A 72,089-nucleotide genomic window follows, 5' to 3' on the forward strand; every position below is an offset into this window, starting at 1 on the left:
TCTCTACTGCCATAAATTTAAAGTGAACTTTTTTTTTCTGTTCTCTACACAGCTGCCATCTTACTTTCTGATGGAATTCTAAGATACAGAACCAAAGGACAAAAACCAAAGAGATGTTAGGAAGGCTCTGTGTGTCTTACCTTGCCTTAAAGTAGCTAATGAGGAATGGCTTGATAAAAATTCAGGTCCATAGTTTACCACATGGACTCCACTATTCTGTCACCTAATTTCACAGAGATAGTTCATTGTAGATATAATGGAGATACAGGAATCCTCAAAGGCACCCCCATTAAAACATATGACTCTTAATAAAGGATAATTTTAGTTATAAGACTCCAAGTGAAAATATGAGGGCCAATGAAGCACAATCTATCCCCATATCATCTCTATGCAGAAAGAATTGACCCAGAGGGAGCTCCAAGACAAGCACATTGTAGATGATGCCATAGCCCAAGTCATTAGCATTTGACCTCCACTCAATTATTAATTAAGCATTTCAAATAATTTTTGTCTGATCTCTCTTCTTTTTCTACCACAGGGAACTGCCAAAATTTTCAAATACAGTTAAGGATGTCTACTTAAATTTAATTTTTTAGACAAATAATAATTTTTAGTATAAATATAGTTCATGAAATAGTTGGGCCATCCTTATTTTAAAATCCAAATTTAGCTGGGTCTTTTGTAGTTTACCTAGCAAGTCTACTACCACAGGCTACCTTTCTACCTTGGTTTGTGTGAGAAGTGTTCTACAATATTTTTATTATACACAAGAACATGGAATCTGATGAAGATTGGAGAAATGCCCTTCTTAAAGATTTTCAGTTGTAACCAATAACCAAATCGGTGAAAAGATTTTATTAAATTCTTTCATTGGTGGGGAAATGGTCTAGTTAGCTCCTGGGAATACCATTCAACCTCATATTTTGCAGTCCCTAAATCACATAGTATCAAATAAAGCTGACTAAAGCTTCATGAAGACAGTAACATTGTGTCTTCATAGTGTCTCCTATAACCTCTATTAATTTATAGAGGTACAAAGTAAGTATTCAGTAAACATGTATTAGATGAACTTTTTGAGATTTGTTTTACCAGAAATAATAAAATAAAGGAAAAATGAGAAAAGAATGTTGCTTTCAACTATGTGCCTGCAGGCATAAGGCCTTGTAGACACTTCATAACTACAATTTTATATTCGCAGCTGAAGTTGCATCCTGAGGCAATACATGAAGATTTTTAAAAGGCCCCAGTCTTTCTGGAGGGGTTGAACTAAACCAGCAGGCTGTTTAACAGGTGCCATGCAGGGATTCACAAGATACAGTATTTTGACTTCTAAACCTAAATACTATTATGGTCCCCTGAACCACCTGGATATTTTCTATATCTATGGTGTGACTTTTTTTTAGAGTTAAAGATTTTTTTTTTTTTAAGATTTTCTTTTATTTTTATTTATACAAGCACTAGGTACAGTCAGAAGCGTGGGAGGGTGAGAGAATTCACCAGAGCCAGAGCAGGGAGCAGAGCAGGCAGACTGAGGAAGTACACTGTTGAGGGGAGCAGCGGGCGGCAGGAGAGGTCTGAGCGCCATGTGGGACCCTCACTCAGCGGCGAGGGATCGAACCGGCACTGCAGAGGCTGCGGGCAGCTCCGCAACCCAGCGTTCAACTGCTGCATTACCGGGGAGGCCCCTAGAGCTTAAAGATTTAAATTGGGGTTTGGAAAGTAGAATGTGTTTATTACTAAGGAAGGCCATTTTGATCTCAAAAAATAAAAATGAAGCAATCAAGAAAGAGAATAAAGCTAACTAATTTATATTTAATTCGGCCTTCACTTAGCTATTGGGGAAAATTTGAAGTTTTTCCAGTCTTGCCATTTTAAATAGATCTCTAATGGCAAAAGACTCAATATTCCAATAATGCTTCTGTTTTTAATCCTCTCAATAGAAATAAAAAAAATAGAGGTCTTTTAGTAGTGATTCATGTTTCAATGAGAAAACTACTTTTTTAATTGTTACCCAAGGAAGGGTTCTTCTTAGGTTGAAATTACATGACAGTTGTCTATAGAAAATTATTATCCACCTCTCTTTCCCTCATGTATGGGTAGAAATAGTGAGATTTACACATCTCTATCATAAATTATATATCCTTGAATGGCCTTTTTCCACTGGCACTATTTGGCATGTAATAAATATGGAACAGTCAAAAATAATGGTAGCAGGTCATTGAAAGCAAATTCATAAAAAGGAATAACAAAGTATTGGTTATGAACAACCAAGTGGGGTGGGGGAAGAAATTAGTTGTTGCTTGTTCAAAGGGTAGAGTGTTTCAGTTTTTCAAGGTATGGGACAACCAAATATGCTCAACACTAATGAATAAAATTATATAGAACAAGCAAGATACTTTAAAATTACATACTTACATATACAAGTGATTACTATCAGGTATAAAAATGATGTAATCTTGCTATTTGAACAACACAGACTTAGAGACTATTGTTTAGTAAAATAGTCATAAAGAGAAGACAAACACTATATTTAACACATGTGTAAGGAAATTAAATAAACAGATGAACAAAATAAAAGTAAACTTTGAGACTATAAATCCAAATTAGTGACTAACAGAAGGAAAGAGGAAGAAGGCTAAGTAAATCAGGTAAAAGGGGTCAATGAAAGGTAGAATTGGACTTTTATTGTCAAACATATAGTAGTATATGCAGATAATGATTTTTAATGATGCATATGTGAGACTTTATACTGTCATAATGTAATATTATGTCAATAAATATAAAATACAGAATTATATATCTACATTTGTTTTAATGAAACTGAAAACTTCCAAGGTGAGAAATTTTAAAAGCAACCTTGGAAAATAGATTATCTACAACTGAATAATCATTACGTTGAGTTCATATTTCTTACCAGAACTAGGAGAGGCAATAAAATTCAGAGCATTATCTTAAAACTGCTGATGGACAATAGCTCAATCAAAGTGAACAGCATAACTACTTTTCAATAGTGAGAACAAAACACAGACATACTTAAATATACCATGAGTTTCAAAATTTACCAGACAGATTCTTAATTCAGCAAATGCTTAACAGAGATTACTCAGCAAGGAGAAAAGTAAACTTACAGGGAATGAAAGAGCAATGCCAAATGTTAAGATAGTTTCTAGTAAATATATTGATAAATTATTTTTTCTAACATATATAAATAACTTTTTAAACTTTAAGAAGACAAAATGAAAAAGCTTGCCCATAATAACAACATAATGGGATTTTAATGGATAATGTGAATTAATGTTGAGGTGTTATAAAGAAGGGTAAAACTGAACTTTTGTTAGAAAAAATGAGAGCTAAATACGTTAAAATAGCAAGGGTTCCAAATTAAAAAAAAAAAAAAATAGAAGAAGTACAGTGCATGGTATACAAACCAGCAGAGGGAGAAAATAAAATGGTTTTAAAAAAAGAAAAACAAAAATATTTTTAATAATTTGTTACATAAAAATGTCTTCTTACCAAAATCCACTAAGTATTTAATAACTAGTAACACATAAGACAAGCTCATAATAGAAATAAGAGAATATTTATAACAAAATAAAAACAAAAGTATTACACATTCATGCTAGTACAGCAGTATTTAGAAGGAAATTTATCATCGCTTCTCAGCCTTTTGGGTAAGATCAAGTGTAGAAGGAAATTTATAGATCTAAATACATTTATTTAAAATAGTGGATTAAAATATCTAAGACAGTAGCTTAACTCAGTAAGAGAGGGAAAGAATAATATCAGTAGAATAAGCCAAATAAAAGGAGAAAAAAACAAATTAAAGATTGTAACAGGATATAATAAATAAAATCAGCAAAGCAGAGTATTTCTTTTAAAGAAGACATAAAATGGGCCTCCCCTGGTGGCGCAGCGGTTGAGCGCTGGGCTGCGAAGCTGCCCGCAGCCTCTGCAGTGCCAGTTCAATTCCCGGCCACCAGCGAGGGTCCCACATGGCGCGATAGACCTCTCCTGTCTCGCCCGCTGCTCCCCTCAGCAGTGTATTTCGTTGGTCTGCCTGTTCTGTTCCCTGCTCTGGCTCTGGTGAGTTCTCTCACCCTCCCGTGCTTCTGACTGTACCCAGTGCTTGTATAAATAAATAAAAATAAATCTTTAAAAAAAAAATAAAGAAGACATAAAATAATCTGACTCGATAAATAAAGAAGAGCATAAAAAATAATGGAAATGGTAAAAGGGAATTTATTATTTCCATGGATTTTTTTATATCATGAAAACATGAAATTTATGGCAATAAATTAGCAGTTTTAGATGAAATTGACACTTTTCCAAGTAAATATGTTAGCAAAATGCCTAAAAAAGAAATAATAATGATCAAATAGGTTTTGTAAGTTACAAAGCCTTACTTTACCTAAACTACCAAAGTATCTAGGAACAAGTAATTCAAACCATACACAAATGTTCCAGAGTACAGAAAACAAGGGACAGTGATGTTACCCTGTTTAGAAGGCAAATATCTTTACACCCAAAACAGACATGAGTAATAAAATAAAATTCTGTAGACATGAGTAATAAGAGAAATAAAATTCTGTAGATGGATATAAAAAAAATCAGTAAGTTTTATTTATGAATTTTTTTCACAAATTAAGAAGGAGAAATCTGAGACTTACTGATTGTAAACATTGTATTTAAATGCAAAACTTCTAAAGTATTCCAATTGAACTCAGGAACAATATGAAGATGGCTTCTGTGGGTGCCTCAACATTGCATTGGAAATTAAAGGCCTACAATAAGTTAAAAATTAAGAGATGTAAAAAAGCACAAAACTAGCAAAATTGTACTTATTGAAAAAATATTCATTATAAAATCCAAGAAAATTTACAAACACTTGGGACTAATAAGACAATATTCAGCAAGTTTGCTAGATAGGTCAATAAGTATATATGTCCTTATATATTGTCATTTAGTAAAACAATGGCAAGAGAATAGTAAAGAAACTAGCAAAAGCTATATAGTAAGATTTTGATTAAAAAAACTATAATTTTGATTATTTTTAAAACACTGAATAGGAAATAATATTTTTTTTAAAGGACTGTTTTTTTTTTATTATTTATTTGTTTGTATTTATACAAGCACTGGGTACAGTCAGAAGCGCGGGAGGGTGAGAGAATTCACCAGAGCCAGAGCGGGGAGCAGAGCAGGCAGAAGGACCGAAGTACACTGCTGAGGGGAGCAGCGGGCGGCAGGAGAGGTCTGCGCGCCATGTGGGACCTGCTCCGGTGGCCAGGGAGCAGCCGGGGATCGAACCGGCGCTGCAGAGGCTGCGGGCAGCTTCGCAACCCAGCGCTCAACCGCTGCGCCACCCGGGTGGCCCTGGAAAGGAAATAATATTAATGATAACAGGTAGAAGACCTAATAGCCAAAACATATCAGTTCATTCTAACTCATTTATACATTTTTAATCCAATAATTCCAGAAAAAATGAGCTTATATGTTTAATGTAACTTGCTAAACTTTTCCTAAATTTTCATATAAAAGAATAAAGATGCTAGATTAAGACATTTAGAAGAAAAAAAGGAAAGAAGCTATCAAGACATTTAATGCTGGAGTAATTCAAATAGTGTCGATCAGGAACTGAAATAAACTAATAGTCAAATGGTCAGAAAATAGAACTTAGAGTCACATGTGTACTAATGTCAGAGAGAAGTGGCATCAAAAATCTGTGAGAAAATGCATTTTTTATAAGTATTAAAACTGAGTATCTAATAAAAAACTATCAATTCCAAAAATCAGATGGAGAAAGACAAATGCTACATGACTTTACTTATAGATGGCAAAGGAACAATACAAACTAGCTAGATAAAACAAAAATAAGTTTTTAGATTACAAAATCAAATTAATGGTTATAAAGAACAGGGGAAGAGAATGGGTAAAAGGGGTTTTACAAGTATGGAAAAGGGCAGAACTGGACTTTTCTTTTTATTATTTATTTATACATACATACATGTGTAGATACATACAAGCACTGGGTACAAGTCAGAAGCGCAGGAGGGTGAGAGAATTCACCAGATCCAGAGCCAGGAGCAGAGCAGGCAGAAGGACCGAAGTACAATGCTGAGGGGAGAGCGGGCGGCAGGAGAGGTCTGCGCGCCATGTGGGACCCTCCTCCGGTGGCCGGGGAGCAGCTGGGGATCGAACGGGTGCCGCAGAGGCTGCAGGCAGCTTCGCAACCCAGCGCTCAACCGCTGCGCCATTGGGGAGGCCCAGAATTGGACTTTTAATCATGAACATAACACAGTACGCACGCATACTGATTTATAATGATGCACACCTGAAACCTAGACATGGTTATAACAATGCTACTTCAAAAAAATTAAAAAAACAAATATTTGAAGGTCATAAACATGAAAAGTAAAACTTTAAGACTTCTAGAAGTAACTATAGAACACATTGATGATCTTGAAGCTGAAAAGGAGTATTAAGAGAGACCTAAAATGCAAACTCCAGAACTATGATACATTATTTGCCTATATTACAATTAAAACATTCTACTTAATACCACAAAGCAAGTTAAAGGAAGTCACCAAATGGGAATTTATATTCACATGGGATTTTTCGCTAACAAAAAATTTGTGTTCTGAATTTATTATATGTAGGGTAAGGTAAAAAGTATCAGGCTTTTCTGCCCTCCTGCCATTAGGATTGATGATGGAACCTTGAATGCATGCCTGATGGTGGGGACCTGGGATAGGGTGCGCGCATACACTTAGGTGGGTACACCTGGGCTGAGGGACTGGGTTTATAAGGGCGGTGTCACAAGGATGCAGGTAGAGAGGAATAGCAGAGTGAAAGAACGACCAAAAGCAAAAGCGAGAGAACAGAACCATCAGAGAAGCAGAGGCCACCAGAGAACGCCGGAGAGCCCAGGAAGAGTGAAGACAACCAGTCTCGTGGCACCCCTGCCTGACGCATACCTGGTAAAAGATCAATAAAATCCTGAAAAGCCACGAAGGGCTCCAGGACTCCTCCGTCATCTGTCTGCTTGATCAAGAGATCCTGCACTGTGACTTTCCTGCTGCTACATTATGATTACAAATAAGGAAAAATGTATATGACTAAGATATTCAAGAAAAGAGATATTCAAATAGCCATAAAGAAAATGTTCAACCATACACCTATTTAAGGAAATGAAAGCTAAAATGATATGAAAGTTAAAACCATATACCTTTCAAACTCAGCAGAGAAACGATTCAGAAGTTGGTGATAATCCAGGCTAAGGTGTCACAGGTATTTTCATACAGTGACCACAGAATTAGGTATAGCTACTTTTAAGAGAAATTTAGCTTTAGTTATTAAAGTTTCATATTCTGTATTAGTTTTCTATTGCTTTTGTAACAAATTGCTGTAAACTTCATGACAAAATAAAACAAATTTGTTAGCTTACAGTTTTGAAGGTCAGATGTCTGTCCTGGGTGTGACGGGGCTAAAATCAGGGATCTGCTGGTAGGTCTGCATTCTGCCCTGGAGACTCTAGGAAAGAATCCATTTACCTTGCCTTTTTTCCAGCTTCTAGGGGTGATCCAGCTTCCTTAACTTATGACCCACTGCCTCCACCTTCAAAACAAGCAAAAGTAGGTTGAATTATTTTCAGGTGCTATCCTCTGTCCTCCACTCTGCTTCTTCTGACTGCAAGCACTTGAATGATTAGATTGGTCCTGTGAGGTTGGCAAACTGAGTCCAAGCTAACCTTTTCTTCTGAAGATTCTTAACCTTAATCATATTTGTAAAGTCCCTTTTGCCATTTAAGGCAACATACTCAGAGGTTCCAAGGATAGCTTCAGGGGAGCCATTATTCCACTCATCACAGTACATGCATTCCTAGAACTAGCAATTCTACTTTGGGTTCTAAAGGAACTACTTCAAATGTGCTCAGAGATATTTACAAATAAGTTCATTGAAACACTGGGTATATTACAAAAGACTTTTTAAATTGTGTTTATCAATTGGAGAATGGATAAATAATATTGGTCATCCATACAATGGACTACTTCATAAGATTATCATAAACCTTAAAAATATAATATTGAAAAAAATAAATATGTAGAATTATACATGTAGGTGTAAACACAGAGAGACAAGTTCACTATATGAACCTGAATTGTTCTAAGTTCAAGATTTGGTATAGAGGTTATCTTTGGGAACCTGGAGGAAGGAAAAGGCACATAAACAAAGCATAATGCATACATTTGTTAAGAGTTAAATAGGTACATGGGTTTTGTTAAATTCTTCTTAAGACTTTTTAATGCTTGAAGTATATTACAATACGAGTTGGCCAGTTTTGGTGTAAAGGTAGTGAATTGGATGAAGGTACCTGTAAGGGCAGGAATGGCCACAGTTCAGGTTTTCTGATCCCATGCAGACTGGGTAAAGGAGGAGTCAGAGTCCTCAGTGGTTTTTTGCAGGTTTTTTATAGGGGTTCAGCGGGTACGTGGCAGGCAGGGGTGCTGGGGGGCTGGGAGGCCTCCCAGCCCCCAGCAAGTCTTCACTCTACCTGGGCTCTCTGGCGTTCGTTCTGCTGCTTCTCGGCTTCTCTTTCGGCTTCTACTTCGGCTTCTCCTGGCGTCCCCGTGACGCCGCCCTTAAAAGCACAGTCTTAGCCCAGGTGTACCCACTCCAGGTGCCCGCCATCAGGCATGCATTCAGGATCACAGGGTTCCATCATCTATCCTGATGGCGGGAGGGCAGAAAAGCCTGATATTTTTCTTTACCCTACAGTACCCCATGGTAGGAGCAAAGGTTGAAAAGAGAAAAATGAGAATTAAGCCTTGTAATGGACAGGAGGACACGGAGCAGGTTCTCTATGACCTGAGCAGATGGGGTAAGGAGAAGTCCTGGAGCCCTCAGTGGCTTTTGCAGGCTTTCATTGGGATTTATCAGGTACACGGCAGGCAGGGGTGCTGGGGGGCCGGGAGGCTAGCAGGCCTCCCAGCCCCCAGCAAGCCTTCACTCTATCTGGGCTCTCCAGCGGGCTCTCACATTCTCTTTGCTTCTCTCGCAGTTCTCCTTCTTCTTCCCTTCGTTCTTCTGCTGGTGTCCCCGTGACACTGCCTTTATAAGCTCAGTCTCTCAGCCCAGGTGTACCCCCTTACACATGCCCGCACCCCACTCCAGGTGCCCGCCATCAGGCATGCATTCAGGACCACAGGGTTCCCTCATCTATCCTAATGGTGGGAGGGCAGAAAAGCCTAATACTTTTTTACCTTACCCAATAAGCCTACATTTCTGGGACTGTTGAAAATCTCTTCACCCAGATTTAATAAACTTAGGTTTCAATTCTCAGATATATCATTATCTCAATGACTCTGAACAAATCACTAAACATAACCAGATTGCAGCCCCCTATCTCAAAAGTGAGACATACCTAGGTCCATTGTAACCACAGATACCCTATCTGATGACTTATGTATAGCATGGTATTTTTGTAATTAAAACATGGGTGGCTTGACAAATACATCTTCTTGAGACTGCCAATCATGTCCGAGGAAGGAACCTAAACACACACACACACACACACACACAGCATGCCCTCTGTAATTTCTGATTATGGTTTAAGCTGTCTTTTAGGCTGACCGTTACTCCAGAACTGGGATGGGGAAGAACAGCTCTTAAAATCAAAATTACTCCAGAGCTGGGATGGGGGATGTAGGGTAACGGAATCTTGCGGTCCCGAATGCATGCCTGATGGCGGGCACCTGGAGTAGGGTGTGGGCATCGGTAGATGGGATTCACCTGGGCTGAGACTGGGCTTTTAAGGGCGGCGCCATGGGGATGCCAGGAGAAGCCGAAAGAGAAGCTGAGCAAAGAAGCAGAAGCCGAGATCACCGGAGAGCCCAGATAGAGTGAAGACTTGCTGGGGGCTGGGAGGACTGCCAGCCTCCCGGCCCCCCAGCACTCCTGCCTGCCATGTACTGGGTAAATCCCAATAAAAAGACCTGCAAAAAGCCACCAAGGATTCTGACTCCTCCTTTACCCGGTCTGCTGGATCAGGAAACCTGCACTGTGTCATTTCTGCCCCTACAGGGAAGAATAGCTCTTAAAATGGATAAATGTTGAAGTGAGATAGAGTTTGGAACCCTACTATTTGCCAACCTCACAGGACCAAGCTCAGTTTCTCATCCATAGGATCTTCTTAGGAAACACACTCAGTGATGAACTGTTACAGTATATCTCCATAACATGTATTCCCTCAAAAGAAACCTGATAATTGCCAAGAATCATGGCAATTGGCTGTCCTAATTTAGGAACAGACAGTGTTAGACTATGGAGTAAATATTTCCTGGCAAAAAAAACCATATGGCCATGCAAATCCTAGTGTTGCTGAGTGATCTCCCTCCGTATGCCAAATGGCTCCTGGAGTGCAGAAAGAATTCCCTTCACAGATGCTTTGCCACCTCACAAATGCTTCTCTTGTCTCATGTGCAAAATCAACTCTAAGAACTGCCCAGGTTTTAGAACTTGACTAGTTTCTTTGGACACTGCTTGGCATGTCTTCGCAAGTAATGTCTTCTTTCATAAGAACAAGCCACTTACTTCTGATGACATGAATTCTTGAGGAGAACACTGACGAGGACACACATTGCCTAAAGCAGCAGGCTGCGCTCACTGGCTCTCCTTAGAGCAGTCCTACTTTTATGTCCCAGTTATTCAACTTTAAGCAAAGCCAAAAATTATCTCAAGCCAAGTTCTTTTGGACAAAAAAAAAAAAATTCAAAACTCTTACTTGCTTCAAGCCAGTAGAAGACTCTAGCCGGATATTGGACCTGTCAAATAATTTTTATAACTAAAAGAACATATTAGATTCTTGTTCTCATTCTCTGAAGTGCTAAAGCCACATTCTTATAAGCCACCCTTATGTGGGATGTTTATATTTTAACTTCTGTGTTGATTTTATTGCTTATGTACATATGCTATTTCAAAATACATTTTATAATTATCTATGCATGCCCAAAGAGCAATGCAAGTGACTCCTTTTCTTTATGTATCATAATTATCAATTTTAGGAGAATTTCCTGTTGTATAACCTTCTGCATTTTCTTGTCAATAAAGTTTACCTATTTCCTAGTCCTTTCTCCTTATTCACAGAGACTCTGATCCCAGACTCATGGTTTTCTTCTTAACCCAATGAATGTTCATGTGAAGAAGGTATCCAAACCCTAGGTATCTCTAACCAATAACTTTGTCCATCTGTCCTGGAACATATTGCTCACAAATTGCTCCAACTCTAAAATTAATTAATGAAACTTCCACATCCCATCACATTCTCTGATTTTTCTAATTTACTTATATATGGATAGTGTTCTATCCTTTGGTCTCTTCAATTTATTGACTTCTATTTTCTCTCTTCTTACCATCCTTTCTTCCCCTCCTTTTTCAGGAAGAACACATAATCCAGAATTTCAGTGATGATCCTGATAAAATAATGATGTTTTCTCCCCTCAGGAAATTCTAATTCTGAATCCACTCATGTAGCTACTTTGGAAGCTAGGACTTGTGCCAGCAAGCACAGGGCAGGTTCACTATGGGTTCGTGTGAAGGACAAAAGATAGTCCAAGAGCCCTTGGTGGATTTGTCAGGCTTTAATGCCTTCTCACGGCCAGGTACTCAGGCACACCAGGCAGGGGGCGCTGGGAAGCAGGCAGGCAACAGAGGCTCCCAACCCCCCATGAATTTTACTTTCTTTCTCCATGACTCTTTTTTATTAATTATGTATATTTTACATTATTGTTGATTTTTAAACAATATTTGCTTCCCCCCACCACCAGGTGTAGCCCCCATAGAATTTCTTTCACCATGTGCTCCTTACCTACGCACCTATTGCATTAACATGACCAAGGCTGCAGGAGACAGCCACAGAGGCTAGTGGTGTCAAATGCCTGATTAATTCATTTACCCTACACTAGGTCTCAGTGTAAATTTGGAGTCACAAACCTATCTCTTCTCTGGTTAACGTGCCAGAGAAAGCTACTTTTTCTAAAGATTATTTCAAACTTTCTATTCTATCCTCATACCATAGCTATTTATTTTTAGCTGATGACACTGACATTTACTTCACACAGTATAATAAAGTCCACTTGAAAAAGAGCCAAATAGATTTCTGAACCTCCAATCCACAAATCTACTTGAATGTGCATGCAACTTCTCTTTCTGTCCTACGAGAGGAGGTGACTGCCTGACCTAAAATGCTCCTACTGTCTAGATTCATATACTCTTCTCTTTTGTCTGGAATCTTTCACTTCCGCTACTATCTCCGACTCATCCATCTGTTTTAGATGCGATCTCTCCCGCCATCATTGCCTATTCTTCCAATCACCCTAATCACTCCTCAGTTCAGTAAGATTGAAAATCCATATTTACTAGTCAGTTGAGTTTCCTGTTCCGTGACAGTTGTATTGATATGTCTTACCTACTTTGTATGGAAGTGTCTTTTCCTCATTGATTTATGGGATTCCTGTGCAGATTCCAGATGTAAATCCTTTGTCAGCTAAATGTTGATGTAAGTGTCCTTAATTTGCAGCTTACCTATTAGGTTTATGAGGTCATTTGTCACACAGGAATTTTCATTTTACTATAATCATATTAACAGGCTATTATGGTTTGAGAGTTCCATGTCTTTTTTTTTTTAATTTTTTTTAATAGAGGCATGTTTTATTTATTTATTTGTTTGTTTGTTTTGTTTATAAATGCACTGGGTACAGTCCGAAGCACGGGAGGGTGAGAGAATTCACCAGAGCCAGAGCGGGGAGCAGAGCAGGCAGAAGGACCGAAGTACACAGGGGCCGCCGGCAGCTTCGAAACCCAGCGCTCAACCGCTGCGCCACCGGGGAGGCCCCCATGTCTTTTTTTAAAAAGACTCCTTTGTTTTCTGATATAGTAAAGATACATTTCAGTATTTTGTTCTAGGAAATTGAAAACCTCACTTTTTACATTATATAATTTAAATATTTTTAAAGAATTGTATAAATTAAAAACTAATTTTTTCTTATAGCTAATTGTCCAAGCAATATTTATTCAACTGCTTAATTTCTAACAAATAATATGTAAAAGAAACTTAGCTATCCAGATTTCAATATATAAGTATCTACTTCTGCACTATTTCTTTTCCACTGGCTGATTTTACATTCCTGTTATCAAAAGCTCATAGCTTTTAGTACCACATTATTTCAGGTTTTTCATGTATCTTTTTGTTTGTAGGACTCTCTTACTTTATTTTTTTAAATAAATTTTATTTTTATATTCCCCATACAATTGCAATCCCCTTATTTTGACCCCAATCCCTCCCCTCCCACCACCCACCCCCCCATAGAGTGTCTCTGGTTCATAGTTTTTTGTTGATTTTGATTTTCACTTTCTTATAGTTATTCATTTTCCTGGTCCCTTATTTAAGTTTTCTAGACTCCTGCTATAAGTGAGAACATCCAGTATTTTTCTTTTTCTTTCTGGCTTATTTCGCTGAGCATGATCCCTTCCAGCGCCATCCATGTTGCTGTAAATTGCGTGTGTTTATCTTTTTTGAATGCTAAGTAATATTCCATGGTGTATATGTACCACATCTTCTTGATCCAGTCATCTATTTTTGGGCATTTGGGTTGTTTCCAAAGCTTAGCTATTGTAAACAGTGCTGCTATAAACATAGGGGTGCAGGTGTTCTTTGGAATTGATGTTCCTGTGTCCTTTGGGTAAATACCTAGGAGTGGAATTGCTGGATCATATGGAAGCTCTATGTTTAGTCGGTCCAGAAATCTCCACACAGCTCTCCATAGTGGTTGGACCAGTTTGCACTCCCACCAACAGTGCAGAAGAGTTCCTTTTTCTCCACACCCTCGCCAACATTTGTTGTTGCTAGTTTTTTTAATATGTGCCATTCTCACTGGTGTGAGATGGTATCTCATGGTAGTTTTGATTTGCATTTCCCTGATTACAAGTGATGTTGAACATTTTTTCATATGTCTGTTGGCCATTTGCATTTCCTCTTCAGAGAAGTTTTTTAGCTCTTCTGCCCATTTTTTGACAGGATTATTTTCTTTGTTCTTGTTGAGTCTCATCAGCTCTTTGCAGATTTTTGTGATCAGTCCTTTATCATTAGTGTTGGGTGCAAAAATGTTCTCCCAGTTGGTGGGGTTTCTCTTTGTTTTTGTTATTGTCTCTTTTGCTGTGCAGAAGCTCTTTAATTTGATGTAGTCCCAGCTGTTTATCTTTGCCTTCACTATCACTGCTTTGGGTGATGTGTCTGTTAAGATGATTTGATGTGCATATCATGGAGTGTTTCGCATATATTTCCTTCTATGTATTTTATGGTTTCAGGTCTTATGTCTAGTTCTTTAATCCATTTTGAGTTGATTTTTGTGTATGGTGTGAGGTAGTGGTCAAGCTTCATTCTTTTGCATGTAGCGACCCAGTTTTCCCAGCACCATTTATTGAACAAACTTTCTTTTGCTCCAATGTATAGTCATGGCTCCTTTGTCAAAAATTAGTTGACCATAAATCTGTGGGTCTATTTCTGGATTTTCTATTCGATTCCATTGATCAGAGTGTCTGTTCTTGTTCCAATACCATGCAGTTTTGATGATTATGGCTTTGTAATATAGTTTGAAGTCTGGGAGTGTGATGCCTCCATTCCCTTCTTTTTTTTTCAAGAGAGCTTTGGCTATCCGGGGTTTTTGGTGATTCCATAAGAATTTCATCAAAAATTGTTCTATTTCTTTGAAGAATGACATTGAAATTTTGATTGGGATAGCATTGAATCTGTATATTGTTTTTGGTAGGATGGCCATTTTAATAATGTTTATTCTTCCAATCCATGAGCAGGGGATGTCTTTCCATTACTTTGTATCTCCTTCTATTACTTTTAACAGTGTTTTATAGTTTTCTTTGTATAGGTCCTTTACCTCTTTTGTTAGATTTATTCACAGGTATTTGATTTTTTTGTTTCAATAATAAAAGGGATAGTTTTTTTGATTTCTTCTTCTTCAGATGTATTGTTTGTGTATAGGAAGGCTACTGACTTTTGCATGTTGATTTTGTATCCTGCCACTTTACTGAACTGATTGATGAGGTGAATCAATTTTTCTGTGGAGTGTTTGGGGTTCTCTATGTATATTATCATATCATCTACAAATAGTGATAGTTTGACTTCTTCTTTTCCTATTTGGATTCCTTGTATGTCTTTCTCTTGTCTTATTGCTCTGGCTAGGACTTCCAGTATTGAAAAGCAGTGGTGAGAGTGGATATCCTTGACTTGTTCCAGATCTTAATGGAAATGCTTACAGCTTTTCACCATTGAGAATGATACTGGCTGTTGGCTTGTCATATATGGCCTTTATAATGTTGAAGTATGTTCCTTGTATCCCAAGAATTTCAAGGGATTTTATCATGAATGGGTGTTGCACTTTGTCGAAAGCTTTCTCAGCATCTATTGATATTATCATATGGTTTTTATATTTCTTTTTGTTGATGTGTGGGATAACTTTGATTGATTTTCAGATGTTGAACCATCCTTGTGACCCTGGCATGAATCCTACTTGGTTGTGGTGAATTATCTTATGGATACATTGTTGGATTCTGATAGCTAAAATTTTATTGAGGATTTTTGCAAGAGTGTTCATTAGGGAGATTGGCCTGTAGTTTTCCTTTTTTGTGTTGTCCTTGTTCGGTTTTGGTATTAGTGTAATGTTGGCTTCATAGAACATGTTTGGTATTGTCCCTTCCTTCTCAATTTTTTGGAAGAGTTTGTGAAGGATAGGCACTAATTCGTCTCTGAATGTTTGGTAGAATTCATTTGTAAATCCATTAGGTCCTGGGCTTTGTTTTTGGGGAGGTTTTTGATTACCATTTCAATTTCGCTAATTGTAATTGGTCTGTTTAGGTGTTCTATTTCTTCTTTATCTAGCTTTGGGTCATTGTAGAGTTGTAGGAATTTGTCCATCTCCTCTAGATGTTGAACTTGTTTCCATATAACTGTTCATAGTAGTTACTGATTATTCTTTTGATTTCTGCTGTGTCCGTTGTGATTTCTCCTCTTTCATTTATGATCCTGTTTATTTGTGCTTTCTCCCTTTTTTCTTTCGTTAGCCTGGCTAGGTGTTTGTCTATTTTATTGATTTTTTCAAAGAACCAGCTCTTGGTTTCATTGATCTTTTGGATTTTTTTTTAGTATCAATTTCATTTATTTCTGCTTTGGTTTTTATTATTTCTTTTCTTCTACTGGTTTTGGGGTTTTTTTGTTGTTCTTTTTCTAGATCTTTGAGCTTCGAGATTAGGTTGTTTCTTTGAGTTCTTTCTTGTTTCTTGATGTGAGCTTCTATTGCTATGTATTTTCCTCTTATTACTGCTTTTGCTGCATCCCATACATTTAGGAAATTGGTGTCCTCCTGTCATTCAACTCAAAGAATTTTTTAATTTCTTCTTTGATCTCCTCATTAGTCCAGTTGTCTTCTAGTAGTGTGGTTTTCAATCTCCATGGGGTAGGAGAGTTCCTTGCCTTCTTTTTATGGTTTGTTTCTAGTTTTATGCCTTCATGGTCAGAAAAGAAGGTTGGTATGATTTCAATCTTGGTGTATCTGTTGATGTTTGTCTTGTGTCCCAGTATGTGATCAATCCTGGAGAATGATCCGTTTGTGCATGAGAAAAATGTGTACTCAGATTTTTTGGGGTTTAGTGTTCTATAGATGTCTATTAAGCCCAAGCGCTCAGGTCCTTATATAGAGCTTTAGTGTCTTTACTTATTTTTTGTCTCATTGATCTATCCATTGTTGCTAGTGGTGTGTTGAAATCTCCCACTATGTATGTGTTTTCTCTGATGTCTGTTTTCTGAGTTGACAATAGTTGTCTGATATATTTTGGTGCTCCTTTGTTTGGTGAATATGTTAATGAGTGTTATTTCTTCTTGAAGTACTGTCTCCTTGATCATAATGTAGTGACAATTTGGGTCTCTTTTTATGTTTTTGAGTTTGAAATCTGTTTTATCTGATATAAGTATAGCTATTCCTGCTTTCTTTTTTGGTCCATTTGCTTGTAGGATTGTTTTCCATCCTTTAACTTTGAGTCAATTTTTATCTTTTGTAGCTAAATGTGTTTCCTGGAGACAGCAAAAGGTTGGGTTTTGTTTCTTAATGCAGCCTGCGACTCTGTGTCTTTTTATTGAGGAGTTTAGTCCATTTACATTTAGAGTTAATATTGATATGTTAGCATTTGTATTTGCCATTGTGTTTGCCTTTCCTTTGATTTTATTTATGTATTTTTTTAATAACTTTTTTTTTTTTGGCCTTCTTTCGTTGTTATTCGTCCCTCTGAGGTTCTGGCTTTAGGATTCCTTGTAGTATTTTTTGGAGTGGGGGTATAGTCATAATGAAATTCTAGAGTTTCTGTTTGTCTGGGAAGGTCCTTATTCTTTCTTCATAGAGGAAGGAGAGCTTTGCAGGATAGAGTATTCTTGGTTGGCATCTGTTTTCTTGGAGTCTGTTGACTATGTCCCTCCACTCTCTCCTTGCCTGTAGTGTTTCTTCGGAGAAGTCTGATGTCAGCCTGATTGGTTTTCCTTTGAATGTTATCTGTTTCTTCCCTCTTGTCAGCTTCATTATTTTTTCCTTATCCTGGATTCTTGGGAACTTTACTATTATGTGTCTTGCTGTATTTTTCCTTTCGTCGTGGAAGTTTGGTGTTCTTCTTGCTTCTTGTATATCAATTTTCAGCTCCTTCTTCACGTTTGGGAAGTTCTCTTCAATTATCTCCTTGAATATTTTCTCTGTTCCTATTTTCTTAGAAATGCACCAAATTCATCAATTAATTTTGAATGAACTGACACCTTCATGATATTGTTGATTCCCAGTCATAAACATGAACTACTGTTTTTATTTATTTAGGTTGTCTTTTATGTATTTCAAGAATAAATTGTTCTCTTAAAAAACAAACTTAGTGTATGTCTTCTTGTTTTGATGTTTCAAATTATCTTCATCTGCTTTTAATTGGTTTTGGTAATAAATATGAATGCATCAATATAAATTGGATGAATCTATAAATTCTTTTAATAATACTAATAGTTTGGTTGTATGTTGGTTTAGATAGTTCATATATAAGATCATCTGTGAAAAATGACTAGATGATTTCCCTTTGCTAAGGCGACACTGTTTATATTGCCTATCACAGTTTGTAGTTATATCTGGGAATTTTTCTTCTTTTTATATACATATATTTTTTACATTATTTTTCATTTTTGCACAATGTATGCATTTTCATCTTGGTTACAGTCCCCATACAATTCATCTGGGAATTATTTTAATCTCTGTTTCTAATATTTTAAAGCTCTTTGAAGGCAAGAACCCTGTTTGTTTAGCTCACCATTACATTTAAAGAACTTGACAGTGTCAGGAACATAGGTAGCCCTCAGTAATTATCCGTTAAACAAATGAATAAATGTAAGAATTCTTGACTTAAGGAAAATATTGGACACCTTTTTTCATAATTAAACAATGAGATATTTATAGAAGGACATTTAGAATAATAGTAATAATAAAATGACTGAGTCAGAGAAAGAAATAACATTCAAAAGGGAAAACTGGCCTCCCTGGTGGCGCAGCGGTTGAGCGCTGGGTTGCGAAGCTGCCCGCAGCCTCTGTAGCGCCGGTTCGATCCCCGGCCAAGGGTGAGGGTCCCACATGGGGCACAGACCTCTCCTGCCACGCCTGCTCCCCTCAGCAGTGTACTTCGTCAGTCTGCCTGCTCTGCTCTCCCCTCTGGCTCTGGTGAATTCTCTCACCCTACCGTGCTTCTGACTGTACCCAGTGCTTGTATAAATAAAAATTAAATAAATTAAATAAATTTAAAAATAGGGAAAACCATGAAATGAAATCAAGACACACCTAGCACTTTACTTCTACATTTAACTATTAAAACATTATTATAAATGTTTGAATAAGGTGAACAGAGAATATGCAGAATTTCTGTATAATTCTATAGCCGTGGAAAGCAAGTTTTAAAAATGTACTCCAAATGACAGTCTTTAAGCAGTAATGGTTTTTCTGAAACCAAGCCAAGAGATTTTACATCACAGATGTTGATGTACCCAACAATTCATTGTACAGAAACTAATTCCAAAATATTCCCCTTTAAAATTTGCTTACGCATTTTCTCATGTAAACAAAACTGAAGACAGTTGGACCTAGGAGAGGAATCAGACTGTTGCTACATTTTTCAAGTACTCAACATCTGTTTTTTAATTCTGTGGCATTCTAACTACTCTAAATAAAACCTCAAGAAGAAAACTAAAAGTGGTATACCCTTTGCACACACATTTAATAATAACTAGCACACATGGAAGCTGTAAATTTCGGAAGAACATCAACGCTTCCCACTGAAGTAGTTTAGCCATAGAGAGGAAGCCTCAGAAACAGGATATTTGTTTTCAGAAACCAGTGACAATCAGCCTAGAGATGATTTCAAAGTAAAAATAAAATCTGGTCAGGACTTATGTGCCAGGTACTTTATAAATTTTATGTCATTTAATCTTCCTCTAAGACTTATGCATACTCAGAGTTTTATAAAAATGTTAATATTTACAGAAAAAGAAATAGACTCGGAGAAGTTAAATAATTAACTGGAGTAGATTCAGTAGGTAACAGTGGAGTAGAACTTGAACCCGATTCTAACTCTTTCTTCAGGTTTCCCACTCAGGCCTGCTCTAAAGTATTACTCCTGTCTTCTTTAAATTTCATTCTTAGCCAGTGACTATACATCGAAGGTTCATCTCAAAATTTTACTCCTGTCAATTTCCTTCTGTCAACTTTGAATGCATTATGGTAAACATTAGGAATTTTGGACCTATTGTTCACCTAAGCAAAGGATGAGTAACTTGAGAGCATTATCTATTTTGCATCTCTGGTTCTTTCTCTTGCACTCCTTGTCACAGGACATCTTGGGCAAGCATCTACATGTGATTACTAAAAACTTTAACATGTAAATAGTTGAAATAAAAGCATAATAAATGACACTACCATTTCCTAACTCCTGGTGCATATCTTATTTAAGCATTCCTTTTAGGTCAATTTGTTAATATTTTCTAAATGAAATTAAACCAACAAAGGTTCCTCTGATCAAGAGTGGATTTGTTAATTAAAAACCACAATAAAGGGCCTCCCCTGGTGGCGCAGTGGTTGAGCGCTGGGCTGCGAAGCTGCCCGCAGCCTCTGCAGCGCTGGTTTGATTCCTGGGCCCCTGGCAAGGGTCCCACATGGCGCGCAGACCTCTCCTGTCGTGCCCACTGCTACCCTCAGCAGTGTATTTCTTCGTCAGTCTGCCTGTTCTGTTCCCCGCTCTGGCTCTGGTGAATTCTCTCACCCTCCCGAGCTTCTGACTGTACCCAGTGCTTGTATAAATAAATAAATAAATCTTTAAAAAAAAAACAATAAAGAGACAAATTCCCCGGCTAGACCTAAAGAGACCTTCCCTACTTGATACCTGTGTGTATTATTTCCTTACTAAATAAAACCAAACAAGAGTTTTTCCTTCCTAAGACCAACTCCCCTCAGATTCATGAACTTTTTTTATCTGTAACTTCTTAATTTGGTGATTCTAGAACTTGTTAAGTTAATCTAAACAATCTTCAGAAAATTATTTATTTAATTTCACTGTTGCATGCTCACCCATGCATAAGGTTGTAGTAATATATAATGAGATAACTTCAAGTATTAAATGTTTAAAGCAGATATGATTTACAGAAACCTTCAATCAATATTTGTTTCTTTTCTCTCAATATTTGTTTCCTGTTTCTTTCTAATGTATTCTAAATTCTCACTGACCTTTGTTACCCTGTTTCTCTTCTCTAATTTGTTTCTTCACTAATACCCTTCAATTTTGCTTATTCTGAGTTAATCTCTATAAATCTCAAGAACTTTCCAAACTGTAATTTCTATTAACCTCTTATTTTTCCTCCATACTCTAGAGTAGCCTGGAACTTTTTATCAAATATTAAATTTTTTAAAATGGCTAGGCTGTGGTTATATAATGCATCTGGAACTTAAGCATGTCAAAAATTTTCATTAAAATCACATGTCCCACAGTAAGAGTGTAGAAGGGATTTATTCCCCTCCCAATATTTCTACAGAAAATCAGCATGTCTGCACTGAATTAGGGTTCAATGCTCTTTCTTGAGCCAAACTGGAGATACTTCCAAATCCTTCATGTTTTTTTTTTAAAAGGATGGGGTGACTTGCCACAAGGCTCACTTTCAGTCAACTTCATTTGGACACAGACTTTGTATATAATGATAACAAGGAGATGTAGGAAAATAATTAAGAGAAAGATAATGCCCAGAAAATTTTATATGGAATAAAAATCATAAGCAGTATGGTAGAATGACCTTTATTTTAAACTTAATGGTAATATTAATAAGATTATGCTGAAAATTAATTATGAAATTAATTTGATCCCCAAATTCTTTTTATTTATTTATTTATTTATTTATTTATTTTTTTAATAAATTTTATTGTTATATTCCCCATACAATTGCAGCCCCCCATTCTGACCCCAATCCCTCCCCTCCCGCCCCCGCCCCCCTAAAAGTGTCTCTGGTTCATAGTTTTTTGTTGATTTTGATTTTCACTTTCTTATAGTTATTCATTTTCCTGGTCCCTTATTTAAGTTTTCTAGATTCCTGCTATGAGTGAGACCATCCGGTATTTTTCTTTTTCTTTTTGGCTTATTTCGCTGAGCATGATCCCTTCCAGCGCCATCCATGTTGCAGCAAATTGCATGTGTTTATCTTTTTTGAATGCTGAGTAATATTCCATGGTATATATGTACCACATCTTCTTGATCCAGTCATCTATTTTTGGGCATTTGGGTTGTTTCCAAAGCTTAGCTATTGTAAACAGTGCTGCTATAAACATAGGGGTGCAGGTGTTCTTTGGAATTGATGTTTCTGTGTCCTTTGGGTAAATACCTAGGAGTGGAATTGCTGGGTCATATGGAAGCTCTATGTTTAGTAGGTCCAGAAATCTCCACACAGCTTTCCACAGTGGTTGGACCAGTTTGCACTCCCACCAACAGTGCAGAAGAGTTCCTTTTTCTCCACACCCTCGCCAACATTTGTTGTTGCTAGTTTTTTTAATATGTGCCATTCTCACTGGTGTAAGATGGTATCTCATGGTAGTTTTGATTTGCATTTCCCTGATGACAAGTGATGTTGAACATTTTTTCATATGCCTGTTGGCCATTTGCATTTCCTCTTCAGAGAAGTTTCTTTTTAGCTCTTCTGCCCATTTTTTGACTGGATTATTTTCTTTGTTGTTGTTGAGTCTCATCAGCTCTTTGCAGATTTTTGTGATTAGTCCTTTATCATTAGTGTTGGGTGCAAAAATGTTCTCCCAGTTGGTGGGGTTTCTCTTTGTTTTTGTTATTGTCTCTTTTGCTGTGCAAAAGCTCTTTAATTTGATATAGTCCCAGCTGTTTATCTTTGCCTTCACTATCACAGCTTTGGGTGATGTGTCTGTAAAGATGTCTTTGATGTGCAAATCACGTAGTGTTTCGCCTATATTTCCTTCTATATATTTTATGGTTTCAGGTCTTATGTCTAGTTCTTTAATCCATTTTGAGTTGATTTTTGTGTATGGTGTGAGGTGGTGGTCAAGCTTCATTCTTTTGCATGTAGCGACCCAGTTTTCCCAGCACCATTTATTGAACAAACTTTCTTTGCTCCAATGCATAGTCTTTGCTCCTTTGTCAAAGATTAGTTGACCATAAACCTGTGGGTTTATTTCTGGATTTTCTATTCGATTCCATTGGTCTGTATGTCTGTTCTTGTTCCAATACCATGCGGTTTTGATGATTATGGCTTTGTAGTATAGTTTGAAGTCTGGGAGTCTGATGCCTCCATTCCCTTCTTTTTTTTTCAGGAGAGCTTTGGCTATTCGGGGTTTTTTGTGATTCCATATGAATTTCATCAATAATTGTTCTATTTCTTTGAAGAATGACATTGAAATTTTGATTGGAATAGCATTGAATCTGTATATTGCTTTTGGAAGGATGGCCATTTTAATAATGTTTATTCTTCCAATCCATGAGCAGGGGATGTCTCTCCATTTCTTTGTGTCTTCTTCTATTTCTTTTAACAGTGTTTTATAGTTTTCTTTGTATAGGTCCTTTACCTCTTTTGTTAGATTTATTCCCAAATATTTGATTTTTTTTGTTTCAATAACAAAAGGGATGGTCTTTTTGATTTCTTCTTCTTCAGATTTATTGTTTGTGTATAGGAAGGCTACTGACTTTTGCGTGTTGATTTTGTATCCTGCCACTTTACTGAACTGATTGATGAGTTGAATTAGCTTTTCTGTGGAGTTTTTGGGGTTCTCTATGTATAATATCATATCGTCTGCAAATAGTGATAGTTTGACTTCTTCTTTTCCTATTTGGATTCCTTGGATGTCTTTCTCTTGTCTTATTGCCCTGGCTAGGACTTCCAGTATTATATTGAAAAGCAATGGTGAGAGTGGACATCCTTGTCTTGTTCCAGATCTTAATGGAATTGCTTTCAGCTTTTCACCATTGAGAATGATACTGGCTGTTGGCTTGTCATAGATGGCCTTTATGATGTTGAGGTATGTTCCTTGTATCCCAAGAATTTCAAGGGCTTTTATCATGAATGGGTGTTGCACTTTGTCGAAAGCTTTCTCAGCATCTATTGATATTATCATATGGTTTTTATATTTCTTTTTGTTGATGTGTTGGATAACGTTGATTGATTTTCGGATGTTAAACCATCCTTGTGCCCCTGGAATGAATCCAACTTGGTCGTGGTGAATTATCTTATGGATACATTGTTGGATTCTGATAGCTAAAATTTTATTGAGGATTTTTGCATCAGTGTTCATTAGGGAGATTGGCCTGTAGTTTTCCTTTTTTGTGTTGTCCTTGTTCGGTTTTGGTATTAGTGTAATGTTGGCTTCATAGAACATGTTTGGTATTGTCCCTTCCTTCTCAATTTTTTGGAAGAGTTTGTGAAGGATAGGCACTAATTCGTCTCTGAATGTTTGGTAGAATTCATTTGTAAATCCATCAGGTCCTGGGCTTTTGTTTTTGGGGAGGTTTTTGATTACCATTTCAATTTCGCTAATTGTAATTGGTCTGTTTAGGTGTTCTATTTCTTCTTTATCTAGCTTTGGGTGATTGTAGAGTTGTAGGAATTTGTCCATCTCCTCTAGATTGTTAAACTTGTTTCCATATAACTGTTCATAGTAGTTACTGATTATTCTTTTGATTTCTGCTGTGTCCGTTGTGATTTCTCCTCTTTCATTGATGATCCTGTTTATTTGTGCTTTCTCCCTTTTTTCCTTTGTGAGCCTGGCTAGGGGTTTGTCTATTTTATTGATTTTTTCAAAGAACCAGCTCTTGGTTTCATTGATCTTTTGGATTGTTTTTTTAGTTTCAATTTCATTTATTTCTGCTTTGGTTTTTATTATTTCTTTTCTTCTACTGGTTTTGGGGTTTTTTTGTTGTTCTTTTTCTAGATCTTTGAGCTTCGAGATTAGGTTGTTTCTTTGCGTTCTTTCTTGTTTCTTGATGTGAGCTTCTATTGCTATATATTTTCCTCTTATTACTGCTTTTGCTGCATCCCATACATTTAGGATATTGGTGTCCTCCTTGTCGTTCAATTCAAAAAATTTTTTAATTTCTTCTTTGATCTCCTCATTAGTCCAATGGTCTTCCAGTAGTGTTGATCCCCAAATTCTTTTGACATACGACATAAAAGGATCTATGCCCCTTATCCTTAAATTAGGGCTCTCCGATTACTTGAGAAATGGAATACATTGGAAGTCATATCACACAGTTTCTAGGCCAAGGCAACTAAAATTTAGTAACTTCCTATTTCTCAATATACTTGCTCTTGGAACACAGTCACCAATCAGTGAGGAAGCCCAATCAGCTAATGAAGAAGCCAACAGGGAGGTAAACCCAAGGCTTCTGGTCCACAACTGTACAGAATTCCAAGCAAAAAGTGCACTAACTTCCTAGCCATTAGAGTAAGTATCTTTACAGTGGTTATTCTAGGTTCCAGCAGATGCTTTGTGCAGATGGGTTCTAGATTTGTGAGCAAAAATAAATAATTGATGTTATTTAAGCAAGTAAGTTACAGAGTGATTTGTTAGGCATTAATAGATAATTGGAGTAGGCACATATTCAAAAGGGCATCAGTACTTCTTGACTAAGATTAAGAGAGTGAATTTCACAAAGAAAGCATTGTGGCAGCAGGGAGGTGGGGGGTGGTGTACTGTTCATGCTCCCTATGTCCAAATAGGCTCAGGATGTTCCAACCTAATATCTGAATGATTCTTTCTCCTTCTTTTCCTTCTTTTGTTGTCTTCTTCCTTCTTTCTTCTCTATCTTCTTCCTCTCTTCCTCCTTTTTTCCTTCTCTCAGATGCATACACACACACAAACCCACACATGCCTGCATACAGTCAACTGTCATTACTCACAGATTCTCCATTTGCAAATTTGCCTACTCACTGAAATTTATTTATAAACCCTAAATCAACGCTACTCACTGAACTGTAATGGCTACTCATGGGTATGTTCAGTGACAAAATAGTTGATCACCCAACATATAGATTCCCATTCAGACTAAATGAGACAACTCTGTATTCTTTAAGTTTTCATACTATAGACAAGAATCCTTTTTGGGTCTCCTTTTTACATTTTTGTGCCTTTTTTTAAAAAGGTTTATATATTTATTTATACAAGCACTGGGCACAGTCAGAAGTGCAGGAGGGTGAGAGAATTCACCAGAGCCAGAGCGAGGAGCAGAACAGGCAGACTGACGAAATATGCTGCTGAGGGGAGCAGCGGCCGCTGCCGGAGAGGTCTGCATGCCATGTGGGACCCTCGCCAGTTGCCAGGGATTGAATCAGCGCTGCAGAGGCTGTGGGCAGCTTCACAGCCCAGTGCTCAACCACTGCGCCACTGGGGAGGCCCCATTTTTGTGCTTTTTGTAGATGGTTTTTGTCATTTAAAATATCCTCTTGGGGGATCAATTGGATGACAGTGGATGGTGATTAAAACATTGATAGTCAATATACACTTGCTGAGGTATGAAGTTGTGCTAAGACTTACAAAGTGCTGTAAACAAATGTTACCTCAGTCTACATGCACACATATAAAACAACCTCTAATATCATGCTGAAGTGCAAAAAGGCAGTGATGTGCTTGTAGAGAAAGTACGTTAGATATATTCTGTGCAGACAGGACCAAGCATTGTAGGTTGTGTTCATATGTCAATGGAAAGACAGTTCATATTAAACAAAGTGCCTTTACTAGAAACTCGTATCAAACAAGGTTTTTAATTGATCAGTTAATGAAAATGGTACTATAGTATGCATCCCAGGAAGCTAACATTGTCTTTTCCCTAGGAACAATGGTTCAGCAGTCACAAGTTCAGGTTCGTAGCTAATTTATAGAACAAAACAATCATAAATAACAAGAATCGACAAAATATATTCCAATCTAACATCTCAGTGGTTCTACCTAAGTTCCCAATATATGTGCACATACACACACATACACCATCATATTATGGAAATTGCTGACAAACTATGAAACATCAGCCCTGGTTCTACTTGTCCTATTAGAGTAGAAAATTTATTAAAATATGTGAAAATCTATGGATGCTATTCTATGGACAAATCTACTAAAATCATATCCAAAAAAAATTGTTTCCCAACTATCCATATCACTCACACTTCACTTTAGATGGGACATTCTATTTCAGCTGAGAGTAAGAAGAAATCATGATTTCTGCACATAATGTTAATTTAATGAGGACTATGTGACATTAAATTGTATATGAGCAGGTAATTACATGGCAAAGATGAATGTGGTTAATTGAAGTTGAATATTGTGAATAGACTGACTAATGCCCCAAACTCTTAGGTGTGAACAAAGTGCAAACCACATTTTTTAATCTAAACCACATTTTTTTAAGTTTTTATTTTTTTTATTTTATATATTTTTTACATCATTTTTCATTTTTGCACAATGTATGCATTTTCATCTTGGTTACAGTCCCCATACAATTTCCTATCCCTCCTTGTTTCAATCCTACTCCCTTCTTCCCTTTCCTCCCCACCCCACCCAGAAGTGTGTCTCTGGTTTATAGTTGCTTGTTGATTTTGATTTTTACTTTATTATAATTAGTCTTTTTCCTGATCCCTTATTTAGGTTTTCTAAATTCCTGCTATGAGTGAGACCATCTGGTATTTTTCTTTTTCTTTCTGGCTTATTTCACTGAGCATGATCCCTTCCACCACCATCCATGTTACTGCAAATGGCATGAGTTTCTCTTTTTGATTGCTGAATAATATTCCATTGTGTATATGCGCCACATTTTCTTGATCCAGTCATCTATTTTTGGGCATTTGGGTTGTTTCCATAGCTTACCTATTGTAAATAGTGCTGCTATAAACATAGGGGTGCAGGTGCCCTTTTGAATTAATGATTCTGTGTCCTTTGGGTAAATACCTAGGAGTGGAATTGCTGGATCATATGGAAGCTCCACCTTTAGCAGGTTGAGGAATCTCCACACAGCTCTCCATAGTGGTTGGACCAGTTTTCACTCCCACCAGCAGTACAGGAGAGTTTCTTTTTCTCCACATCCTCCCCAACACTTGTTGTTGCTAGTTTTTTTAATATGTGCCATTCTCACTGGTATAAGATGGTATCTCACTGTAGTTTTGATATGCATTTTCCTGATTACAAGTGATGCTGAACATTTTTTCATATGCCTGTTGGCCATTTGCATTTCCTCTTCAGAGAAGTTTCTTTTTAGTTCTTCTGCCCATTTTTTGACTGGGTGATTTACTTTGTTCTTGTTGAGTCTCGTCAGCTATTTGTAGATTTTTGTGATCAGTCCTTTATCATCAGTGTTGTATGCAAAAATTTTCTCAATCAGTGGGGTGTCTCTTTGTTTTGGTTACTGTCTCTTTTGCTGTACAGAACCTCTTTAATTTGATGAAGTTTCAGCTGCTAAACCACTTTTATTCTTTTCTTCTTCTCATGATAAATTTCATTAAGTCCATGCTCAGAAGCTGAACTCCTTTTAATATGTGAGAATTACTTGAAAGAAAATACTCAAACTCCAATGTTAAGTTGCACTTCATTCCCTAAATCTAAACTCAAAAGCCATGTCTCTTTTTATAACATAGTTTTGGTTCATGACAATTGAAGGGTTAGATACAGAGGATTATCTAAATCTGTATTTTCCTGTAGGAGTTACAAATAATCATGTTCCCTTTGTTCCCTCTCCCAGATATTTCTAACCACTGTTTTCCCTTCTCTGCACTCCCATACTCAACGTTTTGGTGTGTGGCATGCTGGAAATCTGGAGACTGGTCAGACAGGGAAATAGAGCCGAACACCATAAGAAAGGACGAAATCCTAATTTTAAAGAAAGAAGCTCAGTAGAAACCAAAGTTTTCATTTAAAGTTCTGGAACTTTCATTGTGCTGGGGGAAAAATAGAGAAAGTATACGCAAAATTGCTTTTAATATATATTTGTCTTAATGAAAAATCTTGATAAAAGAAAATAAAATTTTTAATGGAAGAAACATTTGGGTTCTTTAATGCAACACCTTTTTTATTTTTATTGGTTCTCACCTTAAGTGAGATATAACTGACATTTGTTATTTACCTGTGTAAATTTAGCACATAGGGAATGTGATTCTTGTGTAAGTTTAGTATTAACAGGGCAAGGGTGAGTGAGCCTGGAAATCTATTTAGTGCCAAACTAATGTGTTCACAGAAAGCCTAATTAGTTTGGCTAGTTCAAAGTTGTGTCTGATCTAAATCACCTGTTCTTGACTGGTGACTAGAATTTTCTTATTGAAATTGCATGATTCACATGAAGTGTTTTGCCATACCAAAGTGGTTAGCTAGTTTAAATAAGAAACCCAATTATGCTATTTCTTTCCCAGTCTTCTTTTGATAACAGCTAGTTTCTTTCCTTCTTCATATCCAAAACACAACTATCCAAATAGGAACATCTTAATAATGTTGGGAAACTCAACAGAACCCCTTCAAAATATAAAGTATGAGTATGACATGGGACATGACTCATGGTTAAAAGATGATTTAGCTGATTTATCATTTAAAACATTTTCTATACAAATGGAGCACTCAGAATATTAGTCTGGTTCAAAGAAAAAAATTCGGAGAAATGAAATAGCATCATCTGCCAAGAAAGTATGGGCTGTGTGAAAAGCCTTGACCTGAATAAGAGAGACACGAAGAGAAGCAGGTTAACAAGGAAGACCATGAGAGAGATGAAATACAATCTATTTGGAAGAACAAGCCAAATGTTCAATCAATCATGAAATACATAGTATATTCATACCTAAAATCACAAAATGACAGCACTGAGCTTTGATAATGAGGGAGACATCATTTTCCTGTTTTTGAATGTCTAGTAGCTCCGTTGTGAGTTTTTGTTTGTTTGTTTGTTTGTTTGTTTGTTTGTTTTGCATCTACCTTTTCCTGATGTTCATCTCTCAGGTTATCATACTCGTCCTATAATAGGCCAAGAACACCCCCAATTCAGAACAGCATACTCACTGTTCCTCAGTGTGGAATACTCTACCCAGAGGTATTTTATGTCTGAATCTCTCTTGACAGTCGGATCTTAGCAAGGTCTTTCCCAAGCATCCATCAGTACATGCTTGACCCACAACTTTCTATTGTGTTACACAACTTTATTTGTATATAAACATTATTTGTGTAATCTGTTATTACCTGAATTTATTTTGAATTCATTTTTGTTTAGAATGTCTCCTCCTTCTTTGGTGTTCTCTACCATATTCCCTCCAGCAAAACACTTGTCTGGCACATACTAGGCTCCCATTATATATTTGATAAGGACATCAGTCTTACCTAACTGATTTGATATTATTTTGCCAATAATTTCAGCTCTCAATCAGTCCAGAATGAGCAGAAGGAAGGAACTGTTAACTTGAACTTAGTTCTTCACAAGAAAAAAACATGATTGAGTCAATGGAAGTGATAGTAGCTTCAGAGAATGTGAACAATGTTCTTGGAATTAATATTAAAGCTCACAGAGGGATGCTGAGAGATAGCCAAACATTTACCCTGGACTTCAGGAAAACACATCTCAAAAAGTATAAGACATATTAGTTATGACTGCATGGCCAATGGCTCTAAAAGGGAAGATTGCTTCAGAGAAGGAAGAATAACAATGACATTCTGACAATACAGGCACTGATTATATTTTAAAAAATAGAAAGATGGAGGCTTAGGGACTGTCTAGGATGAGATCATATTTTAAAAAGACAATTACAAAACACAGAATAAACAGTGTATAACCAAAAAAGAAAGCAAGAGTGTAATAAATCTGTAAGAACTGAGTCAAAGTTATATGGCCTGTAGAATAAAAAAAAAAAAAAAGGTAGACTGTAGAACTCAAATGACTATTTAAAAATTTATAATTAGCTCTGCCCAGAATGAGAACATGAAAATCAAACACATTTTGGTGAGACAGACAATGTTGGTAAAACACTAAACTATTATTATTTTGTTCCAAATTCTTTCATTAAGGGAAATCATTTTCAAACTGAAAAAAAAAAAACACACACAGAGAAAAGGAAAATGAGGCACAAGACAAAATAAGACAAATTAATGAGGACAGCAATATAGCACAGAATATTAAAATAACTTCTAATCACACAACTTTAAAAAATCATGTAGGGCCTACCCGGTGGCACAGCGGTTGAGCACTGGGCTGATAAGCTGCCTGCAGCCTCTGCACCGCTGGTTCAATCCCTGGCTGCCGGTGATGGTCCCATATGGCATGCAGACCTCTCCTGCTGCACCTGCTGCTCCCCTCAGCAGTGTATTTCACCAGTCTGCCTGTTCTGCTCCCTGCTCTGGCTCTGGTGAATTCTCTCACCCTTCTGTGCTTCTGACTTTACTCAGTGCTTGTATAAATAAATAAATAAATCTTTAACTAACTAAATAAATAAATAAGAAATCATGTATTGAATGTACTTCATTCTGAAATTCACAAAGGATAAAATGAATCTTTGAAACTACATACCTATTCTCTTTTGAGGTAGTGTTAGTTTACAACACTGTTTAGGGTTTAGATGAATAGGCTCACATCACCTCAGATGTACAAAACAACCTATTAATTTGGCTCTTCATGGTAAAATTCTAAAGCATGTTACTGAGATGGTAAAGTACTGTATCTTCAAGTGTATTCCATGAACCAGAAACTTGGCATGATGATAAAACAAACAAACCAAAACAGCAACTATCAAACAGATTTCAATACACAAATAAGCCTGGGAGATGCTGGGTTAATTGCAACTGAAAAGAGTTCTCATTATTACAAGAGCTATACTGCACATTTACCAAGATGCACCCCATATATGTGAGATAATCCTGAGAAGGAGTATATGTGTTCCTTACTTATTTGACACTGTAAAATTTTTTGCCTTTTTTTTTTCTTTTAGCATCTCATGGAACTAGTATCTTGAAAAATATAATTTGGGAAATGGTGTTCTGGTGGCATGCTGCAGCGTTCTACGTTTAGATTTGTGTATTCAACACTTTTACTAACAGCTTTAATGAAGACAAGAGGGTCTGCTTATCACATGTACAGCCAACACAAAGCCAGGAGAGATGGAGAATATGATGGATGACTGAGCCAAGTTTTAAAAATATTATGACAGGTTGAAATAATGGGCTAAAACTAACAAGATATTATTGGGTTCCAAGATCATCTCACAGGATAGGAGACACCTGGCTTAACAGCATTTTCTATGAATAAAATCTAAAGGGTTTACTTGACTATAAAGGTAATATGAGCCAATAGTGTGTTGCCCTTGCAAATAAAAGCTACATAGTAGAAGAGTTACACTGTGATATTTTCACAGGTGAAAAAGCACCTAGACAGGATCATTCCTAACTCCATTGTCTTCAGTGCTTGTCAGACATTTGGAATTTGGAGTTAAAGGTTGGCATGTGTTCATTTCAGCATCACATAAAAGGAAAAGGTCTGGATGCCATTTCATGATAGGAAGACAAAACTAAAAATATGTGGTCTAGATAAAAGAATACTTGCATGAGGCTTCTATGTAGACTGTGTATATGGAGATTTCCCCACACCAACAAGCATTCTCAGACACTAGCAGATGTCTAAAAATTCAACTCAATTCTGACACTATCTACCTGGAAGAGATAGCCTTAGATTCTACAGCTAAAGGGCTGCCTGAGTCTTCCCAAGACACATTCCACGCCACATACGAGAAACAATCCCAGGCTGTTGTCTGGGCTTCTAACTGCTTATAGCTTGGAGGTTTCAGACTTCAGGTATCAGTCACAGTCCATGTTTTACATGTGCTTCTGATTGAAACTGGCTATATATCAGATTCCCAAAACCCCCTTCAAAGGCTAGATTATTTGCTACAATGACCCAGAGCTCAGAAAACCCACCTACTCACTAGATCACTGATTTATGACAAAGGCTATAACTCAAAAACAGCCAAATGGGAGAGAGGCATAGAGCAAAAAAAAAGGTGGGAAAGTGTGTAGCTTCCATGCTCTCTCCAGGTGTATCATTCACCCCAAATCTCCATTTGTTCACCAACCTGGAAGCTCTTAAAAGTCTCTTCTTTTGGGGCTTTTATGAAAACTGTATTACAGAGGCATGATTGATTAAATCATTGGCCATTGGCAATTAGACTCAATGTCCAGTCCTTCACTACTACCTGAAGTCAGGGGTGGGACCGGAAATTCCAGTCCTCTAATCACAGGGTTGGTTCTCTAGGCAGTCACCTCTCATCTTCAGGTGTTTTTCAGAGGTTAAGTTCATTAACACAACAAGAGATTCATTTGTCAAGCAATTCCAAGACTTGGGAGCTGTGAAATATGTATAAGAAATGTATCCTGGTTATTAAAATGACCAAAATCACAGTATCACAGTTCATTCTAAAGAAAGACTTTCTGATAATTTGCATTTCAAGAATAAACAAAGTAGAATGCTTACTTACAAGAATGTGAATGCCTATTGCTAAGTATCTTTAAGTCAGGCGAGATGATCATCTCTCCATAATGTTGTAAGTGGAATTCCCACTGGAAGCTCTCCTAAACGGTTTCTAGAGCTCTATAATGCTGTGTATTTCAATTTTGTTTCTCTGATCACTGGAATCTTTCAAATTTTCATATTCAGCACTGTAAAATACTAGTTCTGGAAATAACTTTGGAGAAAATCTATGTAAGACTCTGCTTTTTAGAGCTGAGACCAAAGCGCAGAAAATTTCCATTCTGTCATTTGCCAAAAGTTTCCTTGGTGCTTGATATCTTGAGCTATATACTGTGGAAAGCACCAAATGAACAAGGAGCACTTGCTTGCCATAAACTTATAATGTTTTGCAGAAGGCTGATTAACAAACAGCTAAAACACAATGCAGAGATAAAATACACATATAATTGAAGAATAACAGTTCACTCTGATTGGCAGATTGGGAAATGTGGAAGTTGGGAATGTGTTCTAAACTGAGAAATTATCAACCAAACTTAGAGGGGAGCAAGTATTTGAGAAGCGGCTTCTGTGGAGCAGGTGTGTCATCTGAGAATTCCTTCTCCCACAAGCAGCAAAGAAGTTTGAGGATGAATTTCTCCTAGTTTTGCTTTATACTTTTCATACATTAATTCATCTAATTAATTCATAAATCTATTAATTCATTCATCTAATTTACTGAACTATGTAAACTATGTTAGAGATGCAGCTAAGTAAATGAATAAGACAGAAGTTGCTACCTTCAAGGGTCTAAACACCTAAAAAAGACATTTCAGTAAATAATAGTAGTAAGACACTATGATAACTGCAGTATGGTAACAGCAATAAAAGATGTATACATGTGCAGATTTGGCAAAGAGAGAGTGAGCAACCATCTAAAAGGCCCAGAGAGCACTGTGAAAATTATGTAAAACCTACTATATTAATACAGGGACTCAAATCCTTCTGAATGAATAACCTTCATTTTAAGAGTTTCATGAAAGGAGTGATAATGGAGACTTAAGACTCCGTGACTGATATTAGCCTGTTTGTATTTAACAACTATGAATTTCACTTTACCCACTTCTACTGAGATGTACCTTACAAGATGTGGCTACTCACTCTGGGCTAATCAATTTTTCAGTTAAGTCTGTAAAGTGAAATTGATGAGTCTATGGAGAGGTCTTTCTGTATTCATGAATAGGGTCAGAAAGGTCCCATTTCTATTAACAATAACAAGAACTTCTGCTTTTAAGCTTTCTCCCATATGCAACTCAGAAATATAGGTTAAGTCATACCACTAGTAAATCTGTAGCAAGATCCCACAGGGCAATAAAAAACAGTGAACACATTCATTTCTTGGCATATATACAGGGGAAGTACATGGATGCCTGTGCTCAAATGGAATGAGTTTGTAGTTACACATGGTCTGTAAAAACAGATGAAGGATTCTTGGCTTCCTTTTGAACCAGGAAGGGTAGTAGTGAAACTCTAGCAGCCAAAAGCAAAACACTGATGGTTGGCTACAAACAAGTTTGATCAATGGTCTAGGAGCTTCAACTCACCATTCTATTTCCTTAGCAAGTACTTCATCTTGTGCCAGCCACTGCAGTGTGCCCAGTTTGATTTTGGGGACTGGTTATTCATCATCCCTTGGTTTTCTCACCAAGTACAAAGGTGCCAATAAGGCTGCTTGTTGCCTCCAGATAGCAGGTGGCAATGTTGGCAGTTAAACAGTCAGTAAAATGTCAATCTTATTTTTATTGCTTTGTTCCAGAAAAATATAGGGCAGAATGGGGAACCCATTTTCTTACTTCCCAGGTTTTTTCAATTGTCAGACTATTCGAAAAAAGAAATAAGCAACACAGATGTTTCTTAAAGCTCAGAGACCCTAACTGATATATATGTTGAGAATTAATGAATTAAGCATAATGTAACAGGAAATATTTTTTCTATAAAATGAAATATGGGGATTGTCTTTTGAATTAAGATTTTAGTGCTTGCTTGCTTCATTGATTGATCCATTCATGTCATCTGCAGGGCTTCTCAACTTGAGCACAATTGATATTTTGAGCCCAATATCATCCCAGATTAAAAGGAAACATGAGAACACTTGATTCTCAACCTAGATCCCCTCAGAATTCTTTTATGGTCTCCTTCTGCACATCCATCCACTGACTTCTCTGTATCAGGCTTGCACCTTGCTTCAGGGAAGTGTCCTTGGGTGGCTGGAGTTACTCTGCCAATAGATGCTGAGATCTGGTAGCTCAGAGCTTATGGGATCAACACTAATGCAATTTCTGTTCTAGCCTCTTGTACAGATAGGCTGCAGTTGGGATTTGACTTGACTTTCCCTCTCTGTCCCTCATCAACTTCTCCTTTGAAGAACTTACTAAACAAGTCACCAACAAAAGCAGCTAAGTGTTTCTGAAGTGATCCCTTTGGCTGTGGTGTGGAGAACAGAGGGTTGGCTGAGATTACATGAAAATAAGACTGGCTCCTTAAACATTGAGCATAAAACAATTCTCTGGACTAGAAACTCCTCAGGGGAAGAAGGCATACAACAGTTCAACCTTCATTTGAAGTAGGAACCCCTTTTAAAACAATGATTAAATATCAGCTTCAATTTGAACATGTGTAAGGTCATGCTTATAAAATAGTCCATTATTTTTCACTTGGTTATAAACTTCTTATGGTTATGTTATAAGGCCTCAATCTCAAAGAGTGAGTCCTCCAAGGAAAGAATTCAAAAGTGCTGGTTTTAGTTGGATTAGGAAAGGCTTTATTAGAGAGACTCAAGCATGAGGGTGTCAGTTTGGGGAAGGAGAATAGAACCTGGCTCTCTAAGGGACTTAGGAGATATTTAAAGGATAAGTCCATGAGGAAAGCAGCGTCACAACTTGTTCTGGGTTGGGCTATGCCAGGGCATGCGCAGATGGGTTATATTCCAACTGCACGTGTCTGTGATTTAATCCACCTGTTCAAACAGGACTGGAGTAACTCAACCTGCAGGCTCTCAATTTCTTTTACCTAGGCTGTCTCAGTTATATGGTTTTAAACTTCTTACTGTAACGAGCCGAAATTGGGCCCCCATGGGTTTTGTCCCTTGTTCCCACTTCTGCTTCCTGAATTCTCAGATTAAAACTAATCCTTTATTCATGTGTGGCTAATTTTATGTGTCAACCTGACTGGGTCATGGAGGATGAAGAGATTGTAAGGGTGTATCTAGATAAGATTATATTTGACTCAATAGACTGAGTAAAGCAGATCATCTTCCCTAATGCAGGGGGGCCTAATATTACTCGGATGTGAAGTTAGGTTCTGGTAAGGTTTCATAATTCAGGCTTCTAGGAATCACCAGGTGTCAGAGATGTTTAAGATAGAAAAGCATACATGAAGGCAGACAAAAGACTTAATTACGGTTGTCAGAAGGGGCGGAGCAACATGGCGGCGAGGAGACGCTGCGAGTAAGATCTCCCATTAAAAAAAGTTAATAGGGAGGAAAAGAGGCAGGTCCCAGTGAGAACTGGGACACGGAAGATAAACGGACGACTCCAGCAAACTGCCCGAAGAAGAAAGTTGCCATAAAAGAGGACGAGAAGGGAGGGAAGCGCAGAACCCTGCTCCCCTCCCCCGCCCACAGAGGCTGCACTCTCCGACCGGCAGAGACAAGGGAAACAACAAACCAAAACGCCCAACAAGAAAAACGGATGCAGCAAGCGGGACTGTGAGTGGAAAGGAACTATTTCAGCCACCACACCCCGTGAACGGGAGCTGAGGCGAACCCTGCAGGATCCACCGCGGAGGTGAGCTCCACGCGCCATTAAAGAGAGCCCCGCCCACCAGGAGGAGACCAGCACCAGCACACAGCCCCGCCGCCCGGTAAGCTTGCGCGAAAGCGGTGCTCGGATTGCAGCTGCCCAGGTCCCCGCGCCTGCGACCTAGGCTTGCAGGGAGACGGCGGAGGCCCTCCCTGAGTGAGCAGGAACAAGGCGCCCAGGCAGGGGAGCGGGATTCAAAAGGCGCCATTCCCACGCCACTGATCTGGGCTACAGCCCGCATCCTGGAACTGAGGGCTTTGGAACTGAGACCCGGGCGGAGGCCCTCCCTGAGTGAGCAGGAACAAGGCGCCCAGGCAGGGGAGCGGGATTCAAAAGGCGCCATTCCCGCGCCACTGATCTGGGCTACAGCCCGCGTCCTGGAACTGAGGGCTTTGGAACTGAGACCCGGGGCACGAAATTAGGGGCGTGGGTTCCCCAAGACGGTGGGGCACAAGGCAGACACAGCACCCCAAAGCCGTTGAGGTGTACCCTACCATCCCCGCTCTGCTCCCTGTCCCACGGGGTGGAAAATCAGCTCCCCAAGGGCTCTAGGAGAGATCTCTGGTGCCACCTAGCGACTTGACCCCAGCACAGGCTACTGAAGGAGCTAGTGGCCAGCTGGGGAGTTAGCCCACACCGGGCCCCTTCTGAACAAGTAGTCTGAGCCCACAGGGAGAGCGAGCACCCACAGCCGGGGCAGACCAGGCGCGCAGAAGAGTGTGCCTGAGACCAGAAGCGCAGGGAGTGTGTCCCACATCACCATTTTAGAACAGGGACATTTCTTCAGTAAAGACTACCTGCAGAAGGCTTCCTCAGGAGCCAGAGGTGAGCGGGGGAAGTTCGCCCACGCCAGACCCCCTCTGGCCTGCAGTCCAAGCCCAGAGGGGAGCAGGAACCCACCGTCGGGGCAGACCAGGCGCACAGGGGAGTGTGTCCCCACATCGGCATTTTAGAACAGGGACCTTTCTCCAGTAAAGGCTGCTTGAAACTGACAGATGACTCCTGGAAGAACCAGAGGGGAACAGAGAAGCCCACCCAAGATGCCGGCAAGTCCCAACAACACAGTGTCCCAACGCATACGGCAAATTAGAAAACAGACAGTAGGGAGGAGAAGAACCACACGCAACCTAGCAACTCTCCAGAGAAAAAGCACACCACAAAAAGAAAGCCAGCCCCCAGATTGCAACGACAATAACTTGGAAGAATTTCTGAGCCTTCCAGAAAGAGAATTTAAAATTGCCGTGATTAAAAAACTGACAGAAGTCATAAAGGAAAACAATGATAAGGGAAAAATAATCAACGATCAGAAGAATGCAATTGAGTCCCTAGAGAGGGAAAACAATGGTCAGAAGAAAGAAATTGAGTCCCTAAAGAGGGAAGTAAAAGAAATGCAGGAGATCAAAGAATTAATGGAAGAACTAAAGAATTCTGGGAAAAGCAATGAAAGCAGAATAGATGAAATGGAAGAACGAATAAGTAATCTTGAAGACACAGAAATAAAAAGAACCAAAACAGAGAAGGAAAGAGAAGTACGAAGGAAAAAGAACGAAGAAAGACTTCGGGAACTATCTGACTCCATGAGGAAAGGAAATATAAGAGTTATAGGAATACCAGAAGGAGAGGAGAGAGATGTAGGAACAGAGAAAATATTCAAAGAGATAATTGAAGAGAACTTCCCAAATGTGAAGAAGGAGCTGAAAATTGATATACAAGAAGCAAGAAGAACACCAAACTTCCACGACGAAAGGAAAAATACAGCAAGACACATAATAGTAAAGCTCCCAAGAATCCAGGACAAGGAAAAAATAATGAAGCTGGCAAGAGGGAAGAAACAGATAACATTCAAAGGAAAACCAATCAGGCTGACATCAGACTTCTCCGAAGAAACACTACGGGCAAGGAGAGAGTGGAGGGACATAGTCAACAGACTCCAAGAAAACAGATGCCAACCAAGAATACTCTATCCCGCAAAGCTCTCCTTCCTCTTTGAAGAAAGAATATGGACCTTCCCAGACAAACAGAAACTCCGGAATTTCATTGCAACTAAACACCCACTCCAAAAAATACTACAAGGAGTCCTAAAGCCAGAACCTCAGAGCGACGAATAACAATGAAAGAAGGCCAAAAAAAAAAAAAAAAGTTATTAAAAGAATAAATAAATAAAATCAAAGGAAAGACAAACACAATGGCAAATACAGATGTTAACATATCAATATTAACTCTAAATGTAAATGGACTAAACTCTTCAATAAAAAGACACAGAGTTGCAGCCTGGATTAAGAAACAAAACCCAACCTTTTGCTGTCTCCAGGAAACACATTTAGCTACAAAAGATAAAAATAGGCTCAAAGTTAAAGGATGGAAAACAATCCTACAAGCAAATGGACCAAAAAAGAAAGCAGGAACAGCTATACTTATATCAGATAAAACAGATTTCAAACTCAAAAAGATAAAAAGAGACCCCAATGGTCACTACATTATGATCAAGGGGACAATACTTCAAGAAGAAATAACACTCATTAACACATACTCACCAAACGAAGGAGCACCAAAATATATCAGACAACTGTTGTCCTCTCTGAAAACAGACATCAGAGAAAACACATACGTAGTGGGAGACTTCAACACACCACTATCAACAATGGATAGATCAACAAGACAAAAAATAAGTAAAGAAACCAAAGCTCTAAATAAAGACCTAGAGCAATTGGGCTTAACAGACATCTATAGAACACTAAACCCCAAAAAAATGGAGTACACATTTTTCTCAAGCGCACACGGATCATTCTCCAGGATCGATCACATACTGGGGCACTAGACAAACATCAACAGATACACCAAGATTGAAATCATATCAACCATCTTTTCTGACCATGAAGGCATCAAACTAGAAATAAACCATAAAAAGAAGGCAAGGAACTTTCCTACCTCATGGAGATTAAAAACCACACTACTGGAAGACCATTGGACTAATGAGGAGATCAAAGAAGAAATTAAAAAATTTTTTGAATTGAACGACAAGGAGGACACCAATATCTTAAATGTATGGGATGCAGCAAAAGCAGTAATAAGAGGAAAATATATAGCAATAGAAGCTCACATCAAGAAACAAGAAAGAACGCAAAGAAACAACCTAATCTCGAAGCTCAAAGATCTAGAAAAAGAACAACAAAAAAACCCCAAAACCAGTAGAAGAAAAGAAATAATAAAAACCAAAGGAGAAATAAATGAAATTGAAACTAAAAAAACAATCCAAAAGATCAATGAAACCAAGAGCTGGTTCTTTGAAAAAATAAATAAAATAGACAAACCCCTAGCCAGGCTCACAAAGGAAAAAAGGGAGAAAGCACAAATAAACAGGATCATCAATGAAAGAGGAGAAATCACAACGGACACAGCAGAAATCAAAAGAATAATCAGTAACTACTATGAACAGTTATATGGAAACAAGTTTAACAATCTAGAGGAGATGGACAAATTCCTACAACTCTACAATCACCCAAAGCTAGATAAAGAAGAAATAGAACACCTAAACAGACCAATTACAATTAGCGAAATTGAAATGGTAATCAAAAACCTCCCCAAAAACAAAAGCCCAGGACCTGATGGATTTACAAATGAATTCTACCAAACATTCAGAGACGAATTAGTGCCTATCCTTCACAAACTCTTCCAAAAAATTGAGAAGGAAGGGACAATACCAAACATGTTCTATGAAGCCAACATTACACTAATACCAAAACCGAACAAGGACAACACAAAAAAGGAAAACTACAGGCCAATCTCCCTAATGAACACTGATGCAAAAATCCTCAATAAAATTTTAGCTATCAGAATCCAACAATGTATCCATAAGATAATTCACCACGACCAAGTTGGATTCATTCCAGGGGCACAAGGATGGTTTAACATCCGAAAATCAATCAACGTTATCCAACACATCAACAAAAAGAAATATAAAAACCATATGATAATATCAATAGATGCTGAGAAAGCTTTCGACAAAGTGCAACACCCATTCATGATAAAAGCCCTTGAAATTCTTGGGATACAAGGAACATACCTCAACATCATAAAGGCCATCTATGACAAGCCAACAGCCAGTATCATTCGCAATGGTGAAAAGCTGAAAGCAATTCCATTAAGATCTGGAACAAGACAAGGATGTCCACTCTCACCATTGCTTTTCAATATAATACTGGAAGTCCTAGCCAGGGCAATAAGACAAGAGAAAGACATCCAAGGAATCCAAATAGGAAAAGAAGAAGTCAAACTATCACTATTTGCAGACGATATGATATTATACATAGAGAACCCCAAAAACTCCACAGAAAAGCTAATTCAACTCATCAATCAGTTCAGTAAAGTGGCTGGATACAAAATCAACACGCAAAAGTCAGTAGCCTTCCTATACACAAACAATAAATCTGAAGAAGAAGAAATCAAAAAGACCATCCCTTTTGTTATTGAAACAAAAAAAATCAAATATTTGGGAATAAATCTAACAAAAGAGGTAAAGGACCTATACAAAGAAAACTATAAAACACTGTTAAAAGAAATAGAAGAAGACACAAAGAAATGGAGAGACATCCCCTGCTCATGGATTGGAAGAATAAACATTATTAAAATGGCCATCCTTCCAAAAGCAATATACAGATTCAATGCTATTCCAATCAAAATTTCAATGTCATTCTTCAAAGAAATAGAACAATTATTGATGAAATTCATATGGAATCACAAAAAACCCCGAATAGCCAAAGCTCTCCTGAAAAAAAAAGAAGGGAATGGAGGCATCAGACTCCCAGACTTCAAACTATACTACAAAGCCATAATCATCAAAACCGCATGGTATTGGAACAAGAACAGACATACAGACCAATGGAATCGAATAGAAAATCCAGAAATAAACCCACAGATTTATGGTCAACTAATCTTTGACAAAGGAGCAAAGACTATGCATTGGAGCAAAGAAAGTTTGTTCAATAAATGGTGCTGGGAAAACTGGGTCGCTACATGCAAAAGAATGAAGCTTGACCACCACCTCACACCATACACAAAAATCAACTCAAAATGGATTAAAGAACTAGACATAAGACCTGAAACCATAAAATATATAGAAGGAAATATAGGCGAAACACTACGTGATTTGCACATCAAAGACATCTTTACAGACACATCACCCAAAGCAGTGATAGTGAAGGCAAAGATAAACAGCTGGGACTATATCAAATTAAAGAGCTTTTGCACAGCAAAAGAGACAATAACAAAAACAAAGAGAAACCCCACCAACTGGGAGAACATTTTTGCACCCAACACTAATGATAAAGGACTGATCACAAAAATCTGCAAAGAGCTGATGAGTCTCAACAACAACAAAGAAAATAATCCAGTCAAAAAATGGGCAGAAGAGCTTAAAAGAAACTTCTCTGAAGAGGAAATGCAAATGGCCAACAGGCATATGAAAAAATGTTCAACATCACTTGTCATCAGGGAAATGCAAATCAAAACTACCATGAGATACCATCTTACACCAGTGAGAATGGCACATATTAAAAAAACTAGCAACAACAAATGTTGGCGAGGGTGTGGAGAAAAAGGAACTCTTCTGCACTGTTGGTGGGAGTGCAAACTGGTCCAACCACTGTGGAAAGCTGTGTGGAGATTTCTGGACCTACTAAACACAGAGCTTCCATATGATCCAGCAATTCCACTCCTAGGTATTTACCCAAAGGACACAGAAACATCAATTCCTAAGAACACCTGCACCCCTATGTTTATAGCAGCACTGTTTACAATAGCTAAGCTTTGGAAACAACCCAAATGCCCAAAAATAGATGACTGGATCAAGAAGATGTGGTACATATATACCATGGAATATTACTCAGCATTCAAAAAAGATAAACACATGCAATTTGCTGCAACATGGATGGCGCTGGAAGGGATCATGCTCAGCGAAATAAGCCAAAAAGAAAAAGAAAAATACCGGATGGTCTCACTCATAGCAGGAATCTAGAAAACTTAAATAAGGGACCAGGAAAATGAATAACTATAAGAAAGTGAAAATCAAAATCAACAAAAAACTATGAACCAGAGACACTTTTAGGGGGGCGGGGGCGGGAGGGGAGGGATTGGGGTCAGAAAGGGGGGCTGCAATTGTATGGGGAATATAACAATAAAATTTATAAAAAAAAAAAAAAAAAAAGAAAAAAAAAAAGTAATTACGGTTGTCAATTTTTATTCAGACTGGAGCAGTATAAAAGGAAATTTCCATGATGATTTGAACTAGTACTCAGTTTACACATACTTCTAATACAAATTAATAAATTTAATATTTTTGTATACATATTTTGGACATGAACTATTTCCTCCGTTCTTTTTTTATATGGTGAATCCAGCGGTTAAAAATGGAATCATCAGAGTACTTCTTGGCTATTAGACAACTGCTAAGACATGTATTAATATCTGACTTGGTTAGCAATTTTAGAATAAAATTCTCTGAGAGTATATAAGTCAAGGACAGAAAACTTCATGGTCATAAATCATAATTATCCATGCCATCTAGGATTTTAAGACCCTAGTATAAAAAGATTCCACATGACTTAAAAATGGAAAGAATTTTTTTGTATGTTAGCAATAATAGCTATTTCTTGGGAAAAATTAATACATTGAAAGGAAGACTACATTCATCTATTTTCAATCTTAATCATTTTCTTTATGTGTTATCGAAAGAAATTTTAAAAAATAACAGGCACCGAGCCACTGGAAGATCTAAACATTTTAACTATATTCATTTATTTAACTTACACAACTCTACATTTGACAGTAATTTTCCTTTGGCTACATATCCATAGCATTTCTAACTTCAATTTTATTTATATACATACTCTCCAAAGAGAATGTATATCATTTATAATTTATGGCCCCAAATTATTTTTAATAAATTTGTCTATGATACCAAATTATTGGTATTTATTTCAATCTTACTCTAAATTTCACCACCTTTCAAAATAGAGAATTCTGATCCAAAACTCAAAAGAACTGGCTAAAGTCCAGGAATTAAACTAAGGCTGGGTGGCTTGAGGAAAGTCTTAACATCTCTTTAGGTATGTTGCTTTCCCTTAGATGTCAAACAGGGCTTTAAATAATGTGATTTTTGAAATCACTCTCAATTAGAATATTCTGCAATTAGGATAGGTTCTTCTAATTTTAATTATGTGCATACACTTGTTTTAGCAATATTTATTTCAAAAAATCTGAAGTGAATAAATAAAAGTGCATGCAATTTCAAATACTTTTAAGAGTAGCTAGGAAGAAATTAAGTTCTCTCTAGCACACTTACTTTATCATATCTAGTCTTTAAGGTGATAGTGTTAGAAGACGTGTGGGTAGGGAAAGGGAAGACATCCTCCATCATTTAACATTTTACATCTAAAATTCAGTAGATTCATTGAGTCTACTTCACCTTCTTGAGATCTTAATAGAAAATACACTTCTCTAGCCTCTCCAGATTCCCTACTATAAGTGAGCTTACATCTTAGTATGAGTGGGAAATTAGCTTTTCATTGAATTGTAAGTTAAACAGTGGTCTATTACATGCTTTCAATCAAATTCCTCATCAGCTCAGAAATTATGTCCAGTTTTTAAAGGCAAGTCTTAAAGTTTATACAGGTCTGTGACATTCTGTTGTGAGAAGAATTCCCATTATTTATCATTCAGAGATGACAGGATAATTTTGATAAATATATGTGAATTTTTTATAATGTTACATTCCTGTAGAAAAATCTATTAAAGCTAGGAAAACTGATTAAATATCAAGCATACTGATACGATTAAATCATTTTTTCTCCACCCAGATAAACACTTCATGGATAGCATAATTCTGCATATCTTCAATCTTTTATGTGGAAGGCAGAGTCTAGGTGTGGGAGATCATGGTAGGATAGAGGTAGAATAGTAGAATAGGACTTGATTAGGAAATGTGATGGGATAGTGGAAAGATCAGGTATAATTGAATGCGGTAAGCCAAAACCCAGGCCAAAAACATGAGTGTTTCTAGAATAGGAATACTGGCTGTAGCTCTATTTTGGTTCATCTGGGAAGCAGTTTCTAACACTATGTGTGAAGTACCACTGATAGGGGAAAGATATTATATATTGATATTTAAATCTACTATCAGTAGATGGATATTAGGTGGAAGATATTCTGCAACCACAAAGCATTATTATTTCATTTCATGAATATTTGAATCAAGCATGGCTTTTTAATGAGAAATAAAATATGAACTTTGCTTTTTCCAACACAGTTAAATAGAATGCCACATAACTTACCATGGCAGATAGGAGATGTGTGAAAAATCAAGAGTTCCTACAATTAATCAATAAATGAAACACCATCTAGAAAACCCCTAAATGATGGATTTTCCTTCTCACACAGTCCTTTCTGATACTTAGACTAGTAAATAAGATATTCATATATGATTGACCAAAATGTTAATATTATATCTTGGAGGTGAGAATGAAGAAAATGCTCTTAAGACTAAATGAAGGAAGATCAGAAGATGTCAGAATGTGGAAGTTGAACTGAATTTGAGTTTAAAAGAGTGAACTTAAACATAGACAAAGTTGAGTCTCAGGCAGAGCAACCAGAATGAAAAAGTCACAGAAGTGGGGCTGTTTTGACTCATTTTGAAGTTGACAGACAGAACACTGGGGCCTAGGTAGAGAAGTTCCCTTGAAGATAAGAGAGACTTAGATTAGGGACAGAATGTAAAAGGTTGAAAATGCCAGGTTCAAGAAATTAATGCAAAGGTAAAATTTAATGCTATTATTCATAGATTTCACAGAGTATTTTTATGATTTTACAGTAGGAATATTTTAAAATAGAAGAAACAAATCATAAAAGTGATACAGTTGACTCCATCAAAATTTAGACGTTCCACATGACAAAAGTAATGTTACAGTTCTTTAGAAAACAGCTTAAAACGTCTTACTAAGCTAACCATATTGTTACCTATACTCCTTGGTAATTACCTAAATTAGTTGAAAGCTTATATACATATGAAAACCTGAAATTGCATGTTTATTCATAATTGCCACTGAATGCGTTATTCTTTTTTATTTTATTTTTATTTTATTTTATATATTTTTACATCATTTTTCATTTTTGTACAATGTATGCATTTTCATCTTGGTTATAGTCCCCACACAATTCCTATCCCCCTTATTTTGACCCTAATCCCTCCTCCTCTCCACCTCCCCCCATAGTGTGTCTCTCGTTCATAGTTGCTTGTTGATTTTCATTTTATTATAATTAGTCCTTTTCCTGGTCCCTTATTTAGGGTTTCTAAATTCCTGCTATGAGTGAGACCATCTGGTATTTTTCTTTTTCTTTCTGGCTTATTTCACTGAGAATGATCCCTTCCAGCTCAATCCATGTTGCTGCAAATGGCATGAGTTTCTCTTTTTGATTGCTGAGTAATATTCCATTGTGTATATGTGCCACATCATCTTGATCCAGTCATCTATTTTTGGAGATTTGGGTCATTTCCATAACTTACCTATTGTAAACAGTGCTGCTATAAACATAGTGGTGCAGGTGCCCTTTTGAATTAATGATTCTGTGTCCTTTGGGTAAATACCTAGGAGTGAAATTGCTGGATCATATGGAAGCTCCATCTTTAGCAGGTTGAGGAATCTCCACACAGCTCTCTATAGTGGCTGGACCAGCTTGCACTCCCACCTCTCCACCCCTCCAACTGGGAGAAAATTTTTGCACACAACACTAATGATAAAAGACTGATCACAAAAATCTACAAAGAGCTGAAGAGACTCAACAAAAACAAAGTAAATAATCCAGTCAAAAAATGGGCAGAAGAGCTAAAAAGGAACTTCTCCAAAGAGGAAATGCAAATGGTGAACAGGCATATGAAAAAATGTTCAGCCTCACTTGTAATCAGGGAAATGCAAATCAAAACTACCATGAGATACCATCTTACACCAGTAAGAATGGCACATATTAAAAAAACTAGCTACAACAAATGCTGGCAAAGATGTGGAGAATGTATTATCCTTAACTGTCAAAACTTGAAAGCAATTAAAATGTTCTTCATACATGAACAGATAAACAAAATGTGCTACATTTATATAATGCGATGTTACTCAGTAATAAAAGGAATGAGTTATCAAGCTATAAAAAGAAATGGAAGAAACTTAAATGACATTTCTCAGTGAAAGAAACCAATCTGAAAACACATACTCTACTTCCAATTACAAAACATTCTGGAAAATGCAAAACTATGATGACAGTAAAAAGACCAGGGGTTGTAAGGGTTAAAGGAATAGGGAGGGATAACTCAATAGAACACAGATATAAAAGATCCATAGGGTATCAAAAATATTCTGTATGGCACTACAATAGTGGATACATCATTACACACTTGTTGAAACTCATAAAATATACAGTAATAAAAAGATATAATGGAAAAGTTTGATTACTGGAACATATAAAGAGGATCCTGATATCAATAAGAAAAAGACAACAATCTAATACAAAATGGGCAAAGGAAATAAACTAGGCAATGCACATAAAAATATATTTGAATTATAAGCAATATAAAGTCTGTTCTTTGGTCTAAAGGATAAAAGACCTTATCAGACGCTTGGCAGTGTCTATCTCCTTGTGATGCTGGGTGTGTGCGTGTGAGAGATGCTCAATCTCATTAGTAAATGTATTTTAAAATTTACAAAATATTAATTGAACTTTTACTATGAATCAGGTGCTATTATTTTAGGTGGTTGAGATGTATGAGTGTGGTACATATGGAGGCTCATGTGTGGAGATAAAATTATTGCATGTAAGGCATTTCTTTTACTCTCATTATGTTGGTATAATATGGGTTGCGTTTGGCAAGAGTGCTAGGAATGGAAAATGGGTGTGAGGAGTAAACATAATTTCAACTTCATCGCTAATGTTTCATTTATTTCATATAAAATTGATTAAATAAATATAGCAGAATGTTAATGTCATTTCAATTATTGAGTACAGCTGTTTTATTACTTTTTTATTTTTCTACATTTTAAGATTTGAAATATAAATAAAAATTCTAAGAAGTATAAATAAATTTGTAACAACTCTATTCCAAAATAAGTAAATGTTTTTATACATCTATCAGAACTTCTGATTAAAATGGCATCTGGCCAGTGAGCTTCAACGTAGCCACTTTTGCCCTTCTATGAAAGTTAAGGATGTAGATACCAAAAATGTTAATTGTTCCCAGCAGCATGACAATCTGGGCAGAAATTTCTCTAATTTTTAGACCAAAGGAGAAGGAAAAATTAAAATCTGTGGACTACTTATGCAGTGGAACTGAAATGAAGCAAATCTAGCCACCAGAAGGTAATTAAATAACCCTTTAGCCTTCTTTGTAGTCTATTCTTTGGCCTAAAGGATAAAAGACCTTATCAGACACTTGGCAGTGTCTATCTCCATGTGATGCTGGGTGTGTGCGTGTGTATGTGTGTGTGTGAAGGACAAATGTGGGTTCCCTTTTTACTTGTAGCCATCAGTTCTTCCTAGCCTGTATTTCATCTATTAAGAGGCCACATTGATGGGGTCTCCCTAGTGGTGCAAAGGTTAAGACACAACCTATGAAGCTATTCACAGCCACTGCAGCATGAGTTCGATTCCCGGCCAGTCAGGGAGCAACCCACATGGCTCAGCAGACCTCTCCTGTCTCGCCCGCTGCTCCCCTCAGCAGTGTTATTTCGTCAGTCAGCCTGTTCTGTTCCCCACTCTGTCTCTGGTGAATCCTCTCACCACTCCCCCCCACACCTCTGGCCTGTACCCCAGCTCTTATAGGCATAAATAAATAAATCTTTTTTTTTAAAAAAAGGGGCCATGTTGAGTAAAAAAGTAGGAACAGACAAACAGAGCTGACTGGCATACCACAAATGGCAGACATGCTTAATGACTCCCCAGGACACACCTGGGGAATTGTTCAAAATACGGTTTCCCAGGCCTTCACTCTCAACACTAAAAATTCTGAGAAAGGGGATTTGGAATTAGATCCAAGGCTCCACATTCTAGTGTTGCTTAGTTCATGACTACAGTTTAAAAACAATGCTGTCATATGAGCCCCATTGAGATAAGTTTTTAAATGTGGAAACTAAGAATTACAGATTTTTTCTGCCTTGCCATGTGCTCTAGCCACCTAGTCATATATTATATATTGCGGGGGAAAATCCCAAAGCAGCCCAGGAAAACTGAAAGACACTAGGAATTGGATGATGATTTATACTTATTTACCTGTCTTTGGCTATAGATATGAGAAGAAAATTTGAACAATATCTAAGTAGAGAAAATGCAGAGCCTAAGGCAATTCATTTACCTATTAGCAAACACTAGGTCCCTATATAATTTGTAAAAAGTAAACAGAAAAATAACAACATGAGATTTGTGGAAAAACAACATAAGTGAAAATACAATTTCCCTAGATACTAGAGAATAAAACTCTGAAAACAGTATGAAAGTTATACTATGAATATTTAAAAAAATATTTTGGTTTCCTCTCTAAAGTATGAAGACATAGGGCCTCCCTGGTGGTGCAAGGGGTTAAGAAGCAACCTATGAAGCTATCCGCAGCCACTGGAACAAGTTCATCCCCAGCCAGGAAGCTACCCACATGGCACAGCAGACCTCTTCTGACTTGCCCACTGCTCCCCTCAGCAGTGAGTTTCAGTCAATCTGCCTGTTCTGTTCACCACTCTGTCTCTGGTGAATCCTCTCACCCCATCCCACACACACCTCTGGCCTGTACCCCAATTCTTATATACATAAATAAACAAATCTTTTAAAAAAAAGACATTGTTTGCTTTTTTAAACACATAGAAAGTTGTAACAGAAAAAATCTGAGATGACTAAACAAGATGAGATGACTAAAGGAAAGAGCAGGGGAAAGTAAATAAAAGGAATGAAGAAAGAAAATTAAAATACAGTATGAAGGTCCTCCCTGGTGGCATAAGGGGTTAAGTCTCAGCACTATGAAGCTATAGACAGCCACTGCAGTATGAATTTGATCCCCAGCCAGGGAGCTACCCACATGGCACAGCAGACCTCTCCTGACTCACCCACTGCTCCCCTCAGCAGTGTATTTCAGTCAATCTGTCTGTTCTGCTACCCAATCTGTCTCTGGTGAATCCTCTCACCACCACCCCCACACCTCTAGCCTACACCCCAGCTCTTGTGTGCATAAACAAATAAATCATTATTAAAAAAAGTCAAAGGTAGAAACAAAATCAGCAACTGAAGGAAAAGATAATAAGCTCCAATGTATTTTGAATGCCCGTCTACTTCAGTTGGCCTATGTGTTACTGGATAAACTGAGCAGACCGGGAGGAAACCTCAAGTTGTAGCACTCTCTTCTAAATTTCCCTTTGGCTTCCATGCCTTCGTCAAGTCCAGGGACTATGTCTACCACCACATAGTTTATCCCACAGTTGAGCTGGAATCTCTTTGTTATTTTTGTAATAACAGAATACAATGCTTCTTTTATTTTTATTTAGCACTTATAAAAAGGATCTAAACTATTTGCATTAGACACTCTGCCAAGAGAAACTTTCCTCACCCATCTCCATAAAACAGAGCCAAGTATCTTGAGTAAATATTTTTTACATGGTCAAAAGTCATACTAAATTGCCTGAGTAACTTTGTTTTTTTTAAGAGAGACTAATAAACCACTCAGGGAAATATATTAGCTGTCACCATACCTTGGATCTATTATCTTCTACCTAGCATCTGTAAATGATCCTCTATTAAATGTTTAAATTTTCTATATATTATATAAATTTAATATATTGAATCATAATATGCATATTATTACGTATCAAAGTTATGAACATATATGTGTGTATGTATATGTGTGTGTATGTGTGTGTGTATATATATATACATACATACATATATATATATATATATGCTTTGGGGACTGTACTATACAAGATAGGGACTATACTTAATAAAACTGTTTAATGTATTTAAAAATAGATCTTCAGGGCCTCCCGGTTGGCGCAGCAGGTTGAGCACCGCGCTATGAAGCTGTCCACAGTCTCTGCAGTGTGGGTTCTATCCCGGCCGTCTGGCGAGAATCCCACATGGCGCAGCAGACCTCTCCTGTCTCGCCCGCTGCTCCCCTCAGCAGTATCTTCCTCCATCTGCCTGTTCTGCTCCCCGCTCGGTCTCTGGTGAATTCTCTCACCCTCCTGCGCCTCTGACTGTACCCCAGTTCTTGTATAAATAAATCTTTAAAATAAAATCTTTAAAATTCTCACCACAAGGAAAAAAATGTATAACTATATGTAATAAATAATGGGTGTCAAACAAATTTAAGGTAATCATTTTGCAATCTACCCATATTCAATCATTATGCTGTATACCTATGTCCAAGAGATATAGAATGTTACATATAAATTTTGCCTCAACAAAACACTTTCATATGTAACTTATACATGTTAAAATTATATCATTTTAATAATTAATAATTTTTATGTTTACATAAACATATATAAATGTTTACATATCACACATACATATTTATAATGTTAAAAAAAAGCTAGAAAAACTTCAAAAACTCCAAGGAAGCATATATGTTAAAAGCAACTGTCTCTTCTTGGTTAAGTTTTTGCAATGATTTTATCTTCTATATTTCCCAGATATTATATATGAATAAATTCTTTCTTTTAAAAATTTGGAATAATTCTGTAAAAGAGGCATAGATATACACATATATTAATTATAACCCTCAAAATTATATTTATGGACTATCTCTTCCAGCAGTGATGAAGAAACAAAAATTGAACTTATCCTGCTTTAAACTGGGAAAAATATATGAAAACTGCTTTCAGACATGGGAAAACAGGAATGCAGGATTGGAATTCTTAAGAGAATGGGAAAAAGTAAGATAAAGTCTTTACCTATACTGGCGACGGCTGGAACCAATTATCAAAGCATAAGTATAGGGTGCAAGAATGCACAGAGAGTTTCAGTTAATCTCACTGAGTTGAAAATATAGGGATCAAATGTTGGGAGATGGATGAAGTTGGAAATTTGGGGACAAAATTCCTGAAAATAGGTAAAGAAAAGAAAGAGGTCTGCATAGACATCCCATTGGATCTTTGCTGATTACCAGGCCTGACGTGCATGGTAATTCTGCTTCTAATATAAACAAATCTATTTTTACTAGATTGACTTTCCTACAGAAAATAACCATAAGCTCTGGACAAAATGCAAAAGAAATTTCTGAAATAATTGTATAGAGCAAAACAGCAGGCAGATTCTGTAACTTGGAAAATAATTTTTTATATAGCTTTTAGATAGAGAGCAAGTTAGTAGACCTGGCATCATGTTGATAATTAAAACTCAATAGAATAGACACTGTCTTTCAGGCCTGAAAACCTAGAATACAGCTGCTGGCAAGTGAGGGGACATTAGGGAAGAAAAAAAAAGCAACTAAGAGCCACAAATTATGCGCACACACTCTGTCAAACTTTCGGGGTGACCCATGAACAATGACTGCATGGAGCTGACTTTATATTACCAGTCAAGAAAACAGAATTGAATTAAAGGCTGAGCTTCTCTCCCAAAGGCATATTTTGAAGTTGAGGCCAACCAAGGTAATTATCTGCAAAAACAAATAAACTGTTTTGGGACTAATATAGCGAAATCGACAGCCCCCACAATATATTTTATTAACAATAGCAAGAATCAAATCCAAAATTACTCAACCTATGCAAGAACAGGAAAATACAACTTATTCTCAAAGGAAAATCAAAGTAACAGAGACAGACCCCAAGATGGACAATTAGCAGACAATTACTGTGAGGGAAGCTATTATAATTACACTAAACAAGTAGGAAAAAAATGTTCAAGATGAATGAAAAAAAAAAAAGGAAATTCTTGCAAAGAAGTAAAAGCTATGGAAAAGAACCAAAGAAACATTGTAGAAATAAAATACAAAATAACTGAAATTTACAATAATAGAACAGGGATAGTAGTAATAGCAGTATAGAAGTGGAATGGGTATGATCAAGGAAAAACATCAGTTAACTTCAAGAGGAGTTGAATAACTACCTGAAGAACAGAGAGAAAAATATATATATACAACAACATGAAGTGGCCTAACATTCAATTTTTGATCATCCCTAAGGAGGAGAAAAATAATGGATCATAAAGAATATATTGAAAAAAATAATAGCCAAATATTCCCAAATTTGGTAAAGACATAAATTTACAGATTCAAAAATCAGAAATATCCAAATTAATAACTACTAAAGCAAACTACACCAAGGCAGATCATAGTCAAACTGCTGAAAACAAATATAAAAGTAAAAATCTTAAAAGCACCTAAAGCATAAATTATACATTACATGAAGGATGATATAAATGTCCACAAGTTCCTAATCAGAAAAGTAGAGGCAAGAAAATAGTGAACCAACATCTTTAAAAATGTTGGAAAAAAAAAACCCAATCTAGAATGCTGTATGTAGCAAATGTATTCTTAAACACTAAAAGCATTTTCCAACAAAAAGAAAACAGAAAATTCATCATTAGCAGAGCTCTAAGAAATGTTAAAGGAATTTTATCAGGCAAGAAAAAAATAATATAAAAAGGCAAGTGAAATACAGAAAGAAAAAATACCAGAAATTCCAAAAAATTGATACATTTCTAATTAATATATTTCTAGAAAAGATAATTAACTGTTTAAAAAAACATACTGAACACAGTGGTGAAAACAAAATGGCATATTTGATTTCAATTATTGAATTAATGTGTAAAAAAGGAATGAAAGATAAAAATAAAGAACAAGTGAACAATTAGAAAACAAATGTGACATAGTAGAGGTAAATACAAATGCATCAATAATTATGTTAAATAAAATTATATAAACATTAAAGGAATAAACTGACAAACAGTAAAAGAGCAAATGATGTGCTGTCCACAACAAACCATGTTAAATATTAAAATCTGCCTTAATATAATTAAGAGCAAAAATAAATGGAAAAGAGCATTTTTCAAAAATCACTAAAACTAAAAATACTAGTTTCCTAGCTTCAAGAAAAATTCTAGTTTCAAGGAAAAGAGAGATACATATTACAAATATTAGGATTTAAAGAAGAGCTATCACTACAGATTGTATATAATTGGAAGAATAATAGAACATTATAGACAATTCAGTGTAAATATATTCCACCACTAGGATAAATGAAAAAATTATTTGATAAATACAAATTAACACCAAAACAAAGAAAAATGAATGAAATTAAATTTATAATTCAAAATCTTCCCATGGAGAAAACTGGTAGATTCTTTGAAGCACTATGCTGCTAAATTCTTTGAAGACTTATAGTGGCAAATTCTTTGAAGTACTTAAAAAAGAAATCCCCATACAAATTCTTCTAGCAACTAGAGGGAAAAGGAGTGTTTACTAACTCATTAACTAAAGACATAATAAGAAAATTACTTGTGTTCTATAAGTTCCATCTAAGTGTCTTATTACCACTCAGTTTCTAGAGTTTCTGACACATTCTATACAGAATTCAAGAATCAATTAGGCAATATTTTCCTTCTCAGAAGTGTATTCTAGATACCAATTATTAACCAAATCAATACTACTAGAAATTAACCTCAAAATCATGTGCAAATTGTGAGCTGATTATTTGAATGCCCCCATGCTTGATATATACAGGGTTTTGCTCTTGACTGGAAAGCTCTTCCTCTTTCTATACATGCCAGTACACAAACATTTTCTGTAAAAGTCCAGATGACAAATCAAGTCCAGTCTTTTTAAGACTTTGCAGGCCAGAGTGTCACTGTTGCAAATACTTGACACTGCTATTTTAATGTGAAAGCAATCACATGTAGTACATGAGAAAATGAGTATGGCTGTTTTCAAAGAAAACTTTATTTATAAAAATAAGTTATGAAACATATTTTGCCAGTAGGGTGGTTTACAGATCTTGTTCTCTAATTAGAAAGAAATATACATAAAAGTATTTGGGAGAGCTACTAAGAAATGTAATCTGTATATTTTCCTTCTTTGTTATTAGAGTTTAATTACTTTGGAACAGAATCCCAAGTCTGCTAATTCTATATACACAAAAGATGAACAAACATACCGATAGATCATGACATGGTAATCAGGACATTAATGTAAACTTCTTAAGAAGTATCTAATAAGTCCTTGTGATGACAACAAATCTTAGCTAAGAAAAGCATACCTACTTTAAAACTATGCTTAATCTGTTTCTGAAGTGATCAGACAGTTAGAAACATAGTTAAAGGAAAAGTAGGCATACATGTGATGGTAATCGCCAAGACTGGATGAATGGACAGCATGAATATAAAATCTAATGTACAGTATGAAATGGGTTCATGTTGGGTACATAATATATATTTAGAACACTTACTTGGTATACTTGGTTGGAACTGCAATAAAAAATTAATTCAAGAAAAAGTCCAGTATTAAGGCTCATCACAAGTGCTTTTAATTAAGAGTTAGTTTTAAAATGTTAGCTAAATACTTCTACTGCATTCCATTCTCACTAATAATCCATTGACAAGCTCTCTTGATCTAGATCCAGTGTATCTTCAGCAATGAAATAAATCTCATTCCAATCACCAAAGTGATCATATTATTATTGTTCCCTGGATACTACATTTAGCGTACATAAAGGTCACATCTGTCTGTCCTGCTGGAGAGCTCTGGCTCACATATGGTTTGTTGGATACATCTAAGAGAGTTCTGGCTCCACTTATTTTGAAGTCATGAACTATTCAGTTGCCATAGCAAGGCAGTGTGGATCATAACTGTCCTATTTACCTTTTGTATTGACATAGTTGGTGAGCTCTCAGAATTGCAGACATATAACATTGTTGAGTCCAGAGTATCCTCAGTTAGATCAAACAGCTTCCACAAATGGAAATTAGAAGGAATATAAAGTATCAACACAAGCAGACAGAAAACTGTATCTCTGGTACCTGTGTTCCTCACCAAATTCTACTTTGATTAACTTACAATTGATATTTTAAAATATATAATTGGAACTAATTGCTGTAGTCTCAGTATCAAACACAACAATTATAAAATTATAAATCTTAACATTTAAGAAGTGAATTAGTAATCATAAAATGACAAATTAAAAGTTCTTTACAAGAATTTGAATTTCATCTCCCATTTCACCTCCCATTTCTTTGTGTGAAAAAATGTTTTTATCTTAGAGAGTTAAGGAGCATCCACATCCATAGCCTGGCAATTTAGGTCAAAATATTGCAGCTATATCTTAGTTTGCTAAGTTTATGGATGGCTGCTTTTCTATCTAAAACTTCCATTGGCCAGGGAAGGCCTGTGTGTATTACTGCTTCTTCTGCACTGAAGGTATTCGCTGAATACTTTGAGATTTTCAGAGACAGCCATCAGTGTAGCACTTCCAGAAAGCAGTAAGAAATTAGATGTGATAACCACACTTCATCAAATAAATCAGCTATTTCATTTTTCTTCACAGAAAAACTTCATATTCCCTTTTCTCCTGATGAAAACTCAAATTTCATACCTACAGCTGCAGCCCAGTTAGACTTGGAATAGAAGATAGTAGTCTCATGCCATGCCATATTTTACATTCTCTAATGTTTTCTGAAGTTTTTTTTTTTCCTGAAGTCACTTTTTCATATTTATTTGTGTGTGTCTTCACAAAATCTTTATAAAGTGGAAAAAGTAGTTCTCATTATATTCACTTTTGTTGAAAAAACTTGCTTATAGATATAAAATGCTTTATTCAATCACCTGTCCACAGTAAAAATGGTATTCATTACAGTTCCTATGTACTAAGTACTTATGATGAGCTATGCTCTAGAACAGACACTGGGAAAACAGGTTTAAAAGATAATAATAAAGTAAGTAAACCAGATCTCAAAGAGCTTATGTCCAGTGGGAGAACACAATTACAGTACTATCTATAATGTACATATTAAATGCTCCAAGATACCTAGGGAAAGCTTCCTGGGAAATAACATAATATGCTAAACACCCAGATCTTGCAGTGACGTGAAACATTTCAGAAAGAGGAAACATCTGTTTCCACTGAATGGTTACCAGGATCACTGCAAGTTATCTGAGAATGAGGTGGAAAATGAGGGCTGGAGTTGATGTTCCCTTCCCCTTACTCAAAGATGTTATCACATAGGTGAAATAGCATAAAAGATAGCTTCGAAGGGAATGGCAGATATAATAGGCAAGTTGTAGGTAAACGGAAGGAGGAGGAGAGGATTCCATCTATTTTTCCCACTGGTGTTCAGGGAAGGAGTTGCCTGTGGCTAGTCTGTGCACCCACTTGAATACTTTCTTTAGCACCCCTCTTCCGACATGTTTGACATATTTCCAGTCCCATTGGAGAAGATGGGCAGAAATAAGTAATCCTGGGTAACATAAAATAAAAAACATGAGAGATGTGAGGCTCTGGTCAAGGGCAGCAGAAAGAAACATAGATATAAAAAGAAAGGAGTAGAGAAGCAGGTGTGCTATGGGCATGGGTGACTTGGTGGAAAGAAAAAAAGGAAGGAAGGAAGAGGGCCAGTGTTATTTTGTTTATTTGGGGTGCTGTTCCCCCACAACAGCAGAGATTTTATGTCATTTAATGAAGAATAAATCTAAGAAACTCAGTGCAGATTTATTTTACAGTTGATAGGAATTTTTCTTGTTCTTTTTTCTTCCATTCTTTAAAAATTTTTGAAACATTTGACATCTTCCCAGAAGACAATTTATAACAAAGATAAACAAGATCTCAAAGGTTTATGCTCAGTGAGAGATCCTAATTGAAATGTTATATATAGTATAATGCTGTAAGTTAAATGATCTGAGGGGGGAGAAATTAAATAAGTATCTCTTAATCTGACAGTTCAACTCAATTCTGATATACAAAATAAAGACTTCGGTTGCTTTAAAATCAAAAGCAGTACTGTGGCAAGATTGAGGCCTGGAGTAGATAGTTGACAAAACTGAAGAATAATGAATTCTTCATTATTCATTATAGGAAAGAAAGAAGCCCCTCCTACAAATTATAGCTACTTGGTGCCAATGATTCATTGTTTGAACCTACATAAACTAATTCAAACCTATGTTTATTAGAACATTCTTCACAGAGTAAAATCTGTTTGGCTGCTTTTGGGAGTTCCAATCCTTACTTTGATTATCTAGTCAAACTATTTGTCTGACTATTCTTGGGACTTTATTTTTCAATTAACAAATATCTGGGACACAAGGTGAGAAATGGGGGCAAAAACACTCAGTTATCTATGTTAGGAAAATTTTTATGCTGAGTAATTTTGATAAAGGCATTACAGACCCTTAGCATATATCTGTAATTACTGATTAGAGGCCTCTAGCATTGGGCAGTTATGTTAAGGTGGGGTTTAGAAGCCTAGGAAAAGAACTTAAGCTGATAATGACAAAAATGTGTATGTTCCCATTTGGGTCGGACATGCTACTTTCTCTTGGGGATAATGGGCTGCCCACTGATATTTGGTCAGACCTTCATTTTGATTGCTGTGCTTCTGCCATTCTACCCACTAAACATTTCAAATAACATCCCTAGAAACAACTCCATGCCATGAATATGATGTGATGTAGAAGCAAGAAAAACATCCCTACCCAAGTGGAATTGTTTACTCCCCACTGAATATTACAAAGACCAGTCCTGCTGTTGTACAAGCTTTCTCTTTCCAAAGAGTAGAATCCATCAACCAGTAGGATCTTCTGAAAACTACCTATATTAAAATGCATAAATCATATGAGGCCAATACTTTACTGTAACTATCAGGAGGCTGACTCTGAGGAAACCAGGACTATCTACTGGCAGTAGGTTACCTTTGGAAACCAAACCCTCTTTCAGTGCTCAACAAGGCTTTCTATACCTGATCTAGAAAGAATATACAGAGAAACCCTGGCCTCCTGAGACATTCCCACACTCCCAAGTTCAATAATACTGACGAAATCTGTAATCCAATGAATGAGAAATCTCCATGTAATTTTGGACTCTTTCCAACCTGTTCTGCCCTGTCCAGTATTCAGGTAACCATGCAACCAACGTTCAGTCCTGTCGTGAACACTGAACAGAATTCAGTTGTACGCACTAAAATTCTGGAATTCTCCAAAAACCTGAAGTTCCCTCCTGAAACTCTAACTTTCACCACCTACAGTATAATGTGAAAGGAAGAACAGCCAGATAGATCATTAAGTATGATATTAAATATGCAAGGTAAAGGACACTCTACTGGGGAGCTGAGCAGCAGGATACAGATGAGCTAAAATAGCAAATGTGCTCTGGAGTAATTCTCCTTCTGGAGCAGATATTGATGGCTTCACACAGCATGCTGAAAACTACATGGGTTTCAGGAATCCAGCTCTCAACAGGATGGGAAAATGGAAACTACTGAAGGACGTTGAGTACAAGGGCATAGAAAGGTTAATTCTTCTGTGCTCAGTGAAGGGCTTTTTTTTCTTTTTCTTTACAAGAAACAATTTTTGCATATGGGTTTTTGGAGAACATTTCCTTTACTATTGAGGCATGTCACAGAACCTCATGGAGTATCATAGGTATCAATTTAGATAACTGACATGGATAGTTAAGTCTGACATTCAGATGTTAAGTAACTTGGAAACATCTCACCTCATGAAGTGAGGTTTAGATTTTTCTGCTTCTTTTTTTATGTAAGAAAAATAGCATCAGTCTCCTCAGAGAGTTGGTTTCAGATGGCAAAAAAAAAAAAAACCAAAAAATTCAGATAGCAGCAAGATTTCAAGGGAGGACAGGTATTTGCTTTGCTTCACTTCTAGAACAGTCTGCATGTGATCACATGGTTTTGATTTTCCTGCAAGTTCATTTGTCTATACACATCTGTCAAAGACAAGATAAGAAGATATGCAAGCCCTAACCAAAAATTTGTGTATGCTATTTGCTCTCTGGGCATCTGCTTTTGTAGAAAGGGAAATCATATCTCATAGTACAGGCGTGGGGCATGAATTTCAATTGTACACCACCAGACCATGAGACTTGTGTGCTCAAAAGAAGAGTGAATAATAACTATATACGTTGCTGATGGAGATGAACTGGTGTAGTTTTACCATAAATAGGGTTTGACCCTGATAGTAAAACCTAAAGCCATAGGGTCAATTTCTCAAAATCCAGGCCAAAACAAAATTTCAAATGATATTCTACTTTCACAGAAATTTTTTTTTTCCTCTAAGTGTAGTAGACTGTAGAGTGGTTTGCTGTACTAATCTATGCTAAAACACTTCCTTAAAAAAAAAAAAAAAAAGAAGGGCCTCCCCTGGTGGCGCAGGTGGTTGAACACAGCACTGTGAAGCTACCCACAGCCTCTGCAGCGCTGGTTCAATCCCGGCCAGCCAGCGAGGGTCCCACATGGCACGGCAGACCTCTCCTGTCTTGCCTGCTGCTCCCCTCAGCAGTGTATTTCAGTCAGTCTGCCTGTTCTGTTCCCCACTCTGTCTCTGGTGAATCCTCTCACCCTCCAGCGAATCTGGCCTGTACCCCGGTTCTTGCGTAAATAAATAAATAAAACTCTTTAAAAAAAAAAAAACAAAAACAAACAAAAACACTTCCTTGAGCTCAGAAATAGAACCAGAAGCAAGAAACTGGACAGTTAATTATCACTTACTGGATATATATTCATATGCTTTATGACAAATAAAATATTATATAGTAAGGATACAGAAATGAAGTAAGGATACAGGTAGCTAAAGCACCTGTCCTCAAAATCTAAAACAAGAACAGAAAGTACATCAGTAAACATAAATACATGATAAATGGCATGTATGTAAGTGCTTAAAAGAATTATAAAAATCAAGGAAGAAGCTACAATGTGATTTGAAGAAACCTCTGGTCTGGGTGTGTAGAACAAATAAACAAATAATTAAATAAGGGTTAAAAGCACAGAGCATGATTTCATTTTATTATGAGAGATTGCATAAATTTTAAAATTTTCTGAGAAGAAAAGAGTAAAGGTGGTCAAAGATGTAAGCTTTCGCTTATAAAGTAAATTCTGGGGATACAATATGCAGCATGGTAACTAGTTAACAATACTACATTGTATATTTGAAGGTTTCTGTAAGAAAAGAAGTTAAAAGTTTTCATCATAAGAAAAAATTTTTAGGGGCCTCGCAGTCGTGCAGCGGATTGAGTGCAGTGCTGTGAAGCTGTCCGCAGCCTCCTTAACATGGGTTTGACCCCAGGCTGGCCAGGAGCAACCCACATGGCACAGCAGACCTCTCCTGTCTCGCCCGCTGCTCTCCTCAGCAATGTTTTCAGTAGTCTGCCTGTTCTGCTCCCCGCTCTGTCTCTGGTGAATCCTTTCACCCTCCTGCATCTCTGGCCTGTACTCCAGTGCTTGCATAAATAAATAAATCTTTAAAAAAATAAGAAAAAAATTTAGCTATGTGAAGTGATAAATGTTGAACTTACTTTGGCAATAATTTTGCAATATATAGATATATCAAATTACTGCTGTATACCTGAAACTAATACAGTGTTACATGTCAATTTTATCTCAATAAAGTTAAAATTTTTTTCAAACATTGTCTATATTCACAAAAATAAGTATTTTTGGCACATTTCCTTCACAGAAATTGTGTAAGGTGGATAGAAGGTATTAATATTATCCTGTGCCTTTTACAGATGGCGTGCACTGTTTATGGCCCCTTGGTGGAAATCCATGTTTGTGTCTTCTGTCCATGCTCTCTTTCTCCCATGACTAAGATTTCCAAGCAGCATGGACCCATAACCCAAGAAGAAAGACCATCCAAAGACTTTAGCAGTCCAGATTCCATTTGCTAAGATTTGAAATAGTCACTGATCTGTAGACAATGGAGCTTATGGATGAGTTGAAGTGAAAAGAGCCCTAATGAGCAATTAGAGAGGAATAAGAAAATTTACTGGTAGAGAAGGAATAAAAGAAGGAAGGAGAAAGAAAAGAGCAAACACTGAAAAGCAGAGATGACTGTATTTTCTCTGCAGAAAGAAAGGAATTATCTATTACACTGCTTAAAATTCTAACCACATCAAGTACCATTCATGGAAACTATAGCTCTGGTAACTGGACTGAGAAAACCAATGATTTTTTTCTAAATTTTTTAAAAAAGATTTATTTATTTATGCATACTAGAGCTGGGGTACAGGCCAGAGATGTGGGGAGTGAGAGGATTCACCAGAGAAAAAGTGGGGAACAGAACAGGCAGATTAATGAAAATACACTGCTGAGGGGAGCAGCAGACAAGACCAGAGAGGTCTGCTGCACCATGTGGGTTGCTCTCTGGCCGGCCGGGAATTGAACTTATGCTGCAGAGGCTTTGGATTGCTTTATAATGTGGTGCTTAACCCCTTGCACCACCAGGGAGGCCCCAAGACCAATGATTTTTATCACAATTGATATCTCTAGGGATAAAATTCCTACATTTGAATAACTGTTATTGACAAGGATGAGACAGGAGCTGAAGAACTGTCATCACTTGTGTACTCTTACAAACACCACAGATCATCGAAAAATTTCTTCTTGGCTCTCTTTTTAAACTTCTCCACCCACTGTAAAGAGCTATAGCATTTCAGAACTGGAAGAGAACTTAGAGCTCAACAAATCCAAGTAGGTCAAGATAATTTCATTTCATTTTGCCACATAATATCTCTGTGAGATCAGGAAAAGCACAAAATACAGATGGAGTCTCACTTAGATCACAGGCTTGTGTGTGGCAAGGCACTTGTTACTTTCAGTGCTGTGTCTCTTCTTCAGTAACAGTTATGTGACAGCACATACATTATTTTCTTACAGTGGCTCCCAGAAATATTTCGTCAAACTCAAAAATACCTAAGACCCTCCTCCACTTCAGAATAAAGTACAGTGGGATCACACAACAGAAAGATCTTGAGTGAACACGAATTTTAAAAAAGTGTGGATAGGGTAGGGAGGAAGTTACTCTGGAGCCTAGTGACTTATGCAACAGGATATGTTCACAAATTTCTCAGTTGGCTTTCTGGTCTCCCTGTTTATTGGGCTGAATTGTCCAAGTCATGTAATTTCCCAAAATCTAATTTTCATGTCTCAGACAGAAATAACAATACTGATTACCAGTGGACTGTATGGAATGCAAATGAACAAAATTAAAGGACTAATAAAGACATGCAAAACTATAAAATTATGACTCGATAGAGTTGAAAAAGGCCATGACAGATCATCTAGCTTTGAAATAGAATAAGGTGAATTATACCTTCTGCCTGGCCAGCTACTAGAGATTTGCATACACATATTCATACCTTTAGTACACTTTGTCACACAGCTAGAAAGAAGGCAGAATGGAAAAAGATGCACACATCTGCTGTCCTTACTCCCCTCTGCTCTGGGACTCTGTTCAGTCTGATGATGGGTTGACTGGGACAAGAGAAGCAGCCATAAAATAGGGTGAAATTTATTTCTGCAAACTTTCCATCCATTCTCATCTTTGCCACAATTCCCATCCCACTGCCCAGTTATCTTCCCCACTACCATTAGCCACATCCACTTAGTGTCTATATGTGCTCCATGATGATCCAAGGGTACACAATACTGACTTAAATTACAAGGATCTTCCTCCACCAAGGAACACATTCTATTCCCTTTTAGGCTTATAAAAGGAATAGATATCATAACATGTACTCCTTCACAAAAATATATGCAGTCCTATTATTTTAGGGACCTAGCTTCATCCTATTGATTTCTGTCACCACCAAAATTCTTAACCAGATGAAATAAAATTAAGTCTAAAAGATGACAATACGAGAAATATCAGATACACAGATCAACAAAGCTGGTACTTAAAAATAATCCTTAGAGAACAATGAGCCACAGGCTGGGTTTATGTAGCTGAACAGGCATCCTCTGACAGTGACCTGGACCTTCCTGTATTGTGGGTGACTGCTGAACCTGAGCTTTCATTAATGGATACATAAGCATAAGAGAAACTCAATTTGGATCATTATCATGAAGCCAGAGGATGAGAGTGACCAGCTCTAAAATACAGACAATCAATGGGGGTGGATAAGAGCTTGTTTTTTCCGGCCCAAAAGACAAAGGGTTCTTTTCTCAAATAGTAGAGAAAAATCTAAGGCATACATGTGACCTCAGATTCAAGAACAGCTAAGTATTTATAGGTTTCTCCATTGATTTTCAGAAAGATACCCCGTTCTTCTCCATTCAGTTGAAGTGGCATGTCTTCAACTTTCACAACATTTGTTATGAATAAATCAGACTGGCCTTGTTACCATCCGAAATACTATATCAAGTATTTTTCAGCCTTGGTCAGCATTCTAAAGAGAATTGCAGCATTCTCACAATTGCAAAGCCCAAAGAAACCAGAATATGAACCATTGTCAATATATATTTTTGACAAACACAATTTTACTAAAACTGCTGACTTTGAATTTGAAATACAAAGATATTTTATCTGAAAATTCTATAAGGATTTCTAGTTTCAGGAAAGTCCATTACAGCCCTATTGATAAGATGCCATATTGCCTACCAGTTCTGATTCACTTTATTCTTCTATCTAGAAGCCCTTTCAAAATGGTTCACATTGCAATCCCAAATACAAACCTCTCTTTAAGTTACTATTTATTTTGTAATTGTGTACTGTTGCCCAAGATGAAAATGCTTCATTTTGCACTATAGCTAGCATTATATCCATTCTTGGTTTGTGGGATATCTGACAAAATCCGTGTCTCTGCCTATAAGTAAAAATATCATGGTATCTGTTTTCTAGGAAGATACGTGAGATGGAAATTGGCAAATCACAATTGCACTTTAGAGTGTCTACTGAAATTATTTTGGATCCTCGATGTATGGGAAAGTGGTTTGGATGGAGAGCCAGACCAGACATTGTGCATGCTCATGCCAGGGAAGCCAAAGCAATATACTGACCCATTCCAAACTGTTGGGGTAAAAGCAGCTTAATTAGGGAAATTTCAGTTCTGAAGCTTGGGTGATTTAAATGCTCAGTGAAGAAACGTATTGGTCAGTTGATAGGTCAGCCATGGTCTGAAGGCTTTTTCTCTTAACATAGCAATTTGTCTTCAGACTTTTAAAAACCTCCAGTAGACTCAAACCTAGCCAAATATTTAGTGGTTTTGTAAAGTTTTTTGGTATTCATGTCAACTGCAGTTCTTCAAAAACCCATTTAAAATGTTGTTTCTTTTCCATATGGCATTCTGAAAGGGAATGGGGGATTACAAATTTAAGATTGTGACAAAAAAGAATGCTCTTTGTAACTATTTCCGTAGTTTCTAAGCTTCTAAATGAGTTTGATTTATGTTGTGCCAAGACTGAATACATGTTTATCATTAGGGTTATGATTTAAAAACAAAACAAAACATATATTCCCTTGGCAACCAGAATAACTATATGCATGGTATGTTATAGGCTTTTAGTTTTTATCTTCACTATGTTTTGAAGTTTGATTGACAAATTTCATAAATGAATCTTGACAAAGGATAAATCATTCAAGTTTCATCGCAACACTTTCAAAACACATTCAGTGTGATTTCAAAGTCTAGCACTCTCAGCAATGCTCTCAAAGTTGTTCTCATTGTCTCATTATGTACACTGAGGACACCACGTTTTCTTAGATTTTCAAACTCTTGAGGCTGTAACTTTGCCCATTCTCATGAATATGACTCTATGAGACAAGCCAAACAACGTACCCTTCTGAGAAGTCTTGGAGTCCCTGCCAAGCCCATGGCTCCCTTCAGGGTGGTTCTCCATCCACTGATGGCTGCACTTTACATCCTGTGATCCTCAACCCTCGGCCCCTCCCAAGTCTGACTGCAGCTTCTCCTGCCAAAGTATGTTTGCCCAACCCAAAGGCAGCCATCCATGGACTAGGCAAGTGCCAGGAAAGGGTCCAGCAGGAGAACTCTACTCAGCAAAATGGTGGAACAACTGATTCCATCATATGTCTTGTTTGGAATTTGACTGAAAGATGTGAAAAGTTGGGGTCTGTGGTGAGAAAAGTAATTCAGAGAGAAAAGAAAGAAGGTAGAAGTCACAACCAAGGGGCAGAAGCCTGATGGCAGCAAGACATAGATAACAAGCAAAGTGGTGAGAAAACTGAACGATGAACAAGGCAGAATATCATCAGTGTTTCTACAGATTGCCAGAACTACAGTTCACTAGAGATACTGCTACATTTTGACCACCAGGTCTTCTATCAGTTTGACTGTGGAGCTGCTGAAGCTGGTTCCTGCCCTTTTTATGACACATCTTTGTTAATAGGGATATAAAAGTCAGGCTTTCTCTGGTTTCCTAAAAATGATATTGGAAACGTGTGGAATTATTCACCTATTTTGTGTGTAGATGTTCTGATAGGTTCTATGAGGATGAAAATCTACAATTAGTGCTCTTGATTTAAAGTGGCAAGACCATAAAGCATTGAAAAAGGCAGTCAAGGGTTAAAACTGGACAATCTGGAGCCAGACCACCTTGTCCGACCCGCGGACTGGTCAACGAGGTTCTCGAGGGGACAGCAGCGACCTGAAGAACAGGGGTACACCGGAGGGAGACACGTGCACTCCGTTCAGCTATCGCAGGTCTCATTTACTTTCGGTTTTGGCGGGGCTTTATAGCTGGGGACTGGAAGCGGAAGAAGCAGGCCAAAGCCGTCATGCGCACTGGGCCAAAAGAGGCTAATCCTGGAAGGGCACATGCCCTTATTTGGTGCGCCGGAGGTCGTCATGCGCACTGGGCCAAAAGAAGCACAGCCAATCACAGAAAGGGGGAGTATCCTGATGCCACGAGGTAAGGCGCCAACACCACCTGCTTACAAATCCTTACCCTGGTGTCACTAACTATATGACCTTATATGCCAATTACATAACTTCTTTGTGTATAGCTTTCTAGATGAATAGATGGCACAACATTTGAAAACCTACCTCATGGTGCTCTTGTCAGGATTATACAAGGTGAGGTCTGTGAAGAGCTCAGAAAGAGTTCAGAATAACAAATTGCCTACGCTCTGAGGCTCTTGTGGAAAAGGAAGGAATTGGGTGGATTAGAAGCAACTCTGCACATACCTGTTCCTCCAGGGAAGACAGCCTGTATGCCAAACCAGCCACTGTGGTTGGGGAGTTATACCTAGATTCCAAAGCAGCTATTCATAGAACAGATATTCACTCAGTGCCTTGATCCTTGACAGAGAAGATGCCTCCTCTCTTAGGTAACTCACATGCAAGGGAAGGAATCTGGTTTCCCTGCCGCTTCCTTCCCACTCCTTGCTCCTGTCTTCATCAGACATCTGCTACACATGCTGCTGCTGTGTCTGCTTCACCTTTCCCTGCCTGATCATGTTTTTCCCTTCTCTTCCCTCCTTGTACTTTCTTACAGGAAAAAACCAGGGGCAATTTTCTTTACAACACAAGTAACCACACAAAACATACATTTCCCACTTGGCTCTGGTGTGTTCATGAGTCGATCAAGACCATCTGTGCTTGCGTATCCAATATCCCCCAGTCCATCCCACTCCCTAAATCTAATCCTTTCTATGTAATTTAACAGGGTCTTTGTGCTACAAAGTCCTTAATAATTTTTAAACAAAATTGTCTTAGTACATAGCAATTGCTAAATGCAATACGGAAATATTTATTTCTCTTGCCAGGTATAGATTCCAGAGTCTTGCCAGGTAGTTGCCTTGCACAACTTGCCGAACTCTATGTGATATAAACCATGTCAGACATATTTCTTAAAAGCTGCTCCTTTGGGGAGTCTAGCAGTACATCACATTCAATTCTCGAGAAGCAAACATTGCAAATTATCAGCAAGTTAATTGTCCAGGACAAGAAATCAAGCCAGCCCTATAATGCTTAATTTCCCTTTGACGGTTCTATGGCTGACATTGGATAGGCAATACTGAATCTTTTCTGTGGCACCCGATTTCCAATTGTTGAATTATAGCAAACATTTAGGCATAAGTTCTACTGACAAACAGAAACCCATCTGGAAACTAACACCATCAGAACATCCAGGAATACATACTATGATTGCATAACTAGTCATAAGCACTGAAGATAAAAATAATTTTTGTAATATTATGCTTGAAAAATTATTTAAGTTTATGAATTTGCCAGTGGATTTGTAAATATCTAAGTAGTCATTCTTTCAGGAATTCTTAAAATCTCACAAGCTTGCCATTTGCTCAAGTGAAACTTTGAAGTTATTTGTCTTGCTGGATCATTCAAAAATGCTAATTAAACTTTTAGTTGTAGGCAATGCACTTGGATAGATTCTGTGGAGAAAACAATAACAGGTCAGATACACATTTTGGTCCCAAGAAGTTTACACTTCTACTCTAGTAGAAGAAATAAGAAATAAGTCCATGTGAGAGGCAGATTCTTTGCTACTCGAAGATATACACCCCTTAATCTCTGGAATTTGTGAATGTTTCCTATATGACAAAAGGGATTTTGAGGACATTATTAAGGTTAAGGACCTTGTAATGGAGAAGATTATCCTGGGATATCTGAGTGGGCTCAACCATGAGACTCCTTCAAATACGAGAAACCTTCCCATCGATATTCAGAAGGAGATGTCAATGATCAGAGAAATACCATGTTGCTGGCTTTGACCATGGAAAAGACAATGAGTCAAGGAATTGTGGTGTCCTCTAAAAGTCTGAAGAGGTAAGGGAATGAATTCTCCTCTGGAGTCTCCAAAAAGAAATATAGTCCTGTTCACACCTTGATCGTAGCCAAGTTTGAAACTTAACAGAATTCTGATCTCAACAACTATAAGCTAAAAAAAAAAAAAAGTGGTGTTTGAAGTAACTAAGTAGCAATAGAAAACTAATGCATACATAATTTTAGTAAGTTAGAAAGTGCCAAATGCTATAGAAGAGACATGAGATGAATAGGACCATAGATGAAGGTTAGAAGGAAATACTGACCATTTACATTTATTTTTCTTGTATTTGTATTCCTTGTAATTAATAACACCCATGTCAAAATAGCATCAGATAATGTTCTCCCCATCTTCCAGAGAGCTCTGTAGCACAAACCTAATGTGACCATGCAAATGGAGTGAGATTTGTACAAGATGGGAAGCTGGCAAAACTGGTGAATTGAATATAGTCTGAATTGAATACAGTCTACACCCAGAAGGAAGTTTCCAAATCTGCAACTAGTATGGCTAACAGTAAAATTCTGGGATCACAATAATAGTTTCATGATATAATCATAGTGATGTTGAATGTTAGGTATCTAAGACCTTGCTTTCAATTAAATAATTATTTTCCCATTGAGTATATAACCCACAATTCTTTATACAGTCACCTGTTGATGGGCATTTAGGTTGTTTTCACCTCTTGGCTATTGTGAATAATGCTGCTTTGAAGATAAGGGTAAAAAAATGTCTTTTCAAATTAGTGTTTTCATATTCCTTGGATAAATATCTTGGCGTTGTACTGCTGGATCTTATGATATCCCTGTTTTTAGTTTTTTAAGGAATACCCATATTGTTTTCCTTAGAGGCTACACGTACTCAGCTATTTTTAAAAAGGTGAAATTATGCCTTTTGCAACAACATGGGTGGAACTTGAAGGGATTAACTATAAACAAGTTAGGACCAACAACAATACTGTTGTACGACCTAAATAAGATTCTCTTTGGACTAGGTCTTGCTATGAATATTTTAATTCCAGTGACACACAGGTTTAAGGACACTGCAAAACAAAAACCAAATGGTTTTGCTCTTTTTTTTTCCTATTAAGCAAGATATTAAGTAAAAAAAAAAAAAAAATGTTTTTCAAAACTCCCAGTCCCCTGATATAAGTGAAAACTGTCCTGCCTGTGAGCAAACTTGGGTTCCCCAGTGATGAGGTAAACCCAAAGGTATTTCACTCCAGCTGAAAAATCAAACTGTGTTGGTGAAGGGAGAACGACAGGCAATTGAAAAACTGGTCTTGCTGCTTGAGAGGACTATGTGCTTGTACATACATCCAGAAATTGAAGGTTTGTGAGAATATTATGTCATAACCATTTTGCCTAATTTATTACTCTGATGACCTAGTTTTTCTCTTTTATCTACTAGAAACTTAAAACAATGAGCATTTATGATTCTAAACAGAGCTGGAGATTGAATGCAAATTCTGAAAAATTTCCATGTTCTCCCTTGTTTTAGTGTGTAGTTTATTTTCAACAAAAAGGGTACAGAACAAGTTACAAACAATGGGCACAGTTTATTGAACCCATCTGTTTTCATATGAAGGCAAAATTGTTGCCTATTGCTGTGCAGGGTTCTTTTAAGTCCATCTCAGAGGGATGAGCCAGATACACAAACTTTTAATGAGGTCCTTAGGTCATTTGGATAGACACCAAAATAGATGACCAATGTTTTATAATCATAACCCCAGCTCCCATGTAGGTGAACCATAGTCAGCTTTTTTATTGATTTATCACAGAATGGGCCTAAGACTTCAATTCATGAACCCTCCACTGTGATAATTCTCTGTTCTACTAAATAAAAGGAAAGCTGAAATCTAGGGAGGGTAACATGATAGGGAAAAAAAAAACTTTGAAATTATAACTAAAAAGAATGAGCAATAACAAATTATTTTAAAAAGTCTAATAGAATTTTCTCAAAAGGAGAAAATGTTCAAGTAGTCCTTATTCAAGACAGTCCCAACAATGAGTCAAGCAAAGTGGCATTTTTCCTTGGAATTTACTGAGGTTTTCAGGTCATAATTGACTGTGGCATTTGGGGAAAAATGGGGGAAGAAACTTGGCTCTTGGAAAAGAGGGAAAAATTATCTCAATGCCCCAGAAGTTCGCTTTCAGACTCCAGATTTGCAGTGGCAAACTTAGAGTTAGACTTTCCAGTAAAGAGGAGAATATATCAAAGCCACAGGTTTCAAATATGGGGGAGGTTGAAGAATGGTTAAAATTTTAAAAAAAGGGAAAACACTGGAAAAAAGTTTTAGTTCAATAGTCAAATAAAATAATCCAACGAAATGATAGGAAATGAGCAACAATGATGTCATGTCTAAATGTTAAAATGGGAGTGATTATCTTATGTTTATAATCCAACAACAGCAGAAGGCTGTTGTTTCAATAAATCCACATTTATTGAACATAGGTATACTGAAAGGATGCCACTCCCATGAAAAGTTTCACATGATTATTATCACAGTCCCGCCTTAGATTCTGTCTTACTTGTATTTTATATTCTCTTCTTAAAAACCTGGAATTTAACAAATATCTATAATCATCACTTGATGACACTCTTTAGGAATGCCACTATGCCTGGTACTATGCCAAGGAAGAGAACAGCCATAAAATAAGTAAATTATAATATCAACTCACATGAAATTTAAAATTTGATTATATAAATGAAACCTATATACATACAGACATTAAGTAGCAATTGTCAATGCACAGTCAGGTAGAAGAATAATGTGATTTCTGGAATGGAAGGGAGCATAATGGGCAAGTGTGTTTTAATAAAGACTTCAGAGAGAAGCTGAATTTGAACCAGACCTTGATGAATAGCACAGAGGTGAGAGACATTAAGTAGGAGAGTGTGAAATTATGTCAAAGTCAACAAAAAGCTCAGGGGTTACAAGGAAATGAGTAGATCTGCTTGATCTTTGGGATTGAAGTTATATAGGAGATTTGGGGCACAAGAGTCATGTATCGATAGTTCTGTGGAATGAGCACAGGTCTTGTGATTGAGTTCTGAGTTTTGCCACTGTAACCTTAGCTTCTATCTAATATATATTGAAAAAAGTAGAAATTTTAGATTTATGGGCTTCCCCGGTGGTGCAGTCAGTTGAGCACAGCGCTGTGAAGCTGTCTGCAGCCTCTACAGTGCAGGTTTGATTCCCGGCCCGGCCAGGGAGCTACCAACACAGCATGGCAAACCCCTCCTGCCTCACCTGCTGCTTCCCTCAGCAGTGTTTTTGGTCTGTCTGCCTGTTCTGCTCCCTGCTCTGTCTCTGGTGAATTCTCTCATCCTTCCACACCTCTGACTTGTACTCCAGTTCTTGTATAAATAAATAAATCTTAAAAAAAAAGAAATTTTAGATTTATGTATTTG

This window comes from Talpa europaea (assembly GCF_964194135.1).
Source record: "Talpa europaea genome assembly, chromosome: 4".
Taxonomy (NCBI): Eukaryota; Metazoa; Chordata; class Mammalia; order Eulipotyphla; family Talpidae; genus Talpa; species Talpa europaea.